The following is a 72,089-nucleotide window of genomic DNA, read 5'->3' as shown; positions in this document are numbered from 1 at the left end:
TCATTCAGTGTGAATCTTACATTAACATCACCAAACTGAAAACAAACACACAATCAATACAAGCTAACTTGTTAACCTGGCACTGCACTTTTGGCACTACAAATCTACATGAGGGTAACAAGAGCAACATGCAATAGCACAGAAAATGCTTAAGTCTACGGTTGCTCGTGAACACACCCAAACTTGTTTTACACAATTTAAGACAATAAGGTATTCAGTCTAAACGTATTATTTTCTAAGCTTGCTATGAGACATGTTGAAAAACAATCTGCTCTATATTTTTATTATTCCTTTTTTCAGGAGTAATTTTTTATTTATCCACAGTTTTCCCCATCATTATTCACATTGACACCCAGTGCTTTGAATAGACTCCATTTGTGATTAAATGTATGCCTATTTGCTATTAATCAATACAGTAATATATCACAAGTATATGATTTTGCTAGCTTGGAACTTATTCCACACTAAATCAATCACAATTACATTTATATTATGATTACAGATTTCACCCCAACACAATAGAATTCTTTTGTTGACATCATCATAGACATAGAGACAAGAAATGGAACATTATGGGTAAATCTGGTAACCCAGCACTACACTCTTGGCACTACAGATTTAAATGAGGGTAACCACACATGTGAAATATGCAATAAAACAGCCAATTCTAAGACTATTGTGGCTGTGAACAGCTCCCCAAAATTTACAAAATTTAAGACAATTAGGCAAGTATTCAGTCCGAACTTAGTATTTTTTGAGCCTGCTGCAAGGCATGCTGGGTAACTACAATACAATATATTCCCGACGTATTGACATCTTCAGTTCTTCTAGCTCAAAACTCTTTCTCCCATCAGTGCACTCTTATGCTAAAACCAAATGTTAGTTTAACACTGACATTGTAAAAATGCCTTCACAACTTTCATAATTAAATAGTATTTATGAAATAATTTACATAGAAATCATGCAAATTAAATGTATTTGTGTAATAAAAATATTTACAAACTTAACTTTAATTATGGAGTTATGTCTGACTCATGATGTTGTTACTCAAATCTTTTGACATCATTTAATGATTTCAGTACAAAATTTGTGTTGGTTACAGTAACCCCAGCCTTCTAGCGCAGCAGTGTTTTGGTACTGCTTAAGAACCACTTTTCCTGATTTGGAGCTGGTGCTGGTGCTGGTGCTTTGGGTATGGAAAGACAAAGCACCAATTTGAAATTAGGCACTGGTTCTGAATCAGCATCAGCAACCTTGGTGGAAAAGTACTCCATTTTTGGCACTATAGATTTCAATGAGGGTAATCACACAAATGCAATCTTGCAATAATGTTGCAAATTCTAGACTGTAGTTTCCTATGGCCATCTCCTCTAACCTGTTTTACACAAATTAAGACAATAAGATGAGTATTTAATCTGAACTCAAAATCTTTTCAGAGCTTGCTGCAAGACATGCTGCACTACAATATAATTCAAAAGCTGCCCTTAGAAGAAAACGTTTCATATATTTCACTTTTACAAACTTTTTTCGAAAAGTGTTCAGCGACGTGCTCTTTTGACCCTTTGTATTTTTGCGACAATATGAAAAAGAAAGTGTCTTCATTAATGTGGGCAAAATAATTTCAGATTAAGCTGTCAACATGCAGATCTTTTGGGACAAAAAAAAGAGTTTTCATCCTCTTAGAATCATTCCTCCTTTCGCTTCAGCTCGTAATGAGGTTTGGCTGACAGCCCCCATAAAAGCAGCCATAATGGTGTGCTAATGACTGATCCATGAAGCTGCTTTTGTGTAAGTCCACCACTCCATTTACACACACTACAAGGGAAAGTGTTGAGCATTAAATCACTATCACATGTTAATTTAGGCACATTTCACAAAATCTGCTAGTGGCAAGCACAATCCGGCTCATTGTTTAGCAGGTTTAAGGCACTTGAGCTGAGCTTGAGGGTGAGTCGCTCTGACATTAATACACAAGCCCACCATGACAGGCCTGGGGGTTTCACATTGTTTCACTTTTAGTTGAAAACTTTTTTTTTTTTCTCCCCCATAAAATTTAACTGTACGTAACTCACGTAAGTGTTTTTTAATCACCCCCTATGTGTACTTTCTTAATGGCAGTCATCAAAAATCATTTTCATACATGTGTTTATAATCTATTGCAGTCAACATCTAATCTTTCTGAGCTGAATTTAACATGGGACTGAATTGATATTGAAACTCACTTGATTACTGCATAGAAAATTCAGTTCTATTCAGTCAGTTCTATTTTGGATTTCTTTGATGCATATGCTGTTGATCACCTGGTGTCTTGGGGTTTGTAAACGGACTGGAAAGCCATGGATTTAATTGTGGGTTTTGCCTCTTTAGTGTAATGCATTCAACTTCAGTCCGGCCACAGATAATAACCAAGAGGGGCGATCTCGGCTTGTGGAGAGCTTTTATGAGAATGTTGCATTGAAGCACTTAGTTTTCAAGGCTTTATCTGTTTGCAGGAAAGCGTGTGATGTGTTGATTTATTCTCTCACATTACATTCATTCATATGATTATTTAGTGTACGTTTTTGTATTTTGTATTTGTACTTCAACCTAAAGGAATATTTCACCCAAAAATGAAAATGGTCATCATTTACCCTCATGTCGTTCCATAACTGTCTTCCTTTCATGGAGTGCAAATATTTTTTAATGGAAGTATAGCTGCCATCGTAGAGAAGGTCAGTTTGAATCTGAATTTGAATTGTTATTTTTATTGTATTAAAAAAATGATAATAATAGTCATAAATAGCATTGGTCTTTGGAGGACCTGCATCACATTTTACAACATGTACTAACATTGTTTTGATTATCTGATATCAAATATGAAAAAAAAAATATATGAAAAAATATTAAAGTTAAAATACTTTTTTTATTATTATTGTTTTTTATTTGCTTGAAAATAAATTTGTTGTTAGTTTACAATTTTCATTCAGAAATTGCTAGTAATTTTACTAATAATTACAAAGACATGCCAATTAAGTACATACTCTGCTTGTAAAATATACTTATACTTATAATAATTTTATTTTCAGCTTCAAAAGATTACTTTTTTACAGTGTATTTAACAACTTAATATGTTTTTTTTTTTCCAATAACCTTATCAATTTTCATTCTTTTAATTAAGTTTTTTTTTTCTTCATTATGATATCAGGACATTTGTATTACCCTAACAATTTTACTTTAGGCCCCTAAAACTGTCAAAATTCATTTTAATTATAAAATTAAAACATGATTATCATTGAAAAGATGTATCCAACACTTTACAATGCTTTATTTTTTTTATATTTAATTCATTATTTATTTATTTTTAATGTTGTTTTGACCTTTTTAGAATTTGACAGCAGAAATGTCAGCAACACCCATAAATACTTAATAAGTGTCTCTCTGTGTATTTATTATGAGACAAACATATCCCTTGTGTGGATAAAACACCGTCATACACTTTTTTTCAAGTGTATCACTCAGTATCTTGTACAAAGCATTCCCCTTCCTCAGCTGTTCTCCTCAGGGACTCATTCCAGCCTTTTCTCACAGAGATCTCGTCGTTTTGTGAGCTCCGGCGGCACTGTTTGAAACACGTCTCGTGGTCATGACATCGCAGGCTGATTGTGTCGGATGGGCGTGTGAGCAGATGCACGTGCATCAGGATCCCGTGCTGTCCTGCAGGACGCCCGAGTGACGGCGTGGGAATGTGGCCCGTTTGATCCCTCTCTCAGTCTCTCTGCTTTTTGTGAGTGCATAAAGAGTCAATGCATTGATCCAGGCCAGATATAGGGCGTAAGGCTTTGTATTGAACTAATGCCTGCTGCACTGGCTTAATGCAGAGGAGAGATAATGGTCACACTGTTGTTTGTGTGTTGGGCCGTGCTGCTTGTCAAAGATGGGCGCATTATATAACATGACCAAAAGGCAAAAGCCCAGAGGGTTACAGCGTGTATTTAGTCACACAAACAATGCTTGTGTATGTCACTTTTAGCAGTACATTTCACACTTCTAAACATGTCAGTCAGGGTTTTGTATGACCTTGAAGGTTTTTATTTTGCGATAATGATCAGTTGACTGTACATTTACACTTTTTTTTAAAATTACGGATGCACATAAATTAAAATTCTTTCAGATACCAATTAGCAAATAAAAGTATATTATCTAAACACATTAAAAACACATTTTTTAGGCATCACATCATTATAATGTAAAGTGAAAACAAATTATATTTAATTTATATATATATATATATATATATATATATATATATATATATATATATATATATATATATATATATATATATATATATATATATAAAATTTAATGTTTGCTTAAAAGCAGTTCAAGGATAGTTCACCCAAAACTGAAAATTCTGTCATTATTTTCTCACCTCAAGTTGTTCCAATACTGTATTAATTTCTTTTCTGTATTAATTTCTTATATATAATATATATGAAAAAAATCCTTAATATTGGACAGTTATGCATGAGCATATTGCTATGAAATAAAATCACAATGATGATAATGAATAATACTACCATGGTACAATTTGTCAATTTGTTTTTAGTGTACAGAAGATAAACATAAATTTGAGCCAAAGTAGACACTCATCTTCCCAACTGGTCAGATGTTATTTCATTTGTGCTTTTAAAGTACTGCATGTTTCACACAGTGATTTTATGTAGTCAATTTAGTCAATAATGTGGAAGGACCACAGCGCTCTGTCAGCGTATGCATCATTTTGAAGGATTTCCCCATAAAACAGCTCAATAAAGGTCCATCCCCATCCTAGTAGATAACAATCTCTTCTAAGAGCTGTGTTGTGCGAGGGACTCAGCCGAGATCCAATTACCTCTTTAGTTAAATGTACTTATAAATGGTAATTCATTTTTTTTAGTCTGTTCGGACGGTCGCCATGGCTGCAAACCAAGAGATACAGAGATGGAGATAATCATTCAAGTGAAACGGAACGCTTGATTTCACTGTTCAACCGCTGCAGACACTAAAATTAGATATTGGACCGAGGTGACTTATAAAAAAAATAAAAAGATTAATAATTGTACTTTCCTGTCTACAATTGCTCCGTTTGTTAAAAAAACATAAGAGAAATCGGGGGCTAGTTGTCACATGGGGACGTTTTCTACTGGTTTAAACTTTGTTTAAAAGCCACAGGCTATTATATGCAGGTTCCATTGTGGCAACTTTCCCAATACAGTGTAACATAATGCCCTGTTATCAGGGCACAAAAGGTCAAACATGTGTTAAATATTATTTTATAATGGAAATCACTTAAAAAAATAAACCTATTCTGAGAAAATGTATGACAACTAGCCCCACTCTTCCCCATCATTTTATTTGGGATGATCCTAACTGTACACATTCCCAAGAGGAATTAAATGTTGAGTGGGTGGGTCTCTCTCTCTCTCTCTCTCTCTCTCTCTCTCTCTCTCTCTCTCTCTCTCTCTCTCTCTCTCTCTCTCTCTCTCTCTCTCTCTCAGAAAAATAACTGTTTCTTTCTTTTCTAATGTTTATCATTGTCAGTTCTCAGTAGTGCATTAAACTGAGATTTCTGGCATATGAGTTCTTATCATGGGACACCATTTTTGGCGTTGACCTCATAAGGCCTCACAGATCAGGATTTGATGTCAGTGGTTTAGAGTATTTCTATTCCCGTTCTTCCAAACCTCCTCTAATTTAAGGCAAAAAGCCAAGCCTAACAGTCCCACAGCGTAGCAGACAAGAGAAAGTTATCATCTGGCCATAAAATGTAGCCTATAAATCTGGTCTATGGCTGCTCTTCAATTACCCCAGACGAGCTTGATATTACCCTCATGTCAACCTGTTAGCACCTGATCCAATGCAGAGGTGGAGACATTTCCAGCGCCAGTGATAATGAGTATCATTGTCTCTGTCTCCCCACATCAAACGGAGACTTCACCTTTAGCTCTTTAATCGTCATGTGCGGCGTTCATGGCGCTAGTTAACGCAAAGCCCCATCTCTTTTGAAAGAGTTCTTTTCATAAGGACGACGCTGACCTGGAGAGACAAAAATATTTAAGATGATCTCGATGGATATTGGTTCCAGTAATCTTTAGCTGCTCAGAAAGGCCACAACAAAAGGACGATGATGGAGGTGCGTTGACCGCAGCCGCACACATGGCAAAAATGTAGCATAAAGCTGATAGCGGCTCAACAATAGCGCTGGATGAGTGTCTCCTTAGCGGTAAGAGGGCCCAGTCACAGAAAGGACAGATCTTATCTGCTGATACATCTGTAGTGTAACCTTTAGTCATGTGTGGCCCAGATATGCATTTACCTGCTCTCTCTGTCTGTTTTTTGTCCTAAAATCTTGAATCTCTGTGGCCCGAGAATGTGATGTAGATGCACTTGATAGTGCAGTGCAACATTGTGCTCTTATCATGCGGTTGTCAGCAAGTCAACTCAACCAATGCATTTTAATAACAGGTAAGATATTTGACGAACTGTCTGCTTTGCATTTTGTCCGAAAGATGAATTAGGTTTGGGTCTGTTTGCTTTGTTTCAAACCTTTTTAAAATGTCATGCTAATGTCACAAACATCGCCATCACTGTTGGGCCAAGGTGTGGTCACATTTTCAGGAACATTTTGGAGACATTCTGCAGAACATTGAAAATGCGTGGCCAACTTGAGCCCACTGTAAAAACTGTGTGGTGTAATCTTTCTGCCTACAACGTGAAATCGTCAATCACGTGGATTCCTGTAGAAATGGTAGAACGATGGTAAATGTGACTGCACCTTTACCATTTGTTCTATGGACATCAGTGACACCTTAACAATGTCGACTTTGACCTGTCTTCAAACACTGTAGCTGGTGTACATGTCGAGAAGACATTTTCTGTTCTGCAAAAGCAAATTATCTTTGTAAACACTTTCAAAGGATGAGGTTGTGAAGAGTCAGTGGTTAAAATTACTACAGCAATACAACAGCTTCTCAAATTTGCTTCTCAAATCTCTGTGAGGTCTAAACGGGATTTACAAAACACTTAGCCATTAAAGATAGGACAGTACCCAATTTATTTGGGTGCAGAATCACATCCTGTAAGTATGATTATTTATTAATGTTTATATTTTCTACCGGGTGTTCAAAAGACACAGTTTTGTGTTTTAAAATGTCCGGTCAGCAAAACTCCGAACCCATCTTCCCTTTTTAAGAATGACTTCAGTGCCGTTCTTTGTTCTTTTCTCAGAGAAAAGCTTAACTCCAAGTCTTCCAGAGTCGCGGTCAAAGATGATTCGAGAGACCACCGTTCGCCAGTTTCTGTGTTTACTAGAAGCACGCAAACGCAACTCGGTGTCGTCATTATGGCCCCGCCCACCGACTCTATACACGATGTGATTGGCCCGGCAAGAGTTAGGCAAATACAGCTCAGAAGGGTATTGAGAGTTGCTAGACAACACTCGCGGGCAGATTACATTTGCTGCCGCTAGGGTGCGTCTAGATTTCTAGGCTATACATAACCAGTACCTATGCACAACTTTGATTTTTATTTATTTTTTACAGTATAGAGCTTAATTTATTAATGGCCGAGAAGCATCAGATGCAGTATTCTCAGTATACAATTTCGGACAAAGGGTTTGAAATCTAAATGCATGGGCTGTTTTGATTTAATTAGCTATTCATATCCCATATAATTTTTTTTCTCCCTTCTTTCAAAGTGAAGTTTAGCCTGGTTAAAACCAGATAATTCTCTTGAGTTATGGTCTGGAAAAGCTTCATAGACAAATCATTTCCTAAGTGACGTCACCAACGGACGATGACGTATGCAGAGCGACGGAGAAACATCTGAGACAGCAATTCTGTTTTGGATTTTGTGGAAGATGTTGCAATGGCTTCTGATGACTTTTTCCGTTGTTGTAAAAGAAATATGATAATAGCTGGTGTCCATCGCCACTCCTTCAACATTTTTGCAAAATTTGGAAAACCTAATAGCATTTCAGACCGACTGAGACATCTCGTGTTGACAGTCGAAAAGAAAACATCAAGCTCTGATCGCATTTGACCCCGTTGTAAGGCATTTGTATTGCGATTAGAAAGCGATTTGCAATATTTTGAAAATAAAATAATATTAAGGAGTCTTTGGAAAGTGTGTTTCACAAACACAATTGTGAGGAAATAATCACAGAAATGCCAGATCCAGAGCTGCTCTGTTGGTGTTAGCACATGATCACACTCCCCATCCTCCTCATCAAAGTAACCAGTGTAATTCACATCTGGTAGCCGAGTGTTGTTCTTTGCTTTTTTATTTATTTTATTTTTTAAGTTAAACACTTAACAAAACAGGCGCTATAGCTGATTCGAACGAGTGATGTTCCACGGCGGCATCCTGCTTCACCGTCGCTGCGCTGTCGTCATCCTGTAAAGCCCGACCCAACGTTTCTGATTGGTGCCGCGATTTCGACGGATTAGAAATAGGTTTGAAAGAGCTCTTTGCCAGACTACTTGCAGAGTAAATCTACATTTGCCAGAAGTTGTCTGGGTTTTCCCAGGCTAAGTGGAGTTATAATGCTAAAAAGAAAGCGGAACTGTAACACTTAAATGCACACTAAGACTATTTGGGCTCGTATTTTCTGCCCACTTTTTCACAAATGGAGCATGATCAATAACAGTCTGTCCTGAGTATGTTTGTCCTGTGTTCCTCCTGTTTAAGAGACATCAGATCATATCCTTCCCAGGGCCCATCAGACTGATCCAGAGCTGGTGTTCACGGAAGCAGCATATGTGCACAGAATTAGGCCTGCATTATGAGCATGATTTTATGTTTCAATATAAGGCCGGCGTTTATTGCAGCATAGTGCTGAGAGGTAAGTGTGAATCAGCTTAATTTTCCCTATATTATTGCTAGGCATAATTACTTTGCATGATCAGCATGATCTGTTTCTCACACAAAGCTATCATATGACTCCAGAAGACTTCTAATATAGTGCAAAAGTCATATGGACTGCTTTTATGATACATTCATGGCACTTTGTCAGCTTTTATGGAGCTCAAATCTGATTGGTCCAAAGGAATGTTGTGCCAAGATCAACAATCCCAGCTAACAGGGAACGATCTCAGAACTTTGGCTCTCAAAGTTATGAACAAGCATTCTTCCAGTAATGTTAATAGAAGGTTTGTTCAAAGTTATCTCGTCTTTGATAATGTTATCAAAACATAAGCACAAAAATCTTTATTTACACATCATGGAACATTTTCTGAAATCTTCTAGTTGGACATTAGTCAAATGTTTTTAAATATTATCACTTACTACTTTTTTCCAGATGTATTAGAGAAAAAAAATAAGTTCCCATACTTTCAAAATTATAACATAAAAAAAAATCTTAATGTTTTCGCTAACTGTTACATAACCAAGAAATAACTTTAGCAAAACGTTCTTAGAAAATATTTTTTTGTCTGCAGGAACACATCCTACTTTGCAAAATTGGAAAGATGAAGTAAAAAAAAATGGAGAAGTGAAGACCGCAGGGGATTCTGGCCGTCTTTTACTGGCAGTGATGGATGGACGTGTCTCCTGCTGAGGACTGATGGTCATAGAGTGGAGCTGAGAGACATTTATTATTCCCTGATTCTGTTATAAGTCTCCATCCCAGATGTTCCTTCTGTCCTACTGCCTAAATGACAAGATCTTATCAATTTTAGTTAAGCTGAGAACTTGAAGTGATCTGCTCTGTGGGCTGAAGGTGGTTAATAAGTTTGATTTAGGCCACCTCCTCAAGAGGGCAGACTGTCAGAGGTGATCTCTGTGTGCCAGCATTTGCAGGTGTGTGTGTGTGTGTGTGTGTGTGTGTGTGTGTGTGTGTCCACTTTTCAAAAGGCTTATAAATCATACAGGATGAGTTTTTTTTTGAGAGAATGCAGTATTTGTGGGATGTACAAAAGCAGAATGTTTCCTGTGATGGGTATGTTTAGGGTAGGGGCAGTGTAGGGGGATAGAATGTACAGTTTGTATAATATAAAAAATATTATATGGAGAGTCCCTACAAAGTTAGTGAACTAGACGTGTGTGTGTGTGTGTGAGTGTGTGTGTGTGTGTGTGTGTGTGTGTGTGTGTGTGTGTGTGTGTGTGTGTGTGTGTGTGTGTGAGTGTGTGTGTGTGTGTGTATGGCATTTAAAATGTGCCCCACACTGAGCGTTTGCTGAGGTTGGCAATTTGTCAGTGCTATAGCTTAAGGCTCTGCAGCGCTGCTCAGCATAGAGCCATTAAAAATAACGAGCTTTCTCTCACTATGGCAACCAAATAACTCATCATAGCAGAGCACACAATAGTTTTTACAAGAGCTTTTTAATTTCAAATCCATTCAGCGAAAATTCCCATTGGAAAGCACCTTGGCATTTTCATATGCCAAACATTATGCTATGATTGTACATGATATATGAAAATAGCATCAAGAGAGTGGTAATGAAATGGGGGGCGGCGGCAGCACAGCTAAAAACTTGTGAGCTGAATTGATTGTGTGTTTATTTCAGTTGGCCGAATCCCTCTCTGAAATGGTAAAACATTGGAAACTTTGCCTCCAACAATTGCTCTCGATCTCCGTTGCCTGTCAGTTGTTGATAATTTAGCTAGTGGTTTCCACAGATCAATATGTTTGCCCCGCGGAGTGACACCGAACAGATTTGTGTACCACGTTCCTGCCATCACAGAAAAGATTTAGGACACTAGGATGTAGGAGTTAATCTCATGAAAACTGAGAAGAAACGTCTGGGTCATACTTCACCCCAAAATCAAAAGAAAGAATTACAAAAATAGATTTTTCCAGAAAAAAATACACCCAACTAAAGAATTATTAGGAACACCATAATAATACTGTGTTTGACCCCCTTTCGCCTTCAGAACTGCCTTAATTCTACGTGGCATTGATTCAACAAGGTGCTGAAAGCATTCTTTAGAAATGTTGGCCCATATTGATAGGATAGCAGTTGATGGAGATTTGTGGGATGCACATCCAGGGCACAAAGCTCCCATTCCACCACATCCCAAAGATGCTCTATTTGGTTGAGATCTGGTGACTGTGGGGGCCATTTTAGTACAGTAAACTCATTGTCATGTTCAAGAAACCAATTTTAAATGATTCAAGGTTTGTGACATGGTGCATTATCCTGCTGGAAGTAGCCATCAGAGGATGGGTACATGGTGGTCATAAAAGGATGGGCATGGCATTTAACAATGCTCAGGTAGGCCGATGCCCAATTGGCACTAAGGGGCCTAAAGTGTGCCAAGAAAACATCCCCCACACCATTACACCACCACCACCAGCCTGCACAGTGGTAACAAGGCATGATGGATCCATGTTCTCATTCTGTTTACGCCAAATTCTGACTCTACCATCTGAATGTCTCAACAGAAATCGAGACTCATCAGACCAGGCAACATTTTTCCAGTCTTCAACTGTCCAATTTTGGTGAGCTTGTGCAAATTGTAGCCTCTTTTTCCTATTTGTTGTGGAGATGAGTGGTACCCGGTGGAGTTCTGTAGATATCTTCTGCTGTTGTAGCCAATCTGCCTCAAGGTTGTGCATGTTGTGGCTTCACAAATGCTTTGCTGCATACCTCAGTTGTAACAAGTGGTTATTTTAGTCAAAGTTGCTCTTCTATCAGCTTGAATCAGTCAGCCCATTCTCCTCTGACCTCTAGCATCAACAAGGCATTTTCGCCCACAGGACTGCCGCATACTAGATGTTTTTCCACGCCATTCTTTGTAAACCCTAGAAATGGTTGTGCGTGAAAATCCCAGTAACTGAGCAGAGTGTGAAATACTCAGACCATGCCACACTCAAAATTGCCCAAATCACATTTCTTTCCCATTCTGACATTCAGTTTGGAGTTCAGGAGATTGTCTTGACCAGGACCACAGCCCTAAATGACGTATTGAAGCAACTGCCATGTAATTGGTTGATAAGATAATTGCATTAATGAGAAATTGAAAAGGGGTTCCTAATAATCCTTTAGGTGAGTGTATATATGCTCATTTATATGCGTCTATATATACAGTTGCAATCAAAGTTATTCAACCCCCCAGAGAATGTAATAATTTACCAATGTTGTCTTTTCTAAAGTAACAGAGTTTATGTTTTTGTTTATTTTTAACTCTATAACAGTTTAGTGGCAACTTAAAAGTGATAATGTATAATAATATATAATATAATGCTTTTGATTACAGGATTTTTTTTAATAATACATCTATGTCATCATTTTTCAACCCCTATCCAATGCTGCTGCATGTTTTTAAGTCACTTATTTGTATGATATGGTACAAAATTGGGTTAAAACACCTTTGGAAACTCTATAACAAAACTGAATTAGCTTGTGCTGTTACACATACATATATTTAGCTCATGCATGTGCTAAAGTTGAGTAGCAAATATACGGCCACATCAAGAGTTCTCACAAAAGCTATACAGAACAATTTGTTTTATTACATTAGAAAGTCTATGGCTACAAGAAGATTTCCAAAACACTAAAAGTGTCCAGCTGACAGCCTTATTCATAAGTTTACACACACACACAAAAAATTTTGTACCAGAAAACCATTGATGGTTTTGAAGAAAAAGCACAATATCATTAAAGGTGCCCTAGAATTCTTTGAAACAATATTTTATATTGTTCTCTGATATCTAAATAGAGGGTATGTGGCTTATTTAAGGTCAAAAATGGTCCAGATACAGTTTTACAGGTCCATTTACAACCCTATAAATTGTCTCTAGGATGTAATGCTCTGTTTTTGCCTTATTTGGAAGGGTTGTGAATATTAATTAAGAGTTCTGCTCTGATTGGCTGTTTCACTGCACTGCTGCTTAATGACAGCTAACAACTCTATACCATCTGTCATGACAATGATTTTACAATGATAGCTTCTCAACTTTGAATCACAAATTGAACTGGGTAGCGCATAAATATTTTGTTTACAGTTACGTTTCAGTTTGACAGTAGAGTACTGATATAAAAGTCAATTTATTTATCCAAACAAAGTAATGTAGAAGCCACTTAAAATATTCAGTGTCATGTTTACTTCTCTCCCACTGCAAAATAATCATATTCAGTTCTCAAAAATGTATATTAATTTAACAAATTGACTAAGCCTTGTCAAATGACTTTCATTCCTGTAAGCAACTAAACAGTAGTAGTAAACATATAGTTAGCTTCTGAGTTAACTGTTAATGATGAAATATAGCCTAATTTAGATTTCAATCCGTCAAAAGGGATCGACATACATATCTACTGTTGTATTTTATGACAACTCTGGCAGGAAATAATATTTACCTTTGTCATTTGACAAACTGTTATGTGTGCTACTTAGAGTTTCCAATACTAGCACCTTGCGTTAGATCTAGACAACACATGCACTGTAAAAAATAATACCCTATATCTACTCAATAAAATTGTGGCAACAGATTACAAGCAATGTTATTAATTAAATTCAACAACACTTAAAAATTGAGTTAGAATTAATCAAATGAGCACATTAAAAATCAACCATTCAAAATGAGTAACTGCAAACATCACACAAAATAATTAAGTAAAATTTAAACAAAAATATTGGTTTCCTTGGACAAAAACCTGACTTTAATAATGAATGCTACTTATTGGAATTATTTTGATTTAACACAAATGTAAGTTGGTATTATTTTTAATTAAAATCATTTAATTAAATCTGATTGCAGGTATGAATAACAGACAGACGTCAAAGATGAATTACAAACTTATTTTATTGCCAACAAGTCACAATTTTTGTATTCTCAGTGTGAACTTTACCATCACAACTGCAACTTCAAGGCCTATGAGAACTTCCAAGCATTCGATAACAATTCCAGTGTCATTTGGACTGTCACTTTTAGCTCCTGTCCTGGTCACAATTACTGCCATCACAAGCTGTTCAATTCCTGACTGTTCTTCATTTTCCTGCAATCATAAACAGCAGTGAGACTCAAAACCTAAGAAATACTGATTAAAAGAGAAAATCTGGAAATCTATTTGTATCTTATAATACTGATCAAACAAGTTAAGTCCAGTCAACATTATTATGGTTAAGTAACCAACAATAATTGATTTAAATTCACACATTTGGTATATTGAAATTAAGTTTGCATACGTTGAATTCTTTGATGAGATCTCCTGTACGTTCCCCAAGGAATACTGTCATGCAGTGGATGACCACCTCTCGTCATATCAACAGGACAATGTTCATCCTAAAAGAAAGAAATGAATTAATGATATCTCCTCTAAGGGCCGTGACATTTACCAAACATGCTCTAAACAGTGCCAATAGCATAGCAACACCCTGGACAAGCAATCAAACTCAACAGCACATTTTAGATAAGTTAAATATGTGAAAAATAATGCTTTTTCCTTTAAAATGTACTGAAGAAAACCAGATTAAAGGGTTAGTTCACACAAAATAAAATTTCATGTACTCACCCACGTCATCCCAGACCCATTTTTTGATTAAATCTGATCCACACATAGGCAGCAACGACATTGCACCTTTAAGGTCCTATAAGGCCCTATATATTAAAAATGACATTCATATTACATCAAGTAGACAACTTGAACAATTTACAACAGCTTTTTCAAATATAAATTGCATAATAGTCCTTACCTTTGTCAGAAATGAGTCTGCATCGAGGAACTCCAGTGCATGTGTGCCTCGTGCTGTGAGCTGCATTAAGCATGCGCTTTAACAGGAAATGCCTCTAAATTGAAAACAGCTCATTTGTATCATGTTGGATTAATTCAATATTCTCTCGAGTTGAAATTATTCAAAAATAATAGCTAAATCCTTAACAACCACATTTAGTAGATTTTATTCCAGTAATTTTTAAATAATTTCAATGTAAAAAACTGTCAAAAAAACAAGAAATTAATTTTGTTAAATAAAGTTTACATATTAAATTTAATGAAATCTACAAACCCACAGATTGACTTTTTACAGTGTGGTATATAAATGAAATGAAGAAACTTTCAATTTAATCAGAAATGGGTTCGACAGTCAAGAAGTGGATAAAATCACTACTTACTGTTTGCAGGAGTATGGTTGGAATCGCCCCTTTCTTCAGATTTGGACGCTGAGTGAATCCTGCTTGATATTGCGCCAGGTTAGAAAAACTCTGTGGTGAAATGGGCTGAGCAAACAAACAACTTTGAATTAAATTGTTGCAGTATATCCGCTTGTAAATAAACATCATCCATGACTGTTGCCATTTTTTATCTGTAGTAAGGCTATGAAAAGTCCTCACGTCCCCTGCACAGCCTGGAATCGATTATAACCATTATTTCCATTATCTGGCGTTTTCGCTATCCTCGCGTGACGCTTGTTTATCTGCTGAACTCCTGACGGCTGCACACTGTGCAGTTCCGCCTGACAATGAACATGGGCTGACATTGGGGGCGTACATATTAAGGATCCCAGCGATTGTGTCACATGTGGCATTATGTTGAAAATAGCCTGTTTTTCCGTAGTGTTTTTCACAAACAAAATTTACATATGAAGGAGGAGGCAATGGTGTTTGAGACTCACTGTATGTGATGTCCATGTACTGAACTCTTTTTTATTTAACTATGGCAAGGTTAATTCAATTTTTCATTCTAGGGCACCTTTAAGGGGAATGAAATATTACTGCCAAAGACTTCACCAGAGGAAAGGCCCTTTCAATGCAGGGAAGAACACTAGACAACATGCTTCATGTTGGGACATCTTGCAGAATGCCACTCTTGAACAAGAAGAACATAAAAGGCTGACTTCAATATGCTAAAATTCTAATGCTAAAAATTAGATAGACCTGTTCTAGAAGGATTCTTTATAAGACCACATAATGTTTGGAACCATGTATCAGCAGTATGTCTAGTGCAAATAAGGCAAAGCTTATGAGCAGAAGAACACCATCTCTATGTTCAAACACAGAGGCGGTCCAGTCTTGTTATGAGGGTTCTTTGTTGTAGCAGGAAGTGAAAATCTTGACTGTATGAAGGACATCATGAATTCTTTAAAGTATCAAACTATTTTGACAAAGATGGTGTTGCCTTCAGTGCAGAGACAGAAGCTTGATCATCAAACGATTTACCTGAAGGACAGCTGTCCCAATGTATACATCCAAATCTATTCAAGCTTGGTTAAGGGGTCAGTCGTAGAATGTTCTTGAATGGCCTCTGTACTGTCTTCAGATAAAAATCTTATGGTGGTAGAATTTGAAGAAAGCAGTAGTAACATGAAAACTAAAACTTATCAGTGATGTGGAATTGAGGAATGGACTAAGTTTGCACTAGAGAGGTGACAGAAGTGTCTAAGCATGTGCACGCGCGCGTGTGTGTGTTCAAAAGGACAGTGCTTACAGAATTCTTTTATTTATGCAAAAATATATGACCAAGACATTTCTTTGTGATATTCATCCGTTAAGTTCAACACATTTTTCCAGTATCACTCACTGATGATTTGTTAACTTTAGCGCTCCCTTAAAGGCCAAGCACCGCAAATCTCATAAAGCTAGAGAGGAGACAACGCTGGGGTCTCAATGTCAACAATTGAGTTCTTGTGATAAAAAGACAGAGAGCATGTTTTTCAGTTCCAAACAATTTAACATTTAGACCTAAAATGAGACTATACTTGCGTTTTGGTTTCTAACCACAGCTGACAATGAAGTATAAACAACATACCCCCTCCTGACAGAATAAACATTGACCACCATAGCTGAGGCACACAAAACAGACTGCTCTCTGAGGCCAGAACTACATGCAACATTTTTCTGGATGTGGTAAAAGCTGGAATGCCAGAATGCAATAATTAAAATAATTTAATATGACAGGGAAAAGAACATTACGACCAGGTGACTTAATCAGTCACTTTATTCTGTCCTTTGAGGTTTGATGCTATTTAAAGGTAGTTAAGATTAATACTGAGTCCTACTTTGATTCAGTTTATTGAGGAGATGGTTAACAAAGATAAAGGAGGGAAGACATCAGATCTAAAATGAAAGATTCAAAAAGAGAGACAGAGGGAGCTCTTGTTTATAATGGGCTAAGAGGCCACGAGGTTGTTTACGTTAATAATGAATGAGATCCTGTGTTTTAAAAACTTCTGTCTACAAGTCAAAAAACAACTGACCACAGATCTGTGAGCAAAGTTAGTCTTGAATCTGCAAAGCTGGTCTTTCAGGGTCTGACTGACCAATGTCAAAAACATTTTTTAAATACAATATGATTTTAAACCCTACCCAAAGTGTAGTTTTCCATCTCACAACCATTGATGCTTTCAATACATAAAGGTCTACTAAATTTGTGTTCTTCTCTAGGCTTTTTTGCACAGTTACTGCCACCTAGTGGTGAAAACGACGAAGCACAACTACTGTGATCCTAAAAGTTAGAACTACAAGAGCACAGTCAGGAGCTAATGTTCCTGACAATATGATCTAGGTAAAACAAATATATATCTTAGACTTCTCTCTCTCTCTCTCTCTCTCTCTCTCTCTCTCTCTCTCTCTCTCTCTCTCTCTCTCTCTCTCTCTCTCTCTCTATATATATATATATATATATATATATATATATATATATATATATATATATATATATATTTTTTTTTTTTTTTTTTTTTTTTTTTTTTTTAAATATATAGTTTTTAGACTTCTTGGACTCAATCAGTGGTCTTATAATTAATTTGGTAGAAACTGTGCAGTTTGCCTTCCGCTCATCTAGGGGCGTAAGCGGGCTTAACGTTCCGCATGACACCTTTGGATCCTAGTCAACATCATGACACCTGATAACAGCCCCCACAATACACTCGTGTCGTTTTAAAGATATATAAATTAAGATCTTGCAAATGACAGCTCGGTGACAGGCTCATGATGTCACTCAACAGCACATATTCCAGCCCATCTGCAAAAACAACCGAGACTCACCTGTAAGTCACCTTTCCTTATAAAGTCACTGGGCTTGCATTACCTTTATAATACGAATTTAAGGCTGTAAAGCTTTTAAAGTAGAATAATGAGCAATAGTGTTTATGATCTGCTGATGTTGTGGTGCCACTGTAGGTTTTACTGTATCCGTGTTTACAGTTAGTGTTGTGGGAAGATCTGCTCCGATGTTCTCCTGCTGCTTCACATTTATAAACCCAATTTTTCAGTCGGCATGATCTGTGTGGGGTCTTGAATGCAACATAAATGAGTGAAACATATATTTCCTATACATATAAGTCTCTGTTTATTGTAGTGTTACTGTGGGTAATAATTCACTGGACTGATGCTTGTTCATAGAGTCAGTTGGTGTGTGTGAAGCTCTGATGTTTCTGCTGCTTCATGGTTTTCAAGAGCTGCAGTGTTTTGTCTCTAATGAAAACCATAATATGCAGTCCAGGACAGGAGAAAACCATGTGCAGGAAACCCTCTGGTCTATTGTGAAGGAAAGATTCATTTTAATTGAACCCAAAGATTAGTATTGATGCAGCATTACTGAAGTATAATGCACTCTATACCCCCCCCCCCCCCCCATACCCCCCGAGTTAAGTAAACTTACAATGGTGCACATAATACAAAGAGAAATGTGCTGTTAGACATCCAAATATGTAATTTGATAATGGGTACATTGGGATTTTTGTGCTGCACAGAAAAAACTTTTTGAATTGTTAAGAGTTGAAACCTAAACACTTATTCCTGATCCTGGTGTTTTTTGTCAGTTAAAGGGGTGATGAATTGAGAATTAAACTTTCCCCTGAGCCTTTGATATATAAAAAGTCATGGTATTGGTAGTATAAGATTATTACGTTTCAGAGCTGAAAACTTCCTTTTTAGTCAAAGAAAAGCCTTTATAAACACCAGGCCCAGAAAACGATGGTACGCTTCATCCTTATGTCATCGCGCGACGAAACACGCCTCTACAGAACGTGTAATTAGTTACATGTAGGGATGAAATGATTACCGTTTTCACGATAAACCACGATAAAATGTCCTGACAGTTGGTAATTTTAAAATTTAATTATCATTAAAACCGTCAGTGATTATCATGATTTTGAAAACTTGCGGCAAATCCTATCCAGTCTGGTGCAGGCGCGGTGCAGCACGTGAGGCAACGCTGTTTTCTAAATTAGAAGAAATGACAGAAGGCAGTGACTGCACCGGAAGATTTTCTAGCCTTATAAAAGTAAAAATTCTGCGGTGTGGCCATATTTTGGCTTTTACAAAAGTCCTGAGGGAAAATGAATCGAAGATGCTTTGGTCACCCTGTGCAGCAGAACATGCCAGAAGAAAGTCGCTGTAATGGGGGATACAATTCAAATCTGCGAAGATTTGCGAACGCAAGGCAATACCAAACCTACGTCTGTGAAATAATAACGTGAAGCTTGAGCAAACGACGAACAAACACGTTCAGACACAACTAGGGTAATATTTAAGGAATAATAATCAGAGCTTGATATCAACACCTGCCGTTTGTTTGGTGTATTTCGGCTGTGGCGTGTTACACAGTCACTCACGTCGCTGTTGCTATAGTCACCTATTATAGGCTTCTCAAAAGCCATCTGTTATAATCGTGTTGCGCATTATAACCTTTCACACATGTTCTATTGAGTTTATGAATGCAATGTCTTATAATCAGATGTGTTCAGATAAGCCGGAGTTTTGTTCAGAGCGCGCTCTCACTCACTGAAATCTGCACTCAAAGTAGAGATGAACGTAATAATATTAGGAATGTGTGACACTTAATTTATTTTTAAAACGGTGGTAAAACACGATTTAACTTTTCTAACTTTAGCTGTTTGAGCATAAACAACACCTGCAAAGTTACAATGTTCAAAGTTTGAAGCAAAGGGAGTTTCTAAGAACTACAGCAAATGGCTGGTAGGGAACTACAGCCTTTTTCTCCAGACTAGGTGACATCAGCAGGTTCAATATACATAAACCCCTCCGCTGCAGCCTGTAGCACAATGATGTAGCTAGATCAGATCCAATACGTACTGGATGGTGGATCGTTATGGCAATGTCATAGCCTACCAATCTCTGGGTTAATTTATAATGTGTATGTGCTAGTCTTAAAGGGGGGGAGAAATGCTGTTTCATGCATACTGAGCTTTTTACACTGTTAAAGACTTGGATTCCCATCCTAAACATTGACAAAGTTTCAAAAACTATTGTTGGACGTTTGATGGAGTATTTCTGTGTTAAAAATACTCCTTCCGGTTTCTCACAAGTTTCTGAGAGTTTTTTTCGAGTATGGGTCGACTTGACGTTAATAGACCGGAAGGTCCTTGTATGTGCCGTACGGGCTCTTCTCCCGGTAGGGTGCGCAAGCGTGACTAGAGCGAGAGAGGAAATGCACGGCCGTAAACACTCTCTCAGCTGCAGATCCAGTCGTCCGTGAACACTAGGGATGCACCAAATGTTCGGCAACCGAAATTATTTGGCCGAAAATAGCCCAAAAAAGCACTTTCGGTATTCGAATAAGTAAAAAGGCAGAATAATTTTTGCCGAACAATGACGTTTTTAATGACGCGATCAAATAGTAACCCACGTAGAGTGAGAGGCGCGCTCTTTATGCAGAAAACATGTCAGCAGTGTGGGAGCACTGTTTAGTGCTGCATCTCATGTCATCGATGAGAAGAGGAACCGACTTTCATGTGAGAAAGCAGAGAAGCTACTTTTCATAGAGCAGAACCTGCCACTTTTCCTGAAGAAGTAGGCTAACTAGGCTTATGTCTAGGACAGTTATTTATTTGTTGTGGGTTCATCCACATTTTTTTGCACTATTCAATGCACATTAGTTGTTGTAGACATACAGAGTTACATTCTTTCAGCAGCCACTTATAGGCCTAACATAGGCTATTCAAGAAGGGGGGCTTCAAAGATGGCCAAATAAAAATATATTTTTTATTTTACTAATTATTTATTGCCACTGTTGCTTATTGTCGCGTATGAAAACATCAGTAAACGACACGATCGCATGCTTCGTCATTCAAATGCGCTAACGGACTTCATTGCTGTTCTATGTATAATGTTACACTAGTCTGACGTGCAAAACCGTTTTGCTTGCTACTGCTAAGGTTTAGTCGCATACAATAGTCCATAAACCGAATCTTGTCCTCATAAACTGAGAGTAAAGACACAAATGTTGACAGGCCACTAAATACAGTCCATACCAGAGACGGATGTCCTGCTGTTGCTGTTTCTATTTCAGCCTCCGAATGATTCTGGATCATATCTATTAGCTGAGATCGATAGCATGGGCTTCTCCACGCTTGAGGACGTCACCGCTTTGTGCGCACTCGTCATTCTTTAGCTCCGCCCACACGATACGCCTCCAGGCGCTCGTTTTTTTCCGGAAAGACTCGGTACAGCCCATGTTTCTTTTACAAATATAATAAAACGAAAGACTTTTCGGAGATATGAAGGATGCAATACTACTCTATAGGTACTCAAGATTGACATGAGATTGACTGAAACTGAGTGTTTCACCCCCCCCCCCCCCCCTTTAATGTATGATCAATATTGTATATAGATGATGTTCTAAACTGTGTAGTTGTAGTACTAATAAATAGTATTAAGTAATTATTGATGAATAAATCATCTTTTCATAAATGTGATGCTTAAATTATCCTAGTTTCACTGTACATGCATGCAAAACAGTTAAAATTTTAATATATTCTGATAAATCATACTTGCTGTTGAGTGAAAGGAAAAATGAGTCAAGTAATTGTCTCTGTATTTTAATCCTCAAGGTACAATGCAACACTATCTGTAAAAAAATTAAAATACAGTAGCCTACACATTCAAGGGAAAATGCAAAACGTGTGTCCTGATGGCGTGATCATGTTATTAAAAAAAGAAAAATGGAGCAGTCCTGAAAGATGGAGCAGTTCCAACTTTAAAAACAAAAGCTTTTATTTTTCGTCGATGTGTTAACCTGTGTTAACTGTCTGGTTACCTTCCTAATACACATTTAACCAAATAAAAACAGATATTTGCTTTAGTTTAAACATATTTAATTACGTGTGACGTTTTGGAGTAGAGTTAATCTAAATCTAAACTTTGAGTCTGTTTGATTTAAAATAGGACTCGTAAGATAGAAACTGAAGCGCAGTTTTTCATCCGCTCCACTAGGCGTCGTGATGGAGCTTCAGGTTCATTCTGTCAGCTTCAGGTGCTTGACAACAACACGACGCTTGAGAACAGTCGCCACAACATGTGCAGTTTGTTTTATATAATCTACAAATACTGCAGATGACAGCTCAGTGACAGACTCATAATGTCACTTAACAGCCCATATTACAACCCATAAACAAAGAAAACCGACAAACGTTGTGATAAAAAGCAGGAATCAAAGATGTCACACGTCTGACCTGTAAGTTTCCTTCAATTACAAAGTATTTCTCTTGGAACATTATTACATTTTCAGCACACATATAGCAGTCCTTAATTATAGTATTTAAGGCATTATTTAGGTGTGAATTGATTGTAAATTGTGCTCCTTTGTCGGTCTTTTAGACTTTGTTTACATTCTGCTTTGTTGCTGGACTCCCTGTCAGACCTTCAGAAGAACAAATGAATCTGCTGTTGTTGCCTTACATTTATAATCTTTGAATGAAGCACCATCTGATATTCATATTATAAAGTAGAATATAAAGAAATCTCGGTCTTTGTCTCTGCCGTTGTTGTAGTGTTACTGTGGGTAATATTCCACTGGACTGATGCTTGTTCATAGAGTAGTCAGTTGGTGTGTGTGAAGCGCTGATGTTTCTGCTGCTTTATGGTTTTAAAGAGGTGCAGAGTTTAGCTTGTAATGGCAAGTGTTTCTCAAAAGACTATTTCTCACCAATTATCGGGGCCGGTACATAAAGACTGTGTGTATTTTTAATGGATTTGTTTGGATATGAGTCTTAGTCTACCTTTTACATTCTCATCTTTTAGATGTAGAGCATTGAGTAATGTGTTTTTTATTTGATTTGATTTGTCTCTCCTCACAGAAGGAATGTGTTTGGAGCGTCACGTCCAGCAATAGAAGCAGAGCTGTGGGACGTTTGGACAGACGTTGACTGTAATGATGGACGTCTGCTCAGGCACAGGTAATGCTTCTAACATGTCCGTGTGTGTTGTTGGCGTGTAAATGTGTAGGTTAGCATGATTTTGTTTTTGAAGGGCCACTCCTTTGAAAACGAAATGATGGTAACCTAAGTGGGTGGGGAAGGGACGGTGATTGAATTTTTTTTAATAGCAAATTTCATTTTTTTCAGTCAAAAATATAACCGCTGCTGGACATCTTGCTGGAGCTCAGGGGGGGACCCCACGATCCCCCACGCCTTCTCACTCACACCACACCACACATTCTTATCGCGGAGATCTGGCTGGACTCGAACCAGCAACCTCTTGAACCGTGAGGCAGCGCTCTTACCTGTGAGCCACAGATCTCTTGTCTATACATGTGAAGGAACTTATATTTCACTCTTCACCTGCATGTGACCTGGGATTTTCCAATAAACCAGTTAAATGACACGTCCAACCCTCTGAGCAGGGGTTTGAACCCATGACTCTGCCACAGCCTTGTCTTCAAGTAACGTGTGTTTAGCCACTACACCACCATGGCTTTCACGCTGAGTGTGGCCGTTTGAGCCACTTTGTTGGATATAATGCAATACATGGTCTTTAACATCAGCAATAGCAGGATTCGAACTCAGGACTCCATGATTGCAACGCAATGCTTTATGCCCTGAGCCACTGAAACGTGTGAGTTGATGATGCGTTTGGACTGGTTTTAATCAGTGCTTTGTGTTATATGATGGAAAAAGGCATTGAATTGTGAGTTTCGAACCTATGCCTCATTATCTGCAGTGACATGTGTTTAACCACTGCACCGTTGTGGCCTTCACAATGTCACGCAGTGATTGAGGTGCTCTGTTGGATATGCAATTTGATGTAGCTAATAGTTTGACAGGAACTCAAGACTCCATGATTAAAACTCAATGTTTTAACTCCTGAGCCATGGAGTTTGTGGAGTTGAAAAGTGGACAAGGTTTTATCGAGAGCCGTTTGTGTCAAATGATGAAAAACTTCAAACACTTACAATCAAGGGATTTGAAACCATCCTTCCGTAAAACTGATCATACACTTGTCATTGACATCATTTGTTTATTCAAATATATATATATAGTCATGCTTTGTGCAAAATAATTTCAACACACCCGCCTGCATGTTTTTTTTTTTTTTTAGTAATCCTAAAGATCTCTATGAGCTGCACAAGCTGTTTTGAATCAGGGTTGGAGATAAACTCAGGAAAGTGGTTCATCAGGAGCAGGACTAGATGAGTTTAAAAATATCCTTCCTCCTCTTGCTGTTTTCATATATTGATGCAGATACACTTATTGTCCTCAAGGTGGGGCACATCAACACATTAATCTGGTCTCATGCAAGTGCCTGTTATCCATCCATCATCCATTCTCCAAACACTTGTCCTGTGTATAAGGGTCCTGTGCAGGGATGCTGGGGTCTGTCCGAAGACAGTGTGCCTGTTTTTTTTTTGTTTTTTTTACATTTATGGTTAGCTGTTTTATCACAATAATCCTTTATCCAAATAATTAATTAAGTGTGTCCAATCTTTCCCATCGGTCCATTTGGCTTTAGTTTAATCTGCATATGAAACGTGATGGTTGTCTTTTTTTGGTCTGAAAGCCAGAGTGTCACTCCTCCACTCATAACCTCACGCTGCACCCAGAGATAGAGACTCGCGTGCTCTTCATCACTCAGTGACAGACACAGAGGAAGGTCCGATGATCAAGACTGCCTAGAAATGATGGTTCAATCTGCAAACAAAATGACACAACGTCATTGTGTAATTGTGAACAAACATGACAAATAAACATCTACAAAGCCAAATAGCGAGTTTCGTAAGATCTTGTCTTGTGTCGTATGTTTTGTTTACACTCATGATCGAGTTTCCCACTGATCAACACAACATTGAATCTGTTTTACCACATTAGTTGAAAGCTGATATGAAACATTTAACGAAACTACTAGATTAATGTTGGTCGAGACTCTGATAAAATCATAGATTTGTAAAAAGTGAAATGTAAATGTTTGTCATCTCTTACCAACGACTCCGCCTCGTGTCTGCAGTTTAATTTATTAAAGCGGATACACGTATTGACCACAGGAGGGCACTGATGACCTGTTTGTCACCTTCCTAATACACAGTTAACCAAATAAAAACAGATATTTGCTTTAGTTTAAATATATTTAATTACGTGTGACGTTTTGGAGTAGAGTTAATCTAAATCTAAACTTTGAGTCTGTTTGATTTAAAATAGGACTCGTAAGATAGAAACTGAAGCGCAGTTTTTCATCCGCTCCACTAGGCGTCGTGATGGAGCTTCAGGTTCATTCTGTCAGCTTCAGGTGCTTGACAACAACACGACGCTTGAGAACAGTCGCCACAACATGTGCAGTTTGTTTTATATAATCTACAAATACTGCAGATGACAGCTCAGTGACAGACTCATAATGTCACTTAACAGCCCATATTACAACCCATAAACAAAGAAAACCGACAAACGTTGTGATAAAAAGCAGGAATCAAAGATGTCACACGTCTGACCTGTAAGTTTCCTTCAATTACAAAGTATTTCTCTTGGAACATTATTACATTTTCAGCACACATATAGCAGTCCTTAATTATAGTATTTAAGGCATTATTTAGGTGTGAATTGATTGTAAATTGTGCTCCTTTGTCGGTCTTTTAGACTTTGTTTACATTCTGCTTTGTTGCTGGACTCCCTGTCAGACCTTCAGAAGAACAAATGAATCTGCTGTTGTTGCCTTACATTTATAATCTTTGAATGAAGCACCATCTGATATTCATATTATAAAGTAGAATATAAAGAAATCTCGGTCTTTGTCTCTGCCGTTGTTGTAGTGTTACTGTGGGTAATATTCCACTGGACTGATGCTTGTTCATAGAGTAGTCAGTTGGTGTGTGTGAAGCGCTGATGTTTCTGCTGCTTTATGGTTTTAAAGAGGTGCAGAGTTTAGCTTGTAATGGCAAGTGTTTCTCAAAAGACTATTTCTCACCAATTATCGGGGCCGGTACATAAAGACTGTGTGTATTTTTAATGGATTTGTTTGGATATGAGTCTTAGTCTACCTTTTACATTCTCATCTTTTAGATGTAGAGCATTGAGTAATGTGTTTTTTATTTGATTTGATTTGTCTCTCCTCACAGAAGGAATGTGTTTGGAGCGTCACGTCCAGCAATAGAAGCAGAGCTGTGGGACGTTTGGACAGACGTTGACTGTAATGATGGACGTCTGCTCAGGCACAGGTAATGCTTCTAACATGTCCGTGTGTGTTGTTGGCGTGTAAATGTGTAGGTTAGCATGATTTTGTTTTTGAAGGGCCACTCCTTTGAAAACGAAATGATGGTAACCTAAGTGGGTGGGGAAGGGACGGTGATTGAATTTTTTTTAATAGCAAATTTCATTTTTTTCAGTCAAAAATATAACCGCTGCTGGACATCTTGCTGGAGCTCAGGGGGGGACCCCACGATCCCCCACGCCTTCTCACTCACACCACACCACACATTCTTATCGCGGAGATCTGGCTGGACTCGAACCAGCAACCTCTTGAACCGTGAGGCAGCGCTCTTACCTGTGAGCCACAGATCTCTTGTCTATACATGTGAAGGAACTTATATTTCACTCTTCACCTGCATGTGACCTGGGATTTTCCAATAAACCAGTTAAATGACACGTCCAACCCTCTGAGCAGGGGTTTGAACCCATGACTCTGCCACAGCCTTGTCTTCAAGTAACGTGTGTTTAGCCACTACACCACCATGGCTTTCACGCTGAGTGTGGCCGTTTGAGCCACTTTGTTGGATATAATGCAATACATGGTCTTTAACATCAGCAATAGCAGGATTCGAACTCAGGACTCCATGATTGCAACGCAATGCTTTATGCCCTGAGCCACTGAAACGTGTGAGTTGATGATGCGTTTGGACTGGTTTTAATCAGTGCTTTGTGTTATATGATGGAAAAAGGCATTGAATTGTGAGTTTCGAACCTATGCCTCATTATCTGCAGTGACATGTGTTTAACCACTGCACCGTTGTGGCCTTCACAATGTCACGCAGTGATTGAGGTGCTCTGTTGGATATGCAATTTGATGTAGCTAATAGTTTGACAGGAACTCAAGACTCCATGATTAAAACTCAATGTTTTAACTCCTGAGCCATGGAGTTTGTGGAGTTGAAAAGTGGACAAGGTTTTATCGAGAGCCGTTTGTGTCAAATGATGAAAAACTTCAAACACTTACAATCAAGGGATTTGAAACCATCCTTCCGTAAAACTGATCATACACTTGTCATTGACATCATTTGTTTATTCAAATATATATATATAGTCATGCTTTGTGCAAAATAATTTCAACACACCCGCCTGCATGTTTTTTTTTTTTTTTAGTAATCCTAAAGATCTCTATGAGCTGCACAAGCTGTTTTGAATCAGGGTTGGAGATAAACTCAGGAAAGTGGTTCATCAGGAGCAGGACTAGATGAGTTTAAAAATATCCTTCCTCCTCTTGCTGTTTTCATATATTGATGCAGATACACTTATTGTCCTCAAGGTGGGGCACATCAACACATTAATCTGGTCTCATGCAAGTGCCTGTTATCCATCCATCATCCATTCTCCAAACACTTGTCCTGTGTATAAGGGTCCTGTGCAGGGATGCTGGGGTCTGTCCGAAGACAGTGTGCCTGTTTTTTTTTTGTTTTTTTTACATTTATGGTTAGCTGTTTTATCACAATAATCCTTTATCCAAATAATTAATTAAGTGTGTCCAATCTTTCCCATCGGTCCATTTGGCTTTAGTTTAATCTGCATATGAAACGTGATGGTTGTCTTTTTTTGGTCTGAAAGCCAGAGTGTCACTCCTCCACTCATAACCTCACGCTGCACCCAGAGATAGAGACTCGCGTGCTCTTCATCACTCAGTGACAGACACAGAGGAAGGTCCGATGATCAAGACTGCCTAGAAATGATGGTTCAATCTGCAAACAAAATGACACAACGTCATTGTGTAATTGTGAACAAACATGACAAATAAACATCTACAAAGCCAAATAGCGAGTTTCGTAAGATCTTGTCTTGTGTCGTATGTTTTGTTTACACTCATGATCGAGTTTCCCACTGATCAACACAACATTGAATCTGTTTTACCACATTAGTTGAAAGCTGATATGAAACATTTAACGAAACTACTAGATTAATGTTGGTCGAGACTCTGATAAAATCATAGATTTGTAAAAAGTGAAATGTAAATGTTTGTCATCTCTTACCAACGACTCCGCCTCGTGTCTGCAGTTTAATTTATTAAAGCGGATACACGTATTGACCACAGGAGGGCACTGATGACCTGTTTGTCACCTTCCTAATACACAGTTAACCAAATAAAAACAGATATTTGCTTTAGTTTAAATATATTTAATTACGTGTGACGTTTTGGAGTAGAGTTAATCTAAATCTAAACTTTGAGTCTGTTTGATTTAAAATAGGACTCGTAAGATAGAAACTGAAGCGCAGTTTTTCATCCGCTCCACTAGGCGTCGTGATGGAGCTTCAGGTTCATTCTGTCAGCTTCAGGTGCTTGACAACAACACGACGCTTGAGAACAGTCGCCACAACATGTGCAGTTTGTTTTATATAATCTACAAATACTGCAGATGACAGCTCAGTGACAGACTCATAATGTCACTTAACAGCCCATATTACAACCCATAAACAAAGAAAACCGACAAACGTTGTGATAAAAAGCAGGAATCAAAGATGTCACACGTCTGACCTGTAAGTTTCCTTCAATTACAAAGTATTTCTCTTGGAACATTATTACATTTTCAGCACACATATAGCAGTCCTTAATTATAGTATTTAAGGCATTATTTAGGTGTGAATTGATTGTAAATTGTGCTCCTTTGTCGGTCTTTTAGACTTTGTTTACATTCTGCTTTGTTGCTGGACTCCCTGTCAGACCTTCAGAAGAACAAATGAATCTGCTGTTGTTGCCTTACATTTATAATCTTTGAATGAAGCACCATCTGATATTCATATTATAAAGTAGAATATAAAGAAATCTCGGTCTTTGTCTCTGCCGTTGTTGTAGTGTTACTGTGGGTAATATTCCACTGGACTGATGCTTGTTCATAGAGTAGTCAGTTGGTGTGTGTGAAGCGCTGATGTTTCTGCTGCTTTATGGTTTTAAAGAGGTGCAGAGTTTAGCTTGTAATGGCAAGTGTTTCTCAAAAGACTATTTCTCACCAATTATCGGGGCCGGTACATAAAGACTGTGTGTATTTTTAATGGATTTGTTTGGATATGAGTCTTAGTCTACCTTTTACATTCTCATCTTTTAGATGTAGAGCATTGAGTAATGTGTTTTTTATTTGATTTGATTTGTCTCTCCTCACAGAAGGAATGTGTTTGGAGCGTCACGTCCAGCAATAGAAGCAGAGCTGTGGGACGTTTGGACAGACGTTGACTGTAATGATGGACGTCTGCTCAGGCACAGGTAATGCTTCTAACATGTCCGTGTGTGTTGTTGGCGTGTAAATGTGTAGGTTAGCATGATTTTGTTTTTGAAGGGCCACTCCTTTGAAAACGAAATGATGGTAACCTAAGTGGGTGGGGAAGGGACGGTGATTGAATTTTTTTTAATAGCAAATTTCATTTTTTTCAGTCAAAAATATAACCGCTGCTGGACATCTTGCTGGAGCTCAGGGGGGGACCCCACGATCCCCCACGCCTTCTCACTCACACCACACCACACATTCTTATCGCGGAGATCTGGCTGGACTCGAACCAGCAACCTCTTGAACCGTGAGGCAGCGCTCTTACCTGTGAGCCACAGATCTCTTGTCTATACATGTGAAGGAACTTATATTTCACTCTTCACCTGCATGTGACCTGGGATTTTCCAATAAACCAGTTAAATGACACGTCCAACCCTCTGAGCAGGGGTTTGAACCCATGACTCTGCCACAGCCTTGTCTTCAAGTAACGTGTGTTTAGCCACTACACCACCATGGCTTTCACGCTGAGTGTGGCCGTTTGAGCCACTTTGTTGGATATAATGCAATACATGGTCTTTAACATCAGCAATAGCAGGATTCGAACTCAGGACTCCATGATTGCAACGCAATGCTTTATGCCCTGAGCCACTGAAACGTGTGAGTTGATGATGCGTTTGGACTGGTTTTAATCAGTGCTTTGTGTTATATGATGGAAAAAGGCATTGAATTGTGAGTTTCGAACCTATGCCTCATTATCTGCAGTGACATGTGTTTAACCACTGCACCGTTGTGGCCTTCACAATGTCACGCAGTGATTGAGGTGCTCTGTTGGATATGCAATTTGATGTAGCTAATAGTTTGACAGGAACTCAAGACTCCATGATTAAAACTCAATGTTTTAACTCCTGAGCCATGGAGTTTGTGGAGTTGAAAAGTGGACAAGGTTTTATCGAGAGCCGTTTGTGTCAAATGATGAAAAACTTCAAACACTTACAATCAAGGGATTTGAAACCATCCTTCCGTAAAACTGATCATACACTTGTCATTGACATCATTTGTTTATTCAAATATATATATATAGTCATGCTTTGTGCAAAATAATTTCAACACACCCGCCTGCATGTTTTTTTTTTTTTTTAGTAATCCTAAAGATCTCTATGAGCTGCACAAGCTGTTTTGAATCAGGGTTGGAGATAAACTCAGGAAAGTGGTTCATCAGGAGCAGGACTAGATGAGTTTAAAAATATCCTTCCTCCTCTTGCTGTTTTCATATATTGATGCAGATACACTTATTGTCCTCAAGGTGGGGCACATCAACACATTAATCTGGTCTCATGCAAGTGCCTGTTATCCATCCATCATCCATTCTCCAAACACTTGTCCTGTGTATAAGGGTCCTGTGCAGGGATGCTGGGGTCTGTCCGAAGACAGTGTGCCTGTTTTTTTTTTGTTTTTTTTACATTTATGGTTAGCTGTTTTATCACAATAATCCTTTATCCAAATAATTAATTAAGTGTGTCCAATCTTTCCCATCGGTCCATTTGGCTTTAGTTTAATCTGCATATGAAACGTGATGTTTGTCTTTTTTTGGTCTGAAAGCCAGAGTGTCACTCCTCCACTCATAACCTCACGCTGCACCCAGAGATAGAGACTCGCGTGCTCTTCATCACTCAGTGACAGACACAGAGGAAGTTCCGATCAAGACTGCCTAGAAATGATGGTTCAATCTGCAAACAAAATGACACAACGTCATTGTGTAATTGTGAACAAACATGACAAATAAACATCTACAAAGCCAAATTAAGCGAGTTTCGTAAGATCGTGTCGTATTTTTTGTTTACACTCATGAGTTTCCCACTGAGTTCAACAACACAACATTGAATCTGTTTTACCACATTAGTTGAAAGCTGATATGAAACATTTAACGAAACTACTAGATTAATGTTGGTCGAGACTCTGATAAAATCATAGATTTGTAAAAAGTGAAATGTAAATGTTTGTCATCTCTTACCAACAACTCCGCCTCGTGTCTGCAGTTTAATTTATTAAAGCGGATACACGTATTGACCACAGGAGGGCACTGATGACCTGTTTGTCACCTTCCTAATACACATTTAACCAAATAAAAACAGATATTTGCTTTAGTTTAAACATATTTAATTACGTGTGACGTTTTGGAGTAGAGTTAATCTAAATCTAAACTTTGAGTCTGTTTGATTTAAAATAGGACTCGTAAGATAGAAACTGAAGCGCAGTTTTTCATCCGCTCCACTAGGCGTCGTGATGGAGCTTCAGGTTCATTCTGTCAGCTTCAGGTGCTTGACAACAACACGACGCTTGAGAACAGTCGCCACAACATGTGCAGTTTGTTTTATATAATCTACAAATACTGCAGATGACAGCTCAGTGGCAGACTCATAATGTCACTTAACAGCCCATATTACAACCCATAAACAAAGAAAACCGACAAACGTTGTGATAAAAAGCAGGAATCAAAGATGTCACACGTCTGACCTGTAAGTTTCCTTCAATTACAAAGTATTTCTCTCGGAACATTATTACATTTTCAGCACACATATAGCAGTCCTTAATTATAGTATTTAAGGCATTATTTAGGTGTGAATTGATTGTGAATTGTGCTCCTCTGTCGGTCATTTAGACTTTGTTTACATTCTGCTTTGTTGCTGGACTCCCTGTCAGACCTTCAGAAGCACAAATGAATCTGCTGTTGTTGCCTTACATTTATAATCTTTGAATGAAGCACCATCTGATATTAATATTATAAAGTAGAATATAAAGAAATCTCGGTCTTTGTCTCTGCCGTTGTTGTAGTGTTACTGTGGGTAATATTCCACTGGACTGATGCTTGTTCATAGAGTAGTCAGTTGGTGTGTGTGAAGCGCTGATGTTTCTGCTGCTTTATGGTTTTAAAGAGGTGCAGTGTTTAGCTTGTAATGGCAAGTGTTTCTCAAAAGACTATTTCTCACCAATTATCGGGGCCGGTACATAAAGACCGTGTGTATTTTTAATGGATTTGTTTGGATTTGAGTCTTAGTCTACCTTTTACACTCTAATCTTTTAGATGTAGAACATTGAGTAATGTGTTTTTTTTATTTATTTTTATTTGTCTCTCCTCACAGAAGGAATGTGTTTGGAGCGTCACGTCCAGCAATAGAAGCAGAGCTGTGGGACGTTTGGACAGACGTTGACTCTAATGACGGACGTCTGCTCAGGCACAGGTAATGCTTCTAACATGTCCGTGTGTGTTGTTGGCGTGTAAATGTGTAGGTTACCATCATTTTGTTTTTGAAGGGCCACTCCTTTGAAAATGAAATGATGGTAACCTAAGTGGGTGGGGAAGGGACGGTGATTGAATTTTTTTTAATAGCAAATTTCATTTTTTTCAGTCAAAAATATAACCGCTGCTGGACATCTTGCTGGAGCTCAGGGGGGGACCCCACGATCCCCCACGCCTTCTCACTCACACCACACCACACATTCTTATCGCAGAGATCTGGCTGGACTCGAACCAGCAACCTCTTGAACCGTGAGGCAGCGCTCTTACCTGTGAGCCACAGATCTCTTGTCTGTACATGTGAAGGAACTTATATTTCACTCTTCACCTGCATGTGACCTGGGATTTTCCAATAAACCAGTTAAATGACACGTCCAACCCTCTGAGCAGGGGTTTGAACCCATGACTCTGCCACAGCCTTGTCTTCAAGTAACGTGTGTTTAGCCACTACACCACCATGGCTTTCACGCTGAGTGTGGCCGTTTGAGCCACTTTGTTGGATATAATGCAATACATGGTCTTTAACATCAGCAATAGCAGGATTTGAACTCAGGACTCCATGATTGCAACGCAATGCTTTATGCCCTGAGCCACTGAAACGTGTGAGTTGATGATGCGTTTGGACTGGTTTTAATCAGTGCTTTGTGTTATATGATGGAAAAAGGCATTGAATTGTGAGTTTCGAACCTATGCCTCATTATCTGCAGTGACATGTGTTTAACCACTGCACCGTTGTGGCCTTCACAATGTCACGCGGTGATGGATGTGCTCTGTTGGATATGCAATTTGATGTAGCTAATAGTTTGACAGGAACTCAAGACTCCATGATTAAAACTCAATGTTTTATCTCCTGAGCCATGGAGTTTGTGGAGTTGAAAAGTGGACAAGGTTTTATCGAGAGCCGTTTGTGTCAAATGATGAAAAACTTCAAACACTTACAATCAAGGGATTTGAAACCATCCTTCCATAAAACTGATCATACACTTGTCATTGACATCATTTGTTTATTCAAATATATATATATAGTCATGCTTTGTGCAAAATAATTTCAACACACCCGCCTGCATGTTTTTTTTTTTTTTTAGTAATCCTAAAGATCTCTATGAGCTGCACAAGCTGTTTTGAATCAGGGTTGGAGATAAACTCAGGAAAGTGGTTCATCAGGAGCAGGACTAGATGAGTTTAAAAATATCCTTCCTCCTCTTGCTGTTTTCATATATTGATGCAGATACACTTATTGTCCTCAAGGTGGGGCACATGAACACATTAATCTGGTCTCATGCAAGTGCCTGTTATCCATCCATCATCCATTCTCCAAACACTTGTCCTGTGTATAAGGGTCCTGTGCAGGGATGCTGGGGTCTGTCCGAAGACAGTGTGCCTGTTTTTTTTTTGTTTTTTTTTACATTTATGGTTAGCTGTTTTATCACAATAATCCTTTATCCAAATAATTAATTAAGTGTGTCCAATCTTTCCCATCGGTCCATTTGGCTTTAGTTTAATCTGCATATGAAACGTGATGTTTGTCTTTTTTTGGTCTGAAAGCCAGTGTCACTCCTCCACTCATAACCTCACGCTGCACCCAGAGATAGAGACTCGCGTGCTCTTCATCACTCAGTGACAGACACAGAGGAAGGTCCGATGATCAAGACTTCCTAGAAATGATGGTTCAATCTGCAAACAAAATGACACAAAGTCATTGTGTAATTGTGAACAAACATGACAAATAAACATCTACAAAGCCAAATAGCGAGTTTCGTAAGATCTTGTCTTGTGTCGTATGTTTTGTTTACACTCATGAGTTTCCCACTGATCAACACAACATTGAATCTGTTTTACCACATTAGTTGAAAGCTGATATGAAACATTTAACGAAACTACTAGATTAATGTTGGTCGAGACTCTGATAAAATCATAGATTTGTAAAAAGTGAAATGTAAATGTTTGTCATCTCTTACCAACGACTCCGCCTCGTGTCTGCAGTTTAATTTATTAAAGCGGATACACGTATTGACCACAGGAGGGCACTGATGACCTGTTTGTCACCTTCCTAATACACATTTAACCAAATAAAAACAGATATTTGCTTTAGTTTAAACATATTTAATTACGTGTGACGTTTTGGAGTAGAGTTAATCTAAATCTAAACTTTGAGTCTGTTTGATTTAAAATAGGACTCGTAAGATAGAAACTGAAGCGCAGTTTTTCATCCGCTCCACTAGGCGTCGTGATGGAGCTTCAGGTTCATTCTGTCAGCTTCAGGTGCTTGACAACAACACGACGCTTGAGAACAGTCGCAACAACATGTGCAGTTTGTTTTATATAATCTACAAATACTGCAGATGACAGCTCAGTGACAGACTCATAATGTCACTTAACAGCCCATATTACAACCCATAAACAAAGAAAACCGACAAACGTTGTGATAAAAAGCAGGAATCAAAGATGTCACACGTCTGACCTGTAAGTTTCCTTCAATTACAAAGTATTTCTCTCGGAACATTATTACATTTTCAGCACACATATAGCAGTCCTTAATTATAGTATTTAAGGCATTATTTAGGTGTGAATTGATTGTGAATTGTGCTCCTCTGTCGGTCATTTAGACTTTGTTTACATTCTGCTTTGTTGCTGGACTCCCTGTCAGACCTTCAGAAGCACAAATGAATCTGCTGTTGTTGCCTTACATTTATAATCTTTGAATGAAGCACCATCTGATATCCATATTATAAAGTAGAATATAAAGAAATCTCGGTCTTTGTCTCTGCCGTTGTTGTAGTGTTACTGTGGGTAATATTCCACTGGACTGATGCTTGTTCATAGAGTAGTCAGTTGGTGTGTGTGAAGCGCTGATGTTTCTGCTGCTTTATGGTTTTAAAGAGGTGCAGAGTTTAGCTTGTAATGGCAAGTGTTTCTCAAAAGACTATTTCTCCCCAATTATCGGGGCCGGTACATAAAGACCGTGTGTATTTTTAATGGATTTGTTTGGATATGAGTCTTAGTCTACCTTTTACATTCTCATCTTTTAGATGTAGAACATTGAGTAATGTGTTTTGTTTATTTTTTCATTTGTCTCTCCTCACAGAAGGAATGTGTGTGGAGCGTCACGTCCAGCAATAGAAGCAGAGCTGTGGGACGTTTGGACAGACGTTGACTGTAATGACGGACGTCTGCTCAGGCACAGGTAATGCTTCTAACATGTCCGTGTGTGTTGTTGGTGTGTAAATGTGTAGGTTAGCATGATTTTGTTTTTGAAGGGCCACTCCTTTGAAAACGAAATGATGGTAACCTAAGTGGGTGGGGAAGGGACGGTGATTGAATTTTTTTTAATAGCAAATTTCATTTTTTTCAGTCAAAAATATAACCGCTGCTGGACATCTTGCTGGAGCTCAGGGGGGGACCCCACGATCCCCCACGCCTTCTCACTCACACCACACCACACCCAACCACTCATTCTTATCGCGGAGATCTGGCTGGACTCGAACCAGCAACCTCTTGAACCGTGAGGCAGCGCTCTTACCTGTGAGCCACAGATCTCTTGTCTGTACACGTGAAGGAACTTATATTTCACTCTTCACCTGCATGTGACCTGGGATTTTCCAATAAACCAGTTAAATGACACGTCCAACCCTCTGAGCAGGGGTTTGAACCCATGACTCTGCCACAGCCTTGTCTTCAAGTAACGTGTGTTTAGCCACTACACCACCATGGCTTTCACGCTGAGAGTGGCCGTTTGAGCCACTTTGTTGGATATAATGCAATACATGGTCTTTAATATCAGCAATAGCAGGATTCGAACTCAGGACTCCATGATAGCAACGCAATGCTTCATGCCCTGAGCCACTGAAACGTGTGAGTTGATGGTGCGTTTGGACTGGTTTTAATCAGTGCTTTGTGTTATATGATGGAAAAAGGCATTGAATTGTGAGTTTCGAACCCATGCCTCGTTATCTGCAGTGACGTGTGTTTAACCACTGCACCGTTGTGGCCTTCACAATGTCACGCGGTGATTGATGTGCTCTGTTGGATATGCAATTTGATGTAGCTAATAGTTTGACAGGAACTCAAGACTCCATGATTAAAACTCAATGTTTTATCTCCTGAGCCATGGAGTTTGTGGAGTTGAAAAGTGGACAAGGTTTTATGGAGAGCCGTTTGTGTCAAATGATGAAAAACTTCAAACACTTACAATCAAGGGATTTGAAACCATCCTTCCATAAAACTGATCATACACTTGTCATTGACATCATTTGTTTATTCAAATATATATATAGTCATGCTTTGTGCAAAATAATTTCAACACACCCGCCTGCATGTTTTTTTTTTTTTTAGTAATCCCAAAGATCTCTATGAGCTGCACAAGCTGTTTTGAATCAGGGTTGGAGATAAACTCAGGAAAGTGGTTCATCAGGAGCAGGACTTGATGAGTTTAAAAATATCCTTCCTCCTCTTGCTGTTTTCATATATTGATGCAGATACACTTATTGTCCTCAAGGTGGGGCACATGAACACATTAATCTGGTCTCATGCAAGTGCCTGTTATCCATCCATCATCCATTCTCCAAACACTTGTCCTGTGTATAAGGGTCCTGTGCAGGGATGCTGGGGTCTGTCCGAAGACAGTGTGCCTGTTTTTTTTTTTTTGTACATTTATGGTTAGCTGTTTTATCGCAATAATCCTTTATCCAAATAATTAATTAAGTGTGTCCAGTCTTTCCCATCGGTCCATTTGGCTTTAGTTTAATCTGCATATGAAACGTGATGTTTGTCTTTTTTTGGTCTGAAAGCCAGAGTGTCACTCCTCCACTCATAACCTCACGCTGCACCCAGAGATAGAGACTCGCGTGCTCTTCATCACTCAGTGACAGACACAGAGGAAGTTCCGATCAAGACTGCCTAGAAATGATGGTTCAATCTGCAAACAAAATGACACAACGTCATTGTGTAATTGTGAACAAACATGACAAATAAACATCTACAAAGCCAAATTAAGCGAGTTTCGTAAGATCGTGTCGTATTTTTTGTTTACACTCATGAGTTTCCCACTGAGTTCAACAACACAACATTGAATCTGTCTTACCACATTAGTTGAAAGCTGATATGAAACATTTAACGAAACTACTAGATTAATGTTGGTCGAGACTCTGATAAAATCATAGATTTGTAAAAAGTGAAATGTAAATGTTTGTCATCTCTTACCAACAACTCCGCCTCGTGTCTGCAGTTTAATTTATTAAAGCGGATACACGTATTGACCACAGGAGGGCACTGATGACCTGTTTGTCACCTTCCTAATACACATTTAACCAAATAAAAACAGATATTTGCTTTAGTTTAAACATATTTAATTACGTGTGACGTTTTGGAGTAGAGTTAATCTAAATCTAAACTTTGAGTCTGTTTGATTTAAAATAGGACTCGTAAGATAGAAACTGAAGCGCAGTTTTTCATCCGCTCCACTAGGCGTCGTGATGGAGCTTCAGGTTCATTCTGTCAGCTTCAGGTGCTTGACAACAACACGACGCTTGAGAACAGTCGCCACAACATGTGCAGTTTGTTTTATATAATCTACAAATACTGCAGATGACAGCTCAGTGGCAGACTCATAATGTCACTTAACAGCCCATATTACAACCCATAAACAAAGAAAACCGACAAACGTTGTGATAAAAAGCAGGAATCAAAGATGTCACACGTCTGACCTGTAAGTTTCCTTCAATTACAAAGTATTTCTCTCGGAACATTATTACATTTTCAGCACACATATAGCAGTCCTTAATTATAGTATTTAAGGCATTATTTAGGTGTGAATTGATTGTGAATTGTGCTCCTCTGTCGGTCATTTAGACTTTGTTTACATTCTGCTTTGTTGCTGGACTCCCTGTCAGACCTTCAGAAGCACAAATGAATCTGCTGTTGTTGCCTTACATTTATAATCTTTGAATGAAGCACCATCTGATATTAATATTATAAAGTAGAATATAAAGAAATCTCGGTCTTTGTCTCTGCCGTTGTTGTAGTGTTACTGTGGGTAATATTCCACTGGACTGATGCTTGTTCATAGAGTAGTCAGTTGGTGTGTGTGAAGCGCTGATGTTTCTGCTGCTTTATGGTTTTAAAGAGGTGCAGTGTTTAGCTTGTAATGGCAAGTGTTTCTCAAAAGACTATTTCTCACCAATTATCGGGGCCGGTACATAAAGACCGTGTGTATTTTTAATGGATTTGTTTGGATTTGAGTCTTAGTCTACCTTTTACACTCTAATCTTTTAGATGTAGAACATTGAGTAATGTGTTTTTTTTATTTATTTTTATTTGTCTCTCCTCACAGAAGGAATGTGTTTGGAGCGTCACGTCCAGCAATAGAAGCAGAGCTGTGGGACGTTTGGACAGACGTTGACTCTAATGACGGACGTCTGCTCAGGCACAGGTAATGCTTCTAACATGTCCGTGTGTGTTGTTGGCGTGTAAATGTGTAGGTTACCATCATTTTGTTTTTGAAGGGCCACTCCTTTGAAAATGAAATGATGGTAACCTAAGTGGGTGGGGAAGGGACGGTGATTGAATTTTTTTTAATAGCAAATTTCATTTTTTTCAGTCAAAAATATAACCGCTGCTGGACATCTTGCTGGAGCTCAGGGGGGGACCCCACGATCCCCCACGCCTTCTCACTCACACCACACCGTACCCAACCACTCATTCATATCGCGGAGATCTGACTGGACTCGAACCAGCAACCTCTTGAACCGCGAGGCAGCGCTCTTACCTGTGAGCCACAGATCTCTTGTCTGTACATGTGAAGGAACTTATATTTCACTCTTCACCTGCATGTGACCTGGGATTTTCCAATAAACCAGTTAAATGACACGTCCAACCCTCTGAGCAGGGGTTTGAACCCATGACTCTGCCACAGCCTTGTCTTCAAGTAACGTGTGTTTAGCCACTACACCACCATGGCTTTCACGCTGAGAGTGGCCGTTTGAGCCACTTTGTTGGATATAATGCAATACATGGTCTTTAACATCAGCAATAGCAGGATTCGAACTCAGGACTCCATGATAGCAACGCAATGATTCATGCCCTGAGCCACTGAAACGTGTGAGTTGATGGTGCGTTTGGACTGGTTTTAATCAGTGCTTTGTGTTATATGATGGAAAAAGGCATTGAATTGTGAGTTTCGAACCCATGCCTCGTTATCTGCAGTGACGTGTGTTTAACCACTGCACCGTTGTGGCCTTCACAATGTCACGCGGTGATGGATGTGCTCTGTTGGATATGCAATTTGATGTAGCTAATAGTTTGACAGGAACTCAAGACTCCATGATTAAAACTCAATGTTTTATCTCCTGAGCCATGGAGTTTGTGGAGTTGAAAAGTGGACAAGGTTTTATGGAGAGCCGTTTGTGTCAAATGATGAAAAACTTCAAACACTTACAATCAAGGGATTTGAAACCATCCTTCCATAAAACTGATCATACACTTGTCATTGACATCATTTGTTTATTCAATTATATATATAGTCATGCTTTGTGCAAAATAATTTCAACACACCCGCCTGCATGTTTTTTTTTTTTTTAGTAATCCCAAAGATCTCTATGAGCTGCACAAGCTGTTTTGAATCAGGGTTGGAGATAAACTCAGGAAAGTGGTTCATCAGGAGCAGGACTTGATGAGTTTAAAAATATCCTTCCTCCTCTTGCTGTTTTCATATATTGATGCAGATACACTTATTGTCCTCAAGGTGGGGCACATCAACACATTAATCTGGTCTCATGCAAGTGCCTGTTATCCATCCATCATCCATTCTCCAAACACTTGTCCTGTGTATAAGGGTCCTGTGCAGGGATGCTGGGGTCTGTCCGAAGACAGTGTGCCAGTGTTTTTTATTTTATTTTTACATTTATGGTTAGCTGTTTTATCACAATAATCCTTTATCCAAATAATTAATTAAGTGTGTCCAATCTTTCCCATCGGTCCATTTGGCTTTAGTTTAATCTGCATATGAAACGTGATGTTTGTCTTTTTTTGGTCTGAAAGCCAGAGTGTCACTCCTCCACTCATAACCTCACGCTGCACCCAGAGATAGAGACTCGCGTGCTCTTCATCACACTCAGTGACAGACACAGAGGAAGGTCCGATGATCAAGACTGCCTAGAAATGATGGTTCAATCTGCAAACAAAATGACACAACGTCATTGTGTAATTGTGAACAAACATGACAAATAAACATCTACAAAGCCAAATTAAGCGAGTTTCGTAAGATCTTGTCTTGTGTCGTATTTTTTGTTTACACTCATGATCGAGTTTCCCACTGAGTTCAACAACACAACATTGAATCTGTTTTACCACATTAGTTGAAAGCTGATATGAAACATTTAACGAAACTACTAGATTAATGTTGGTCGAGACTCTGATAAAATCATAGATTTGTAAAAAGTGAAATGTAAATGTTTGTCATCTCTTACCAACGACTCCGCCTCGTGTCTGCAGTTTAATTTATTAAAGCGGATACACGTATTGACCACAGGAGGGCACTGATGACCTGTTTGTCACCTTCCTAATACACAGTTAACCAAATAAAAACAGATATTTGCTTTAGTTTAAATATATTTAATTACGTGTGACGTTTTGGAGTAGAGTTAATCTAAATCTAAACTTTGAGTCTGTTTGATTTAAAATAGGACTCGTAAGATAGAAACTGAAGCGCAGTTTTTCATCCGCTCCACTAGGCGTCGTGATGGAGCTTCAGGTTCATTCTGTCAGCTTCAGGTGCTTGACAACAACACGACGCTTGAGAACAGTCGCCACAACATGTGCAGTTTGTTTTATATAATCTACAAATACTGCAGATGACAGCTCAGTGACAGACTCCTAATGTCACTTAACAGCCCATATTACAACCCATAAACAAAGAAAACCGACAAACGTTTTGATAAAAAGCAGGAATCAAAGATGTCACACGTCTGACCTGTAAGTTTCCTTCAATTACAAAGTATTTCTCTCGGAACATTATTACATTTTCAGCACACATATAGCAGTCCTTAATTATAGTATTTAAGGCATTATTTAGGTGTGAATTGATTGTGAATTGTGCTCCTCTGTCGGTCATTTAGACTTTGTTTACATTCTGCTTTGTTGCTGGACTCCCTGTCAGACCTTCAGAAGCACAAATGAATCTGCTGTTGTTGCCTTACATTTATAATCTTTGAATGAAGCACCATCTGATATTAATATTATAAAGTAGAATATAAAGAAATCTCGGTCTTTGTCTCTGCCGTTGTTGTAGTGTTGCTGTAGGTAATATTCCACTGGACTGATGCTTGTTCATAGAGTAGTCAGTTGGTGTGTGTGAAGCGCTGATGTTTCTGCTGCTTTATGGTTTTAAAGAGGTGCAGTGTTTAGCTTGTAATGGCAAGTGTTTCTCAAAAGACTATTTCTTACCAATTATCAGGGCCGGTACATAAAGACTGTGTGTATTTTTAATGGATTTGTTTGGATATAGTCTTAGTCTACCTTTTCTACACTCTCATCTTTTAGATGTAGAACATTGAGTAATGTGTTTTTTTTTATTTATTTTTATTTGTCTCTCCTCACAGAAGGAATGTGTTTGGAGCGTCACGTCCAGCAATAGAAGTAGAGCTGTGGGACGTTTGGACAGACGTTGACTGTAATGACGGACGTCTGCTCAGGCACAGGTAATGCTTCTAACATGTCCGTGTGTGTTGTTGGCGTGTAAATGTGTAGGTTACCATCATTTTGTTTTTGAAGGGCCACTCCTTTGAAAACGAAATGATGGTAACCTAAGTGGGTGGGGAAGGGACGGTGATTGAATTTTTTTTAATAGCAAATTTCATTTTTTTTCAGTCAAAAATATAACCGCTGCTGGACATCTTGCTGGAGCTCAGGGGGGGACCCCACGATCCCCCACGCCTTCTCACTCACACCACACCACACCACACCACTCATTCTTATCGCGGAGATCTGGCTGGACTCGAACCAGCAACCTCTTGAACCGTGAGGCAGCGCTCTTACCTGTGAGCCACAGATCTCTTGTCTGTACATGTGAAGGAACTTATATTTCACTCTTCACCTGCATGTGACCTGGGAATTTCCAATAAACCAGTTAAATGACACGTCCAACCCTCTGAGCAGGGGTTTGAACCCATGACTCTGCCACAGCCTTGTCTTCAAGTAACATGTGTTTAGCCACTACACCACCATGGCTTTCACGCTGAGAGTGGCCGTTTGAGTGACTTTGTTGGATATAATGCAATACATGGTCTTAAACATCAGCAATAGCAGGATTGGAACTCAGGACTCCATGATAGCAACGCAATGCTTTATGTCCCGAGCCACTGAAACGTGTGAGTTGATGGTGCGTTTGGACTGGTTTTATACATAGAGCTTTTTGTTATATGATGGAAAAAGGCATTCTACTCAAGTTTCAAACCCATGTCTCTGTTGGAAGTGACATGTTTAACCACTACACCATCATGGCCTTCACAATGTCGCAGGCTGTTTGGTGCACTTTATTGGATATGCGATTTTAATAGTGGGATTTGATCTCAGGCAACAATTTATTTATTTATTAAACATTTAATGTAGATTTATTAATGTAGATCTATTTAACATTGACATAATTTGTTTATTCAAATGTACATAGAATAAAACAGTTCAACACACCCGCTTGCAAAGCTTTATTGGAAAAAAATTATGTTCAGTAATTTTCATTTGCCACCTTATCTGCTAGCAATACATGTTCAACCAATACACCATCATGGATATCACAATGTTTGCTGGCCTTTAGATATCTTTGTTGGATATACATTTGAACTCACAATATCCAAGATTAAAAGGCTACACTGTATGATAAGACAAGTGATTAACCACTGACTTCTCAGACTTTGTGGAGTTCAAGGTAGTTCAGTTTGGTTGATTTTCAGTCTAGATACTGAAAATATTTTTATATTTATATATCTTTTAATGCAAGAGAAATGGTGGGATTCGAAACTCAGGACTTTATTGCCTGAGCTAAAGTGTCTGTGGAGATGGTGTGGATGAGGATCTGATCTTGGTTTTATTTCTTTTGATGAGCTTCATTGTTTATGCATTTTGTGTACACTGAGTTTGCCACTGAGTTCAACAACACAACATTAAATCAGCTGAACGCAGATCTGGATCATTTAACGAAACTACTAGATCCATGTTTCTCTGTTAGTCCTGACCCTGACAAAATCATAGATCTGTTAAAAAAAAAAAAAAAGATTTTAAATGACTTTTTGACCACAGGAAACTTAACAGTAAAAATCAACTGATCATTGAGTAATTAGAGAAATATCATAATAGGATTATGTGAAAACAAATTGTGTGTGTTTAAACATATCAGTGTTTAAGTGCTGAAATATTCAAGTACTGAAAGCATGACCAAAACAATAATGAGAATTGTCAATAAGATTTGTATTAAATCTTTGCATGTACAACTTCAAGACCCATCCAGAGTTCCAGAAAAATCTCTGAAGCCTCTTTGTGATGACATTGGCAAATAACATACTTTAACACACTTAAAATCTCTAAGGCACAGGATATAGACCTCAGGAATAATCTGACTGTTGGTTTTAACGAAAGGCAATTGTTTTCTGTTAATACCTGGACTAAAAGACATCATAGTTTTGGAACGGGTTACTATCCAGATGTTCCTCTAATTTTCTTGTAAGTGGTTAAAACCTCTGAAAGCACAAATGCTTTATGACAAGAAGTGCTAGAAGTCCCTCGTATTTGACATTACCAAATAACCACATTAGTAAGACTTGAAACATCTTTTAAATAGCCGTCATTGAATGAACTATGAAAGATTATGCTTCATTATCTCTCCGAGGCACACAGTAGCATAGCAGGACGCATCCAGGTCAAAGGTTAGTGACAGACTTAGCTCCTCCACAGTCTGCAAGCTGTATGTGATGTTCTGTGGCTTTGCGAGCAGGGGCCGATAACATCCTGGGACGTTGAGTTTAAGAGGAGTCACTCTAAAGCGGCATGACCTCAAGCCATCCTGAGCCAATTTGTCCTGATACCACTGGCCCAGCAGGTTTTCTGGGTATTTGACACTATTTCCTGGCATCGGAAGAATCACCTTGAAAAAAAAAACATAAGAAACTGACAGGTAAGGGTTAGCAGGCAGCAAGAGGAAAGGATAGATTTGAACATAGTACCTGGTCTAATGAGAAAACCTCATCCTTCTCTTCGTCAGAAGTCACAACATGGACCTAAAGCACAGAAATCAAGCAATTACTACAAATGAAATGACTGCAAATAAAATAATATATTTAGATAGTTATATTAGAACATATTAGAGAGACAAAAAACAACAAAGTGTATATATGTATGTGTTGTGTATATATATATATATATATATATATATATATATATATATATATATATATATATATATATATATATATATATATATATATATATATATATGTATATATATATATGTATGTATAAGTATGTATTACTTTAAAGCTGTAACATACAAATAAATAGTTAAAAAATCAAATATTGTGATTTCTGGATTTTTTTTAATTTAGATTATGTCTCTAACAGTGGACATGCACCTACGATGACAATTTCAGACACCTCCATAATTTCTAAGTGGGAAATCTTGTAAAATAGCAGGGTGTTCAAATACTTATGTTCCTCACTATATATTATATATATATATATATATATATATATATATATATATATATATATATATATATATATATATATATATATGTAATTATTTTATTTTTGAACAGCACTAATAAACCAAGTTCCTAACCTGTGGAGCATTCAGTTCCTCTGTGGTGCTTTTGAGTCCCATTTCAGATCCAGCCCAAACCAGATCTCCCTGGACAGGCTTGAAGCCCAGTTTTTGGAGCCGGAATTTGGCTGCTTCATTCCAAACTCTGCTACAGTAAGAGTGGAGGTAGAAGACCCTCATGCTGTGGGGTAAACTGAGCCAGCCACGTATGCAACCCTCCTGCCCGCTGCCGTAACGGTGGAGTGCACGGAGCATAAGCCGCTCTCTTGATTTGTAAGCAGGCATGAGTGCCAAGCTCTCCTTGGCATTCCCTGAAGAAAGAGATGTAAGGTTGTTCTTGGATGCACAGGAACTGGAATCTATAAAGCTACACTATTTACTTTTTATCTATAGAAAGTCTAGTGTGCAACATATGGAACAACAGAAAGATATAAAGGCTCAGGAAACAATGACTGAATTTCCATTTTTGGGTCAACTATCATAAACTTCAGCTGTCAGAGAAATCCCAGCACAGACCTGTGAGAAGAAAATGACGTTTTGCCTTGTTCTGGAGGTCATCGCCATCCTCTGGGGTGAAGAACAGCTTAACAGAAGCCTCCTGCTCGACACACAAACTGTTTTAGGGCTTATAAACTAAAGACGGTGCACCATATATAGACATTAAATGGATATAAATTACATGAAGCGGTACCATTTTCTCCATCAAGAGCGCAAGTCCTATTTGGTCAGCTTGGACACACAATCCACTTCCAAACCGCTGAGGACCGTAAAAATTCACAAAGCCACTCTTCTGTAAAAAAAAATATATTATTTTTTATAATAATATATTTTTTAATTTTTTAACTGTTGTGTTCTGTTGTGTATTAAATTCTGTTAGACATGCACATATTTACCTTCACATTTTCCACTGCCTCTTTCACAAGCTGCTGTAGCTCTGTAAGTCCATGTTTCCCATGAGGCTTCAGGTCTCTTACGACAAGATCAAAGTGATTTCCCTGGAGTCTGCCAAGCTTAAGGGGTTCAGACACAGGACGGACATGAGAGATCTGCATTCCTCTCCGCTGAAACTCTGAGACTTTGTCCAGCAACCTGCCAATAGATTTTGTTATATGCATCTACAAATGGAGTGAATGAAGTAAAACAGGGCTTTTCAAACTTTTTGACGAAGTTTGTTTGAAGTTTGTCATTCCATGTTCATGTATAAAAACATCTATCAGAACAATGTTGTGAAATGATAAAGACTGCAAAATGTAATTAAACAATTATTTTAATTTCATTTAAACGTAAATGGTTTTTATACTGTCAGTGTAGCAAACCACCAATGTAAAATATATAGAAAAAAAATAAGAATATATATAATTTTAAATATCATTATATATATTTCTATAAATGTGTTAAAAATTATGTTATGCTGTTACTCTGTGCGTTCTCTCTCAGCGACTTCTGTGACACTTGTTGCACACTGCTAGGAGCAAAGCGTTTCTGCCAAATAAACCCAGAAACCGAGGGTAATGCAGATAGGACGCAACTGACAGGTGACTCCCAAAGATGTCCCGGTTAAAATAGCAATTTTCTCAAAATGTACACATAGTTGGAAACATTTGGGATATTGTAAGAACTCTATAATAGAACAAAATATATAACACAGGCCTAGTGGTTTTTGAATATTTTACTGCAAAAATCATACATAGTGCACATTTAATGTGTTGTATTCTTTTACTTTTTTTTGTAGAAACCCTCGCAAAGGGAGTAAAACATGGTCAACAAGACATTTCCAATTAGTAATTTTTAAATTATGTTCAAGAAAAGAAAAGAAAAGCCATTTACCGCTCTGGAGAGATCTTTTTTACCACCATGGCCTGGTAGGTGATGGCTCGCTTGTCTTTGATTCCTGCGTAGGTAAAATCAGACGGAAGCACTCCAAGTACTGCAGCCATGTAGCTGATGGCCTCCAACGTCTCCAAGTTGTCTTTCCGCAGCACAAAAGCTGAGGAAAATGAAGACTTTTTAGGCTGACTTCTATAGAAGTTATAAAGATCAGTTAGAAATGCTGATAAAAAATGTGTCTTCTTCACTCACCTGTGTATAATGTCCCCTCTTCCTTTTGACAGTCTGCTATTGTTCTCTTGTTGGGTCGTTTACTTCTCTCCCTTAGTCTCACTGTAATGGAAGTCTTCTGCTGGTCGTTGAAGCTCTTGGTTTCCAAAAGCTTCCCAAACCGCCGGCTAACAAAATGATGGACTGAAGTTCGGTGCTCTTTGCTATCATCGGGCAGGAAGGTGAAGACAGAGCCGGGTACTTTGGCATCGATGAACCTGAAGAACTCCTCAGCTTCTCCTTCAGATGATAAACTGGCGAGCTCCTTGAAATCTGGGTCCTCTCTGACCCGAATCTCGGATTGGTTGGTCACAGTCTGGAGGAAGGGGAAGTTATATCGTACCGCTCTGTGGACAACAGCTCTCAGGTGCTTATCAGGATAAGTACCCAAAGACAGTTCTGCCTTTTCTTGGTCACAAATTTCATTCGGATTTGCTCTCATTTTGTTAGTGAAATGTTCCAACTCTTCATTCATAGCTGGACCCAGGATTAGATTCAGATCAAAGCAATCCTGATTTAAAATGTCAGTGTCATCTGGTTTAGATGGTTTTGACTTATCATCCCTTTTATTAGCTTGGCTTTGTCGAGGTCGTTTTGTGTGTTCTTCCTGAACATTAGGACTGTTAACAAGTTGTCCATGGGTGTCTATCTCAATAACCACAAAGTCTTGGGGTGAGTTTTTTATAGTCCCATAGAAACCTTCATGGTCTGATATAAAATAGGAGAGACTGTCCCTCTCCATTATTAAGTCCTACACAAAAACATACTTAACAATTATATCAATAAATGTATTGTGTTAGTGCTTTATTATATTGTATAAACATATGTAAATACATAATGAAATGTAAAAACAATTTAATCGGTTAACATTAAAATTCTTACATAAGACCAGGTCGTATCACTGTTAAAGGCTCCTGCGTTTAACACATTTATGTCATAAAAGAAATCAAGCAAAATAAAGAAGTAAATAGTGTGTTCGGTTCACTCACCCGCGTGCTATTGTTGTCAGTTGAGTTCTTCCGCAGCACGTGGTACCGCTCTTAAAGGCACAGAAGCGCAGAATTACAAGCCCCAATATACTGTGTAACTGTCCGTAAACAATTTTGTGTTCAAAATTTAAAAAAGAATATATATATAATGATAATATACAGCATGAATCTATTTTCCAAAACGTGTTTTTGTCTTGCCCTAAATCATTTTGGTACTCTTATAATAAGTGTTTATATTGGGACTATTTCAGGCCAGACTGGTACGAGTCCCTGCGTGACTCGCCATAGACACAAACAGAGAAGTAGCTCCGGCTGCAATGATCTTCAGCACGACGCATGCAGTTCTGGTTATTAACCGCTAGAGCGCAAAAAGTCACGGACTGCAGCTTAAAAATGTAAATGCCATAGACTTTAAAAGGTAAATACACACAAAATATGCACTTCAAGATAGATAGATAGATAGATAGATAGATAGATAGATAGATAGATAGATAGATAGATAGATAGATAGATAGATAGATAGATAGATAGATAGATAGATAGATAGATAGATAGATAGATAGATAGATAGATAGATAGATAGATAGATAGATGTTGACAACAGTTGACTCAAAATGTAAAGGTATCTTCAAATCTTTTTTATTTTTCTCTCTCCACTTTCTTATACAATGCATAGAAAAGACATTTAAGACTCTACAATGATTCGGTTTCAGACTTCATAATACCCTTACACAGGAGAAATGTTAATAGTGGTTTGCCTGTTGTTAATCAGCAGATGGATCGTTCTGGAGTTTATGGGACTTTCAGTCCCTTCCCTTATGAGTGGTTTCAACAGCATCTAAAGCGAACTGAACTCCATGAACTGTATACATTAGTGTGTTTGTAAATGGCATGAAATGGAGGTTCACCATTAGTTGACATGTAAAACATTCGCTCAGACAGACAGGATGGCCATAAACCCCTGAAATCATGGACATGCAGTTCAAGATGTTAGACAACATCATCTGGACAAACAACTGTACAGGCTTAGAAAAATAGTATCTCTGCATGTTGAAGAACGTGAAAAATAGCTAAAAGCTTTTTCAGATTTGTGTTATGACTGATTCTACTATAATCATATCTCTATAATTAAACAATCTTACATTAAAAGAAATAAAGGAACAAGACCAATTTTTAAAAATTAATACATATTAAAAAAGGTATTGGAACATTTTCAGCACATTATTCTTGGCAAATCCTTCATTGAAATCATACCTACCTTATCGCTACAAGGTTCAGCGGCTGTCAGAATACTGATGATTTATTTAGTCACTCTTTAAGAATTTTTTCAACCTAATCAATCAGAAAGTTAATAAATAATGCTTATGGCCTCATACAACAGATCTGAACTCTTGACCTTCCTGCTCAGACAACCACTTGGAGCAAGATTCACGGCCGTGGACTGTTTAACTTTCTGGGCCTGTTTTTCAAACATAAATCTTGCTTAATTTCCAAAGCCAATTTCCCGGACAAATATTAATGTTACTCCTCAGCTAAAATGTAATGTTACTGGAAAGCTACCATTGAAGTGCAATACCTGGATTAGATTAGATATCCTTTTTTGTGAAACCATCTCTTCTTTAAAATTTTCTTCATTTTCTTCTCCTCCATCTACTTCTGGAAAACCAAGCACTATAAATGGAGTGTCTATTTCAACAGTATTGCACTCTATATCAAAATCTTGGCTAATATGCAAGTAAACAGGATAATAGTGTTAAAACGATCACCAGGAACATCACAGACGGCATCCTTGAATGCAAGTGAAGCTTCGTAAAATACATTCTCGAGTACTTCAATCTCTGCTCTTCGACATACCGTGTCATATTGCAAGCTACAAAATGTAATTTCACAGGCTTAGTGTTTTACTTTGTGCATAGATCAGTCTATAGGGCTGTTGTCTAGATGAGTCAATGTAAAATGGAAATTCGCTTCAGGATGGGATTCATTAGACTAAGTGGAATGTACCACTATCAATCTCAGGATAGGAAGAGGTTTAATCATCGTCACCACCGTCCCCTGGTGCCCGTGTGATTCGTCGGCCCCCCCTCTTCCCGGTTGGCCCCTTGGGTTTGGCAAAAGCTTGCTTGTGTGCATGCTGCTTGGGATGTACCTCTTCATACAGGAAATCACTTGTTAGTTCATCACCATTGTCAATTTCCAGCTGAAAGGATGAAGAATTAAATCAAAAGGGGTTGAAAACTATATTAGCATTAACATTTTTTGTAAATTCGGCAAGCATATAATACCTTTTTTGCAATTTCAATGCCCAAGTTTTTCTCCACTGTGTCTATGAGAGGGTTCTTACAGCTTGAATACAGCATTCTCTCTCTGATGCTGCATTTATAACCAGGCATAGAGTAAATGAACACTGGAAATGCAAACACAAAAAGCACAAAACCAGGATGAAAATGCATATTTGTTCTCATAAGCACAGATGAAACTATATATAGCCTTTTCATCTATAAACATTTGATTACCTGTGGACTCGAGGTAGTCTCCTTCATGAGAGTGTTTGTAAAGGAAAAAGTGATACCTAGCCGCATCATCTGGGATCCTTTTAGGCAGATCTTTCAGATCCGTAGGAGCTGTGCTGGACAACTTGATTGATTCTTTAGGGAAATCTATTTCCTGTTAATGGAATGGACATGATCAACAAGTATCATTGAATAGTTACTCTACAACATGTATTTCTGTCACATGTTATGGGTTATGTGGGTAAGGATCAGCCCAACCAGTCTGTCAACACGTTCAGGCCATTATGTACAGGTGTTATTATAGTACAATATATAGAGTGAAGGATAAAAAGAGGGATATGTTGCTAGTGTACAGGGTTGCTGGGATTGGTGGAGGGAAAAAGGCCTGAAGTACCAGTTGAACGTAGTTAATCCTTTTCTCCCTGAACTGCTCCAGAGCCTGAATAGCTTCTCTCTGCATAGGGAAAGCCACTCCCTGAAGAGTCTGCTGCTTTGTGTCAACATGGACGTCTGTCTGCAACTAAAAAACACACAGATAACCTTAACAATGTGTAAGCACTGGTCTAGTCACAATGATTGTTAAATGTATAGTTAGGAACAAGCTCTACAATTCATGGTGTAGTTTATGAAACATGCACTGCCACGATTTGACTTATTCTGAGCCTTGATTAACTGCCATGTCGCCAGTGTTCACAAAGGAGAAACAAAACAAGCCCAAAATAGGCAATTTGACTCACTAAAATAAGCCTTTTTAAAATACACTGACCAGGCATAACATTATAACCACTGACAGGTGAAGTGAATAACACTGATTATCTCTTCATCACGGTACCTGTTAGTGCTGGGATATATTAGACAGCAAGTGAACATTTTGTCCTCAAAGTTGATGTGTTAGAAGCAGGTAAAATGGGCAAGTGTATGGATTTGAGCGAGTTTGACAAGAGCCAAATTGTGATGGCTAGACGACTGGGTCAGAGTATCTCCAAAACTGCAGCTCTTGTGGAGTGTTCCCGCTCTGCAGGGGTCAGTATGTAGCAAAAGTGGTCCTCAAACCATATCTGAACCTTTTTTGTGTTGTGGCCATGTGTTCCCCAGGTAAGTGACGCATCTGGCCATCCACGTGAGGTAAAAGAAAAAGTTATTGATCAGACCAGGCCACCTTCTTCCATTGCTCCATGGTCCAGTTCTTATGTTCACGTGCCCACTGTTGGCACTTTCGACATTGGACAGGGGTCAGCAAGGGCACCCTGACTGGTCCCCATACACAACAAACTGCGATGTACTGTGTATTATGACACCTTTCTGTCAAAACCAGAATTAACTTAAACAATTTGAGCTACAGTAGCTTGTCATGCCAGCCTTCACTCCCCACGTGCATCAATGAGCCTTGGCCGTCCATGACCCAGTTCACCACACAGTAAACACTGTCACCGGTTCCTTCCTTGGACCACTTTTGATAGATATTGACCACTAAAATGGGAACACCCCACAAGAGCTATATAAAAGAAATGAATATTTTTATTCAACAAGGATGCTTTAAACTGATCGAAGAGAGAGAGTAATACATTTTACATTACAAAACAAAAAAATATGGTTTCTACAAAAATAATAAGCAGCACAGCAGTTAACGTTGATAATATATATTTTTTGAGCATCAAATCAGAATATTAAGGAGATATAATGAGGATCATGTGACATTGAAATATATATGTAATAAAAACGGCATGCCACATTCTTGTGTTGCACCCACTGAATGAACGCCTCCTTTCATCTAGGATTGGGACCAGCATTTCATCCACCCATCTACTCAATAAAATCTCTCTTTCAACAATTTAATAAAAATAAAACATCACAAAGCTGCTTTCCTTTCCTCTTATACATGTAGATTAGTGTAGTATTATCTTCCTCCCACAGCTGCTGCTGCTCTGAGGGGAGTACAGAGAGCCTTTTGATTGGTTCATTAAGCTGCCTGTCATTTTGAAACAGCCAATGAGGTGTTTAAGAGTCAGAGCATATCCTTTTATGGTTTATTGGAGGTTTGTTTGCTCTGCCAGCAGCATCCTTTGCAATTGGTTCCAGGAGCTGGTTTAAATGAGAGAGTGCATGGAACTGAGCTTCTTTATTTTTAGCCAGCGTATGTTTGATGTTAAATATTACATTTATGTTTTTGCAGACTCTTTTTTTCACAAATCATGTTAATCCTTAGACATGATGTTGTATATAGATCAAAAGAACAAACTGCATCAGAAGATATAAGCAAATATGCCAGATCTACAACATGGATTTTTCTCAGCAAACAAACAACCAATCGCTAACCCGCTCATAATGCAGTGTAGTGCACTAAACCATTCTGGCCTAATGGCTTCTAAAGAGCAACCTCAATTAACAGAAATTATTCTATGCGAAATGTAACGATGTTTTTTACCTCAGGTCAGGGAGTTGCTGAATAAAAAAGGCCTGAGGTGGTTGGTTGGACTGATGCGGTTTTAATAAAACCTCAGCAGCGCCTGACTAAGGTGTACACCCATGCTGTGTTTACGCTGATGTCAGCAGTACCTCATTGAGTTTGATTTGCCTCAGTTCCTCCTCTGCTGCAGTCAAAGGCAAAGGCGCCGCCTGCGAGGTGAGGTACTTTTTGTAGCCGTTTAGAGAGACATCGTCCTGGCCAGAGAGACGCATTAGTGAGGAAACCCGTGGCTGCGGTTCGTTCCAGAGAGGATTTGATTTAAAAAATGCCAGCTGATACAGGTCATACCTTCACTGTGCCAAAAATCTCCTCTTTAATGTGGCCCCCACCAAACTCTTTTTTCAGCGTGGCCCTTGTAGCAGCATACAACATCTTTTGTCGGACCTGAAAGAAAATGTTTTTTTTTTTCAAAATATTTTCTGGATATTATATTACTTTACTTTTACTAAAAAAAATTAGGAACAAGCTTGAACATGCATCAGGCTAACACATCTGTAAATAAGAACTATTAACAGACATTATCAAAAAAACATTTATAACAAAAATAAAAAACAATATAACTATAATAACACACACACACACAATGAAGTGCTGTCAAACTATATATATATATATATATATATATATATATATATATATATATATATATACATTATTCAAGATATACTGTACATGCATGTGTGTGTATTTAAATAAACATAATAATTGTAACTATTGTATGTAACTACACTGCATGTAAACACAATTTTTTATTTTGGATGTGTGATTAATCACGATTGTGTGTGTCTGGGTGTATATATACATATGTATGTGTATGTGTAGCATAATACATATTAATAATAATAAAATTACAACATATAATAAAAAATACTCAATAACAATATCAATATTATTTCTGTTTCCAAATGACTTAAAAGTTGTTTTGTAATAAAGAGCCGTTTGGACAATTTTATCTTCAGCTAGATCAGCATGATTTTTTGAGTGTGATTTAGACTCTGACCATTCAGTCTCTCTCTGGTTGTTTAACATTGAGGGAAAAATTAGAATGGCAAATTTGGAGCACAGAGCCATGACTATTCTATATCAGGTCACCCCATGTTTTTCATAAAAAACTAGACAGACATCTAGGTATTTAGCTTGAATGCAAATACTCCATTATATGAGCTTATGATACCTTTTCTGTCTGTAAAAGATCACTTTACGAGTGGATCTCCATAGCTATCCACATTCACTTTAGACTCGTTTTAACAATGGAACAATATCCTTGATGATCATATCCACATAGTACTACAAAATAGGCTGTTTTAATATGGACAGGCTTAACTGGGATTTTTTTTAAAAGAGCTTTAAACCAGGGATACTATATATGGAGTGGATGGATTAAAATGCACTGAGCTATGTCATCTCATGATTTCCTGTGGCCTCATAAGAGCTGAAAGACGACGACATCATGCACACAAACTCACTGGAGAGTGATCCGGAGACCAGGCCAGAAAGATCCACTCATAACCCTGGTTGTTGGTGGTATCCAACCTGTAGAGAAGGTACGAAGGCATGTCGTCCTCCACGAGTGGGAGAACACAGCTGTCCCATTCCTGGTCCCATTTCTTGGCAGCCCGTTTACTTCCCCCAAGAACTAACTTCTCTACAGAAACACAACGGTAAAAAGGAAAGTGTGAAATTATTGTCTTTTCTCTATTTAAATCTTCTATTTAGTTGTCAAATACAAAACAAAAAGAGAACAGCACATTATTTAACAGTTTAGAGTTTCTTGTTTTGTATTTTCATAAATAAATGAGGGTTTATTGAGGGCCTGTTCACATTCAGACCAGGAGATAACTGTTAAAGGTATTTTTTGTTTTTTTTTAAACTTTGACAACTTATTCCAGTTGATGAATGATACAAATATTGACAGTCAATCAGAATCCACTCGAGCTTGAGTATTTAAAGCAGCGGACAACGAAACTGCTAACATAGGTATCGTTCTTGGTGTCACTGTGCCTTTAGTCTTGATTTGTGAATGTAAAATTTTGATGAAAATGCTTAAAAGATTTAATAATATAGTTTTTAAAAAAAAAATTATTAGTAAAACTGTCATCTCACCGTTTTCAATTACTACTTTGATGAGCCGATATTCTCCATTCCGGGCCTTTGCAAAGATTTCTTTCACTTCCCCGGTAGCTGAGAAGAGAAAGCACAGGGCGAGAACAGGACACAATGAATCCATTTATTCTGATCCGAAACAAAGCTGACCATCTTTGGATAACGGAATTGAAATTTGGCTGATGAACCAAAGTGAGAACTCTAAAGAGGCATTGTTAATTTGTTAGGGGCAGTTTTTGGAGACTGCAGTCCATTCCTGGGCTATGTTCTTTGACATTTCTTTGCAGAAAAGTGATCTTTAATTAAACCTTAAGCATAAATGCACTAATTCATAGTAATGTGTTGTCAGGGTAACATAACGCCACAGCAGTAAAAGCTCAATCAATGTAAACAGATGTCCATTGCATAATGCCTGGCAACAGCTTTGAATAAGGGTGACACGGTTATTACAGCTGGACCTTTGAAACCTGCTGCCTTCCTTATGAGTGCACAATCCTCGACTCCACTCGGACTACACACACTGATAGTGAAAGACCAATCGGAGTTTATTTGCATGACCGTATTAGAGCAGCAAAAGGCAGAGAACACTTGACACAGATTCACTGTCTGTCTCTGGTTTGTTTACTGCTAACGTTAAGCTCCCAATAAAACTCTATAAGGCAATTCAGTCACAGCAACGACCACAACAGGTTATTCTGTTTACAAACAATCGCCAAATAAAGAAACGTGCATTATAGCGATGTAATAAACTTTGTCCGACTTATTTCATTCGACGATTAAAAGATCATAAAGGATTTTACCTTGGATGCCGGTTTGATGAGACATTCTGCTTCTCCTGCGTCGGCCGGTTGGTTGATGGTAGTGAAAGAACACGGAAGTAGGAGAATGAACTACAGTAATTTGATATGTCTGTCATGTGATGTCATTGCGTGACCCCGCCCACTGCGGCGTAATGTGCGTGTGGCTGTTTTTTGTTTTATTATTAGAAACAACTCTATAAATTAGCTTTGTTATTATAAATGTAAAAATGTATATTTGTATAGATAATATTGGTGTTGAAAACTCTTTTTCACTTAGCGTTTGGCTTTAGTCTCTGTCTGTGCACTTCAGATCTTGGAAGCAGTGGAATTTCTCAAATGCAGGGTGGGGTTGTGGACATCCCACAGACATACTAGGCTATATAAATATACTGCCAGACTACAATGTTAAATCGGTTGCTCTCTTTCTCTTACTCTGTGTGTGTGTGTGTGTGTGTGTGTGTGTGTGTGTGTGTGTGTGTGTGTGTGTGTGTGTGTGTGTGTGTGTGTGTGTGTGTGTGTGTGTGTGTGTGTGTGTGGTGTGTGTGTGTGTGTGTGTGTGTGTGTGTGTGTGTGTGTGTGTAATGAACCACAGACTCAGCAGGGAGGGGTAGCACTAATGGCTGGGTAATGGTAAAAGCAGACTAAACCTTCCTTGTGAATTAGAGGTTACTGGGCCACACACCCCTGTGCCAAAGGCCTTAATTAAGATCTTCTGCCATAGTTGTGTGTAATAACATATTCTATTTTAAAAGGACATTTCTATTATTACTAAACACTGGCTGCTATAGTTAATTACAAAAAAAAAAACATTTGTTTCTTACTGACTTGTCTTGATAAAGGCCTACTGAAAGCCTTATTTTTAAAGCAAAACTTTATCATTCACTCTCAGAAAAAAAGGGGTACAAAAGCTGTCACTGGGCGGTGCCTTTTTAAAAGGTACTTTTGTTCCTTTTAGGTATAATAGGCTACCTTTAAAATACTAATGTGCACCCTCCCTTTGGTATAAAAGTGTAGTTTATCTTTTGCAAAAGCAACGCCCCCACCTTTTCTGAGAGTGTTAAATTCAGCATTCCAACAAAGAATGAATTTTAACTTTTCATTCCTTCTTCATCAATTCATTCATTCTGACCTGATAAAACCATGCATTTTGTAATATTGTCTGAATACCAGATTCATGCAGCAGGGGACAGTCATTGTGATTTGTGCAGCTCCTGTTTATCTGGTTATGTAAAGCACACAAAGGACAAGCGAAAGTCACATATCACAGCTGTGAAAATGCAGAGAGCCTGGTTCTCACAACTACTCATATTCAACATGTTCTTGGGGATAATTTATCATCAACACAAACTAGGTCAGTATATGACTAATACAATTAGAAGCACAAGCATTCAAATGCACATGAATCTAAGCTATTTATGTACATGGTATATATGCTTTTCTATGCATGGAATAAAGACCTAAGCAAGCCAGAAAGCACAAAAGACAATACAAGAAAAACAGGTATACTGCTTTATTTTACAGTCCTGTTCTGCATGTTGTAAATTACAATAACCCCGAAACTACTTCTAAACACTGCACATACTTTAAAATGTGCCCCCCTCCCCCACCAAAACAACAACAACAACAACAACAACAACAACATAATTTTACAATGCAAACTCCTAAATTAACAGGAAGTAACATCATTCACACTTAATTCATCATTCACGCTTTTTGACTTATCATTTGCCAAATGTTAAGACTTTTCAAAATTGGATTGGAAATGCAAGTTTAGATTTCATTTTCAAAATGATATTGATGCCATTCACATGCAATGCAAATGCAAAACTGTTTGAAATGTCTATAATGTCTTTTTTATTGTACACTCTCAGAAAAAAAATACAAAAGCTGTTACTAGGGCAGTATCTTTAAAAGATACACCTTTGTACCTTATTTTCCCCTATGAAATATTAGCACATTAAAGGTACTAAAGTGTACATACTATACATAAATTGTACATATTAGAATGCATTTGTGAGAGTGCACACATACAGTGCATTCTGCACATTATTCAATTAACAGTAAATTGGTATTCTATTTCAATTAATGCCAATAGCGTAAACGCTCGTTTAACCACTAGGTGGCGCCATAATCCTATTCGTTTTTGGAGCTCCTCTGGACTTCTATTTTTAAATTTCGGCTAAATATGAATTGTAAATCCAGCAAAGCAGTTGCAGATTGCAGTATTCACGTTTTACATATGTTTCATTTTATAGACTTAACAGAGAGCGTGAGTCTTCATGATCTTTAAAGCCACATCTAAAACATAGCGACACAAAACAAACAACAACTTGATTAAATGCACAATACTGAGTTAACAAGCTGTCACACACCCAGACAGTCAAGACGGTCCTCATGCAAGTACACATATAAAAAACCCTAGTACACACAAAAGGCCCAATATTGTCTGGCCTTCCAGTAATGGGAAAATAAATAGACCAATCCAAAGCTGCCATCAGGTGTTTGTCCAGAACTGAAAGGCCATATCAAGATACACATAGAAGCCATAACTCAAGCTGTCTCATTTGTTTGAGTATGTGTGTGTGTGTGTGTGTGGCTACGACCCAGACTGAGAAAGAGAATGAAAATGTGCAGGCTTATGTTTTTTTGTTTGTGTGTGTGCGTGGGAGGGAGAGAGAAAGGTACAGAATAGAGCCTGAAAAGATATTTCTGTCCATGACTACGATATTAGTGTACATAATTATGCATAGGCTTTTAAAAGCACCTAATGTAATGATGCACACTGTATGCCGACTAATATGAGCTACTGTATAATGGTAATATAACTCCTTTTCAAATGTCATTACTGAATAAACCATCACTACAGGAAAATCCCACCATTCATCCTCTAACCCAAACCAAATAATACCCTAAAGAAGATGTTAGCTGTGTTTGAAAGATTTGCAGGAAAATTCACAGGCATTAGTCGCTAGTGAAATGGATGAATGCTTTCTCATTTTATCACCACTGAAAGCGTTTTTGCCTTCATCCGTTACTGGGCTCCTGGTATAGTGGCTTTGGTACCGCGTGGCTGCTTTATAGCTCATATCCAGATGGACATCACCAACTTTTGGTGTTTAAAATTTCATGACCTTCAGCAGCAGAGTAGGACATTTATGGTCTCTGCACAACTACATTTAAAAAAGAAGGTTCATGGACTTGAATTTACAATCAAGTGCGTTTCGTTTCACAATGTAATTTGATGCATTTTTCTATGTACCAAGGCAATTATTGTCTCTCTGAGACATGTTCATCTGCCAAAGTGTGTGTTTGCATGGGGTGTAATGACTACCCACTGCGCAATGTGACGTCGTAGTGACGTCCTCTTTAAGTAATTTTTGGACGTCCAATTTCGGTCCACTGAAGGGGTTGTTTTGTAACGCCAGGCGACGTCTTTTTTTGACGTCACCGGTACGTCAAATGTTGACGTCTGCGAGACCTCCATATATGGGCTATTTATAGTCCTAATGTGGTCGTTTGTGGACGTCTTTTCAACATCATATTTAGACTATTTTTAGACGTCGTTTTTATGCTACTTCTACTGCGCAATGCGACGTCGTAGTGACGTCCTTTATAAGTAATTTTGGACGTCCAATTTCGGTCCACTGAAGGGGTTGTTTTGTAACGCCAGGCGACGTCTTTTTTTGACGTCCGCGGGACCTCCGTATATGGGCTATTTATAGACCAAATGTTGTCGTTTGTGGACGTCTTTTCAGCATCATATTTCGACTATTTTTAGACGTCATTTTTATGCAACTTCTATAACTGTAGTCGCATGTTTCAAGAGGGTGGAGGACATGTTTTCTGTACCATGTATTAAATTTCCTGTAACTTTGTTTCAGTAGCTAGTTTCAACAGGAAATGCATTGCGTCTTTTTATGGGTCTCCAGTTGTTGCTGAGACAATCAAAAAAAAAAAAAGTTGTTGGGAAATTATCTGGAACATATGCCACCTTCTGAAATGGGACTAGATTATTTTTCAAAAAACTCAATTTGATTGTCTAAGCAGCAGGTGATAAATGGAGACGCATACATAGGTGTAATGCATTTCCAGCTCAAACTAGCAGCTAAAACACAAAGCTACAGTGAAATTAACTGGTACAGAAAACATATCCTTCACCCTCTGGAAACATGCGACCACATACATACATACAACACTAGTTATACACATACAAATAAGTCACAATTCAATATAGCCATTTCTTTATTTCCATCTTTATTCAAAAAATAATAATAAATCAGGGCATAGTGAATCCTCCGCCTCCAAGTCTTTGTGGTGCATCCTTGAGGTGCTCAGATACATTGAATTTGATGTAGTCCTCAGTGGCTGCTGAATCAAATTTCATGATCCCTTCTGTACAAGAAAAAAAGACAAATTATTTATATATATATATATATATATATATATATATATATATATATATATATATATATATATATATATATATATATATATATATACATACACACACACACACAACAGCAATCTGCAGTCAAACAGGCAAATCCCCATATTTGTGAGCAAAAAATTTTTAGTTAAGGGAATAACAGTTTAATATGAAAAAATGGTGGAGTATCCCTTTAATGCTGTAACACCTTAATTTCCTCTTGTGGATGAATAAAGTATCTAACAAGATGGTATAGCTTTTTATTTTTTTAAGTCAGAAGGGAAGGAAATGTTGTCCAAAGTTATTTATAGACTGGTCAACATGACATTTGACTTACCTTTTATTGCTCGATAAACCTTGGTTCCCTCTATAGGACGTTTCCCCCTTTTCCCCTTGCCTTTCAAATTAAATTTGGCCATGAGGCTGTTGGTAAAGAGCCTAAAGAAAAATACATTTCACTAAGTTAATGTGAAGGATAGATGTAGGAACGAACAACATTACACATGCAATAAACCCTTTTACTAGTTGATCAGTGTCCCCCAGGGTGGTCCTCCTTAAAACATTTTTTAAAATGTATTTAATCTCTTCTGCTCACTAAGGCTGCATTTATGTTATTGGAAAGACAAAAAAACTGTAATATTGTTAATTATTAAAATATAAAAACTTTTCTATTTGAACATTTGAAAATGTAATTTATTCCTGTGATCCTTCAGAAATCATTCTAATATGATTTACTGCTCAAGAAACATTGAAATTAATTCTGAAAGGGATAACGTTAGTTCACCCAAAAATTAAATTAGCCCATGATTTACTCACCATGCCATCCTCCAAGGTGTATATGGCATTCTTCTTGCAGACTAATTAAATCTGAGTTATATTAATAAAAAAGTCCTGGCTAATCCAAGCTGTATAATAGCAGTAAATGTAGCTGTTTTTTAAAGTTCATAAAAATGCAGCTGTCCGTCAAAACGTGCTCCACACGCCTCTGGGGTGGCGGTGAAGTGTTTCTTCTCAGTCACAAGATGGCGCCAGACAGTCAACTTCAAAACGACTCGCAGTTTGGAACTGTTTTTCTTCGCGGAAGCTTTGCGTGAGAGCTAATAAAATATTTAAACTCAAGACAATTTTTCGTGTCTAATTTACTTGAGACAAGTATTGTTAGCCATGTAATAAGCGAGATAAAGCCCTTAAGTGGCAAGATCCCTCTGCTTCGTGTCGGGTCCTGATCACTCTGTCTGGGTTTACACTGCGATAACCAGCTGGATGTACATTATTCCTTACTAAACACTCAACAGATATTGTCTGATTATCGTTATTGAGAAAACCCCCCAAAAAGCAAGATATTTTTTGTCAATATCACACACATATGCGTTTTATAGTGCGCGTGACAAGTTTGCCGCTCAAAATGTCAAGCTACCAATGCCTTTCGACATGGTCTCTCTCCCTTGACCATTCGCGGCTGTAACAGCAGGTTTGTGAAGACATGCTAAATTACCTAACATACATACACATGACATAAAAATCACTAAGCTGACCAACCTTCAACTTAGAGAAGAAAAAATTGACTCACCAGCGAAAGCGATGCAGGCTGAATGTGCCGTCTTGCACGCAGAATCGCGCCAAATGCCTGGCTGGCTGGCGTGTTGCCTCGGCCAATCAGAATAGCGTTTACTGGTTGGGTTATGATGATGTGCTACCCAGCCAATCAGACTGACGTTGTGTGCCGTGGACTGGTTTTTGACTCAATTTGAAATCCAAACTATATTAAATCCTTTCAAAAGGTCCAGTTATATTAGAATTTGTAATTGTAAAAAGTAGTTTTTTTATTCAAAATAATTTTGCTGTAAACTGCTAATTAAAATGCATTTACAGTCCCTGGAAAACTAAAGCAACTACTTACAGATTGTACAAGTGTAAAAAACTCATTCGTCCACGAACCGGTGCGAGTTAAACTAAAAAAAATGCACAAAAAAAAAAAAAACCTTTTATATATTTTTTCTAAATAATATGTATTAATGTTGATAACAACAATGTTGATATTTGTAAATAAAACATTACATATGAATGAATCATGTAAATGTTCTTGCACCTGTCATAGACGTCCAAAAAAATTACCCAGTTCCAGGTCAAAAGTTGAACGTCACCTTGACGTCCAAGTTGGGTCATGGTTGGACGTCAAAATAGTGGACCTAGTTTGGACGTCGAATAGATGTCCAGAATTGGTCATGGACCGACGGACCCAATATAGACATGATCTGCACGTCTATCCGACGTCCAGTGTTTAGTGGGTATATTGTGTTTTATTATGAAATCATTTTCAAGTTGTGCCTTTTGAATCATGCATGGAACACAATTTTCAATAGTTTATGAGATTTCCTCAAATCTGAGACTTCAATAATTTCTGTATCAAATTAGTTCTTTCTGAATGACTTAAATGATAGAGCAGCAAGCCTGCATGCATCTCTTGATGCGTTAAAGGAAAGCAAACCCAATAAATAATATAAACTAATATTTTGTTCTCTGAACGTTTCCCATCTCCTTTATGTGAATGAAACTGTGAACATTCTAAACATAGATTTTTTTTTTTTTTGCAAGAATAGTTGAACATTCTTAGAACATTGTGTGTGTGTGTGTGTGTGTGTGTGTGTGTGTGTGTGTGTGTGTGTGTGTGTGTGTGTGTGTGTGTGTGTGTGTTTTCACACAGTCTCATATTTCAATGTTTCAGAAATGATGAAGACATTTGAAAGTTCAGAAATATTGGTTTCATAATTCAATGGTAACATTAGGGAAATGTTCTTAGAACATAAACATTTTAACTGCCTCTGCCAGCTTGTCTTCTTCCATAGTGCATCCTAGCTGTGTTCTCCAGCGACAAACAAGCACCCGGCCATCCACGTGATGTAAAAGAAAACGTGATTCATCAGACCACCATCTTCCATTGCTCTGTTTTCCAGTTCAGATGCTCACGTGCCCATTGTTGTCGCTTTCGGCATTGGACAGGGGTCAGCATGGGCACCCTGACTGGTTTGCAACTATGCAGTCCCATACGCAACAAACTGTGATGCACGGTGTATTCTGACATCCTTCTATCAGAATCAGCATTAACTTCTTGAGCAATTGGTGGGTCCCACATGGGTCAGCCTTCACTCATGACCCCATGACCCTGTGGCCGGTCCACCACTGTTCCTTCCTTGGACCACTTTTGATAGATACTGACCGCTGCAGAGCGGGAAAACCCCGACAAGAGCTGTAGGTTTGGAGATGCTCTGACCCAGTTATCAGCCACCACAATTTGGCCCTTGTCAAACTCATTTAAATCCTTATGCTTGCCTAAATTTCCTGCTTCACACTTCAACTTTGAGGACAAAGTGTTCTCTTGCTGTCTAATATATCCCACCACTAACAGGTGCCATGATGAAGAGATAATCAGTGTTATTTACTTCACCTGTCACTGGTCATGATGTTAGCATAACATAAGCTGAAAATGTCCCTCAAATCTGATTGGTTGTTTGGAATGCTTGCAACAAATATGTTGATCCAAAAACATGTTGGACTGTGAAAATGTTGCACCCTTTCATGTTAATGTTTTGTAAAAAAGCCTGTTCATGGATCAAAGAACATTCTAAAAGTGTTATTTTATTATTATTTTTTACAAAAACCTCTATGGAACATTCTAAGAGATCAAACACAAATTTGTATGTTAGGTTGAGTCCAGTTTGTGGTTAATCAAACTAATGACCCCGTTCCCTTCCTTTCCCTCACTGTGCTCCAAACTAGTTTAGACCCAAGCACAATTTTGATCCAAAATTATATTTTGTGGCATTCTCTAATAACACTCTACACGGAACACAAGGTTGCCCCTGCGGGATGAGCAACACGCTCCCACAATTTCACAGCACTGACTTATCAATGAATCAAGATATGATGAGTGACAGAACAGTGCCCCAGTGCTCCAGTGTCTATTTTATTAAACTCATATTTTACAGTTTTACCAATACAGGCCAACAACTCATGAAATGCGTCCATTAAGAGCCACTGAAAGCAGGATATTTCTCTTCTCTTTTCTTGTGGGGGGGCAGGGTACATGGTTTTGTAATCACCCCATCCATTACTCAGGTCATGAAAGGTGGCAAAGACATCAGTCATGGGATGGGGGAGGGACATCTTCTGGATAGGCATGGGGGGGGGGGGGGCTCTTTGACACATCGCAATTATCTTGTAATTTAATTTCATTTAAAGTACCAATAGCAAATTAATCATTTGGACCAGATGAAAAAATTATAAAGAAAAAAAATGAAGAGAATCATCTTTGTGCTTTTTAAGACCATCCCATCCTTTTGTTCATTGTTCTCTTGCTGAAGAGTTGGGTGTGGCGTGAGAACAGGAAATTAGATGGCCAGCTTTGACAGCACCTTCCATTAAGACACATCTCACCTGTTATTTCCCTCTTTCTTTCAGCTGAATACTCCTTTCTAAAGCCTTTCTAAAACTCTTGTAATTGTGTGTATTTAATGTCTTATTGAAAGCAATCTTAGAACCTAGTGAAGATCACCACTTCTTACGTTTTACACACCCAAAGCAGAAGATGCATAGTACTGGGCAGATTTCTTTTGGTGCCATTTGGCACATACGTCAATCCAAAATTTAACCCACAAACAGCAGAAGAAAACGACATGTTTTTTTTGTTTTTTTTTAAATGTGGGACATTCCATAGACATAATGGTTTTGAAATCGTATTTTCTATCCCCCTACACTGGCCCTGTCCCTAAAACCAACCTATCACAGGAAACATTCTGCATTTTTACTTTCTCAAAAAAACACTCATTCTGTATAATTTATAAGCATTTTGAAAAATGGGGGCATGGGTAATGTCCTCATATTCACCCTCTCCTTGTAATACCTGACATACCCATGTCATTATAAACATTTGTGTCCTGATATTTCACAACAAGGTAGTTTTGGGGTTATTGTAATGTACAACATGCAGAACAGGACTGTAAAAAAAAGCAGTATACCTGTTTTTCTTGTATTGTCTTTTGTGATTTCTGGCTTACTTAGGTCTTTATTCCATGCATAGAAACACATTGCATATAGGCTACCACAAAAATAGCTTAGATTCATGTGCATTTGAATGCTTGTGCTTCTAATTTTATTAGTCATATACTGACCTAGTTTGTGTTGATTATAAATGTTTTTTGTAGTTTTTTGTCTCTTCTGCTCACATTTATGCCATTAAAATACAAAAAAAAAAAAAAAAAAAAGCTACTGGGAAATATTATTAAAATGTAAAATAACTGTTTTTTATTTGCAAAATAGTAATTAAAATGTAATTTTACCTTTCTGTGACTTATAAACTTTACCTTAAGTCTTTAAGCAATAAGTGAAGTTTAAATGAAATGGTTTCAAAGTGTGCATTAAAATATTAGCAAATTGCATTGTTCAACATGGCAAAAAAGTGCCAAAATTGGCAAGAAATTACCCCTGTAGCCTTTACCTAATTACACTGAACCTATATTTAGATCTCATTATCATGACATATTTTCCCCATATAGCTGATTTTCTAAAGTCCTATAGAGGGGTTTCCTCTGTTGTGAGAGGCAGATGGCTGTGCTGTTAATACTAATGAACTGGCTTAATTGTACAGAAATGTATTTGACCGTGAAAATTCCAGTCAAACCGCTGAAAATGCTTCTCTCAGCATGAATAACTCTCGCTGATTCAATTAACATCACCTCAGTTTACACACCGCCATTTATCAAGTACTGGAACAGCACTGTGTGTGTGTGTTGGGGAGTGGTGCAGAGGAATTTATTTAGAATGATATATTGTGAGGGGGATTTTGCGGCAGTAAATGTCTACACTGAGAGGGCCATTAGAAACGCCTGCTTAGTCGGATTACAGCATGAAGCTAGTTCAGTTTTCCATTCATCTCCTCCCTTTCATTGTCTTCTAATCTTCCTCCTGTTGACCCCATTCACCGTTTCTCCAAATTCATTGTAAATAGTGATTAACTGTGCAGCTTTTTAGAATAATATTACACCTAACGATGGATTGGAAAGCCTAAATTGGTGTATTAAGCAGCATTACTTTATCCACAAATGTTCTGTTTTAAATATTTCTCATTATATTAGAAATATTTTAAAAGCAGACAGTCATTTAATGGGGCCACCATGCGACACACACACACACACACACACACACACACACACACACACACACACACACACACACACACACAGTAAAAAAACAATACGAAAAATTCCTTCAAATTTATATAGTACATTGTGCCCTAATTTTACTGACTTTTTTTTACAGTGCACATTTCCACAATTATTCCAAGCAAAATTCATGTAGGAGTAATATTTGCATAATTAACATTTTAGAATGTTTTTTTTTTTTTGCAAAAAATTATAGAAGAAAGTAAGGTGTACAGTTTGTAACTACATGAAGATAAATACATAATGAAAATTAGCAGTCCCTCAATCCACTGCTTGAACTTGAAAAGCCGACACAATCCTTTAGTGAGTTTAGTCATCTAGTATTATTAACTAGTAGTTAATTATGTATCGTTGATTAGAAGGTGCTTGTTCACTGTATATGGGCCACGCTGAGATAGTTTGCTCTCTAGTTTCAGTGATAGTGCCCAGTGAATCTGGGGCACTTGCTTTCCCTTGAGTGGATCTAGACCATCTTGCGAGTAGATGAATGAAGAGCCAAAGCTCCTGGGACTATAATGCACCTATGTGCATGTGTGTGTGTGTACAGCACAGTTTGAGTGAAGGTTAAGGGTCAGAGGAATGGGGGATGTTTGCACCTGATGCTGCTCTGAAATGAATTAAAACTGGAAAGCATATATCAAATGGAATTACAAAAATAATGATTATTGTCAATCAGGTTTCCCGAAAAACACTCTCGTCATCTGCATTAGTGGGCAAACAGTCATTATCTTGTAAAAACTGAACAGCCAAAAAGAAAATTAGTAGGATTTAAAAGGCTTGCCATTCATCTTTGTTTGCCGTATTTGGCCCGTTTAAACACAAGACAGTCACTGCATACAAAATCACATACTTCCCTACTGTAGTGTGTGAAAAACACCAACAGAGTAATATTTCTGAATGAACAGTATTCGAAAAATAGTAGGCGAAAAGTCCCCAGATCACCAATTACTTCAGGTGAGAGTGAACTGGCTCTGGTATGTCACATGATGTGTAGTATAAGTCCAAATTTAATTCATACTATAGCACACTCTTTTGAATGGTCACAAAGTAAGTTCAAATTCAAATGTAACTCATGTGATTTCAGACACAGCGAGATACAACCACATTTTAGTTTTGCATGTCATTTAGGGGTAAATGAATAATAAAGCACATAGACATGCATCTACAAACATTTGTGAAAGAATGGGTCACTCTCAGGAACTCAGTGAATTCAAGGTACTGTGATATGTTGTCACATTGTCCATACTATTAGTGGTTTTATAACAAAGTGGAAGCAATTGGTAACAACAGCAACTCAGCCATGAAGTGGTAGGCCACATAAAATCACAGAGCGGGGTAAGCACATGCTAAGGCACACAGTGAGCAGAAGTCTTTCTGCAGAGTTAATAGCTACATACCTCAAACCTCCTTTGGCCTTCAGATTAGCTCAAGAACAGTGCGTAAAGAGCTTCATGGAATTGATTTCCATGGCCGAGCAGCTGCATTCAAGCCTTACATCACCAAGTGCAATGCAAAGTGTCGGATGCTGTGCTGTAAAGCACGCCATCACTGGACTCTAGAGTAGAGCAGTCGAGACGTGTTCTCTGGAGTGACGAATCAATCAAGTTTCTCTGTCTGGCAATCCAATGGAGGAGTCTGGTTTTGGCGGCTGCCAGGAGAACAGTACTTGCCTGACTGCATTGTGCCAAGTGTAAAGTTTGGTGTGGCGTGGGGTTGTTTTTCAGGGGTTGGGCTTGGCCCCTTAGTGTCTGACATCACAAATGCACTTCTGGTAAACATTTTCCATAAACACACTCCTAAACCTTGCGGAAAGCCTTCCCAGGAGAGTCGAAGCTGTTTTAGCTGCAAAGGGTGGGCCTATATATATATATATATATATATATATATATATATATATATATATATATATATATATATATGGACTGAGACAGAATATTTTTAGATATTTTGTTATATAAAATGTATTTAAAAAAATGGAAATTGTCCATAGGTCTTGGTTTAAAAAAGAAAGAAAATCTATTAAAATGGCCTACGCTCCTATTAACATTGTTTTTAGTGTCCTTTTAATGTGCAGTGTGTCTGAATTAAAAAATCAAAGCACATATAATACACTTCAGCTGTAAAGTTTAATAGTATTCTAACTCTTACATTGACTCATCTCTCCCTGTCGCTCTCATGCCCACATATGGCCACTGTACATATTTATTGCATATAGTTACCACTCAGGTTAAGCTGAGCTCATGGTTCAGTGAGATAATTTACATCTTGTTCGGTGGACTTGTGTAGGTGTAGGCAATGTTCAAAACGACACTGAATACTGTATAAATTATTGCCACATCATTCCCCTCAAACACAGTACTGTTCACTCAATATCAGCCGTAACGAGAACTAAATGATCGACTCCAGATACAAATTCACTCCTGCCTGATCCTCAAAGCTTAGTTATTTTATTCCATATAAAAAATGTCAAAACAATGTGAGCTAACTCCAGCCCACACATACATCACACGGCTCTCTCCGGGCCTGCGCTGCCTGTTCCTCACAGATTGAAACAATTTTTCTCTCCCATTCCCTATATCTCCTCTTCTCACTCGCAATCGCAAATTGAGGCAGGAAATTGAGAGAGGAAGGCGGAAAGAGAGAGGGGAGAAAATGAAAAGCCCCTCACTGCTGGACCTCCTGCATATTTCCTTTTGTTAAATCGTTTTTGGCTGGCTCGCTGCAGGAAATATTCTCCTTTCCACTTGCTTCCTACACAGCTCATTAGACCTGAAGATCCCCATCGTCCGTCAAATCCACAGTAGCCTGGGAACCTCTAGTGTCCTGAACCTGTGCCTCATCCAGAGAAGAGGCCACCTTTGTGTTATCTCTCGAGTCCAGGGCTTTGCCATAACAGAATTGCAGTTCAATTTATGGATTCATTTCTTGGAATTTTTGGGGGGGTCCAAATGGAATGGAAATGTAACATACAAACAATGAAGCCTGTATTTGTTTTGTCAAAATCCTACAAGTTGAATGATTCCGGGCAGTGTAAACAGTCTTATGAGAAATTTGATATCCCTTTCCTGTTTTTTTTAATCAAAAATTGCGCAGCTACCTGACATGTAAAGTTGCAAAAAAAATAAAAATAAAAAAATAAATAATAATAATAATAATAAAATAAATAAATAAATAAATAAATAAATAAATAAATAAATAAATAAATAAATAAATAAATAAATAATAATAATAATAACAATAATAATAATAATAATAATAATAATAATAATAATGTGCTATTTTGGTATGGGTATATAAAGTAACCTTTTATTAAATTGTAATATTTTAAATATTTTAGTTTATTACATGTATATAAAATAAAATATTTGGCTATATGTAATGATTGTTATGTACCAAAACTGCCAGCTGAGACAGGGCTCATGTTTGCTCTCACATGCTGATTTTAAGAATTTTAAATCAGTCGGTCAATCATGTTTACCTTGTGAATATATTCTACAATTTGAAACAGGCAGAATGTAAGACACCTGTCAGAGCCAGGCGATAGACCCCAGGTCTTCTCCTGCTTGTGGGTTAATCTTTGAACTCCCTCTGAGACTCATTAGCCATTTTAGTTCACTGGTGCTAATTATGAGTTTGTGAGGGGAGCAGCATTTGTGAAATACAAACTGGACGCCCCTGCTGGGCTCTTGCCTTATATCAGAGTGACCCACATTCATACATTCACGTCGGAACCTACAAAAAAACCCCCTCCGAAACACATTCAGCCCACCTGTGGTGCGCATCTGTTCGGCAGCAGCACACACCTGGAGAGAGACCCCCGCAGTCGTCTGGTACAGAGGAAAAGATGCAAGATTATGGATTCTTGCTTTTTCAAACAGACTTTAGAAAGCTTTTGCTCAGACTCTTACAAAATAAGCACAAAAAAAGTGTGGCTTGAGATTTGATTTTACAAATGTTCGAGTTTGCCTTTAGCAATGAATATCATTTCAGGAATCCACAATTCCTTTTTTACCGTTTTTACCGTGGCTCACTTTTAAGTGGCCGAATGGACTCAGGTGTTCTGGATCCACCAGCTGTACCTCTGGACCCCCATAAGGCATCATTATCATACTAAAGCAATGAGAGACTAGCAAATTCAGCCATTCGGTCTCCACTGAGAGGCCATGAACATCGTGGCGCCCCCTACAACCATTCGTCATTAAATTACTGTCTGCTCCAGCGTTCTCCAATCACCAAACCCCCTCAGGCTTAAAAAGTACCTTGTCCAAAAGGACAAATCACAAATAAGGTCATATTTCCTCTTGAGGGCCTCACATGTTCTGTTACTGTTATTGATTTTGTGACAAAACCAAAGGTTATTTGTACAATATGCAAATACCTTCTTTCATGCGTTTTCTTAATCATTAACCTAATTTCTCACACTGCAAACCAGTATTTTTTCATCTAAATATCCGTAAACAAAGTAAATTTATGTACATTTAAATGTAGTCAGTTGGTAAATAGTTTTTTTTCTTATTAGGTTAAATAATATAAATGTTTCAATATGTATATATAAACTATATGAAACTATATGCTGTTGTTTGTAGGAAATTTGTCAGTGGTGTAAGAAAAATACATCTTTATTTTTATGTATTCCCTAAAACCACGTACTAAAATATTATCACATTTTTGCTATGTTCAGATGTTTTTATTAGGGGAAAAAATTAATAAATTAATACTATTTAAGAAAATGTTTGTATTAGGCCTATACACTCTAAAAAAATGCTGGGTTAAAAACAACCCAAGTTGGGT

General features: G+C 38.0%; 3 protein-coding genes and 3 long non-coding RNA genes across 7 annotated transcripts; 1 reads left to right on the top strand and 5 right to left on the bottom strand.

Moving 5' to 3' along the window:
• Positions 1–24,535: 24,535 nt before the first annotated feature.
• On the bottom strand, positions 24,536–25,616 carry LOC137049604 (uncharacterized). Its single transcript, XR_010899651.1, has 2 exons — positions 25,117–25,616; positions 24,536–24,828 (listed from the first exon to the last, which is right to left on the bottom strand). It is a non-coding gene; the product is annotated as an uncharacterized lncRNA (long non-coding RNA).
• A 3,017-nt stretch (positions 25,617–28,633) lies between these two features.
• LOC137049113 (uncharacterized) lies at positions 28,634–44,167 on the top strand. Its single transcript, XM_067427497.1, has 8 exons — positions 28,634–28,665; positions 28,840–28,866; positions 29,489–29,587; positions 32,729–32,827; positions 35,969–36,067; positions 39,212–39,310; positions 42,477–42,575; positions 42,745–44,167. Exons 1-8 carry the CDS (start codon positions 28,634–28,636, stop codon positions 42,896–42,898), a joined length of 708 nt encoding a protein of 235 aa, XP_067283598.1. The 3' UTR covers positions 42,899–44,167.
• On the bottom strand, positions 37,194–38,581 carry LOC137049605 (uncharacterized). Its single transcript, XR_010899652.1, has 2 exons — positions 38,083–38,581; positions 37,194–37,798 (listed from the first exon to the last, which is right to left on the bottom strand). It is a non-coding gene; the product is annotated as an uncharacterized lncRNA (long non-coding RNA).
• A 149-nt stretch (positions 44,168–44,316) lies between the features above and the next one.
• On the bottom strand, positions 44,317–50,064 carry pus7l (pseudouridine synthase 7 like). 2 transcript variants are annotated; one of them, XM_067428166.1, is made up of 10 exons: positions 50,030–50,064; positions 48,772–48,821; positions 47,765–48,533; positions 47,513–47,672; positions 46,579–46,774; positions 46,377–46,475; positions 46,202–46,283; positions 45,704–45,996; positions 45,090–45,143; positions 44,317–45,010 (listed from the first exon to the last, which is right to left on the bottom strand). In XM_067428166.1, the coding sequence occupies exons 3-10, from the start codon at positions 48,522–48,524 to the stop codon at positions 44,723–44,725; spliced, it is 1,932 nt and encodes a 643-aa protein (XP_067284267.1). In that variant the 5' UTR covers positions 48,525–48,533; positions 48,772–48,821; positions 50,030–50,064; the 3' UTR covers positions 44,317–44,722. The 2 variants fall into 2 exon arrangements, with proteins under 2 accessions (XP_067284267.1, XP_067284268.1); XM_067428167.1 differs by having other exon boundaries at positions 44,868–45,033.
• twf1b (twinfilin actin-binding protein 1b) lies at positions 49,395–56,749 on the bottom strand. The gene is made up of 9 exons (XM_067428168.1): positions 56,655–56,749; positions 55,855–55,932; positions 55,218–55,396; positions 54,040–54,135; positions 53,841–53,945; positions 51,679–51,804; positions 51,288–51,438; positions 51,057–51,178; positions 49,395–50,971 (listed from the first exon to the last, which is right to left on the bottom strand). Exons 1-9 carry the CDS (start codon positions 56,677–56,679, stop codon positions 50,804–50,806), a joined length of 1,050 nt encoding a protein of 349 aa, XP_067284269.1. The 5' UTR covers positions 56,680–56,749; the 3' UTR covers positions 49,395–50,803.
• Positions 56,750–60,984: 4,235 nt separating this feature from the next.
• On the bottom strand, positions 60,985–63,010 carry LOC137049608 (uncharacterized). Its single transcript, XR_010899656.1, has 3 exons — positions 62,651–63,010; positions 61,418–61,518; positions 60,985–61,046 (listed from the first exon to the last, which is right to left on the bottom strand). It is a non-coding gene; the product is annotated as an uncharacterized lncRNA (long non-coding RNA).
• Between the last annotated feature and the right edge of the window lie 9,079 nt (positions 63,011–72,089).

Source organism: Pseudorasbora parva, chromosome 20, assembly GCF_024679245.1.
Source record: "Pseudorasbora parva isolate DD20220531a chromosome 20, ASM2467924v1, whole genome shotgun sequence".
NCBI lineage: Eukaryota > Metazoa > Chordata > Actinopteri > Cypriniformes > Gobionidae > Pseudorasbora > Pseudorasbora parva.
The sequence above is the reverse complement of the archived record's forward strand: the minus strand, read 5'-3'. Positions and strand labels throughout refer to the sequence as shown.

Bases quoted from the DNA above. Each gene is read 5' to 3' on its own strand.
- LOC137049113 (XM_067427497.1), top strand. From the start codon at position 28,634: ATGGAGCTTCAGGTTCATTCTGTCAGCTTCAG. The intron at 32,828-35,968 runs GTAATGCTTCTA...CTCTCCTCACAG, and splicing joins GGACGTCTGCTCAGGCACAG to AAGGAATGTGTGTGGAGCGT. The intron at 42,576-42,744 runs GTAATGCTTCTA...ATTTTTTTTCAG, and splicing joins GGACGTCTGCTCAGGCACAG to TCAAAAATATAACCGCTGCT.
- pus7l (XM_067428166.1), bottom strand. From the start codon at position 48,524: ATGGAGAGGGACAGTCTCTCCTATTTTATATCAGACCATGAAGGTTTC. The intron at 46,476-46,578 runs GTAAATATGTGC...TTTTTTTTACAG, and splicing joins AGGCAGTGGAAAATGTGAAG to AAGAGTGGCTTTGTGAATTT. The intron at 45,144-45,703 runs GTTAGGAACTTG...TCTGTGCTTTAG, and splicing joins AGGAACTGAATGCTCCACAG to GTCCATGTTGTGACTTCTGA.
- twf1b (XM_067428168.1), bottom strand. From the start codon at position 56,679: ATGTCTCATCAAACCGGCATCCAAG. The intron at 51,805-53,840 runs GTACTGCTGACA...TGTGTTTTTTAG, and splicing joins GGCAAATCAAACTCAATGAG to TTGCAGACAGACGTCCATGT. The intron at 50,972-51,056 runs GTATTATATGCT...TCATCCTTTCAG, and splicing joins GCATTGAAATTGCAAAAAAG to CTGGAAATTGACAATGGTGA.